At 38.7% G+C, this 70,546-nt stretch overlaps 4 protein-coding genes across 5 annotated transcripts in view; 3 read left to right on the top strand and 1 right to left on the bottom strand.

The window, feature by feature from the left end:
- Positions 1–11,447, top strand: part of MATN3 (matrilin 3) — a 15,974-nt gene extending 4,527 nt beyond the window's left edge. Inside the window, exons 3-8 of the mRNA XM_050315731.1 lie at positions 1,375–1,497; positions 2,004–2,126; positions 2,721–2,843; positions 4,705–4,827; positions 9,163–9,270; positions 10,984–11,447. Of these exons, the coding sequence (XP_050171688.1) occupies positions 1,375–1,497; positions 2,004–2,126; positions 2,721–2,843; positions 4,705–4,827; positions 9,163–9,270; positions 10,984–11,039 (656 nt within the window). The 3' untranslated portion in view covers positions 11,040–11,447. The remainder of the gene's footprint in view (positions 1–1,374; positions 1,498–2,003; positions 2,127–2,720; positions 2,844–4,704; positions 4,828–9,162; positions 9,271–10,983) is intronic.
- A 1,969-nt stretch (positions 11,448–13,416) lies between these two features.
- Positions 13,417–57,348, top strand: WDR35 (WD repeat domain 35). 2 transcript variants are annotated; one of them, XM_050316582.1, is made up of 28 exons: positions 13,417–13,557; positions 14,107–14,224; positions 15,001–15,072; positions 16,871–16,963; positions 18,365–18,493; positions 18,713–18,846; positions 20,414–20,579; positions 20,677–20,816; positions 22,867–22,992; positions 26,157–26,342; positions 26,909–26,941; positions 28,969–29,029; positions 38,145–38,289; positions 39,503–39,572; positions 40,305–40,358; positions 41,903–42,012; positions 43,527–43,737; positions 44,312–44,392; positions 44,524–44,660; positions 46,861–47,064; positions 48,987–49,133; positions 50,232–50,364; positions 51,352–51,462; positions 52,573–52,737; positions 53,690–53,830; positions 54,612–54,768; positions 55,434–55,674; positions 56,615–57,348. In XM_050316582.1, the coding sequence occupies exons 1-28, from the start codon at positions 13,534–13,536 to the stop codon at positions 56,760–56,762; spliced, it is 3,537 nt and encodes a 1,178-aa protein (XP_050172539.1). In that variant the 5' UTR covers positions 13,417–13,533; the 3' UTR covers positions 56,763–57,348. The 2 variants fall into 2 exon arrangements, with proteins under 2 accessions (XP_050172539.1, XP_050172540.1); XM_050316583.1 differs by lacking the exon at positions 26,909–26,941.
- A 1,205-nt stretch (positions 57,349–58,553) lies between these two features.
- TTC32 (tetratricopeptide repeat domain 32) lies at positions 58,554–62,523 on the top strand. The gene is made up of 3 exons (XM_050316620.1): positions 58,554–58,670; positions 58,757–58,917; positions 60,164–62,523. The coding sequence occupies exons 1-3, from the start codon at positions 58,558–58,560 to the stop codon at positions 60,289–60,291; spliced, it is 402 nt and encodes a 133-aa protein (XP_050172577.1). The 5' UTR covers positions 58,554–58,557; the 3' UTR covers positions 60,292–62,523.
- A 3,277-nt stretch (positions 62,524–65,800) lies between these two features.
- LOC126640627 (uncharacterized) overlaps positions 65,801–70,546 on the bottom strand; it is a 17,801-nt gene continuing 13,055 nt past the window's right edge. The window contains exons 13-23 of the mRNA XM_050316592.1: positions 70,518–70,546; positions 69,776–69,893; positions 69,528–69,694; positions 69,303–69,403; positions 69,090–69,211; positions 68,921–68,971; positions 68,646–68,829; positions 68,441–68,564; positions 67,258–67,354; positions 66,624–66,725; positions 65,801–66,101 (exon numbers count right to left, since the gene is read on the bottom strand). The exon at positions 70,518–70,546 is cut by the window's right edge and continues 177 nt beyond it. Coding sequence (XP_050172549.1) covers positions 66,643–66,725; positions 67,258–67,354; positions 68,441–68,564; positions 68,646–68,829; positions 68,921–68,971; positions 69,090–69,211; positions 69,303–69,403; positions 69,528–69,694; positions 69,776–69,893; positions 70,518–70,546 — 1,076 coding nt within the window. The 3' untranslated portion in view covers positions 65,801–66,101; positions 66,624–66,642. The remainder of the gene's footprint in view (positions 66,102–66,623; positions 66,726–67,257; positions 67,355–68,440; positions 68,565–68,645; positions 68,830–68,920; positions 68,972–69,089; positions 69,212–69,302; positions 69,404–69,527; positions 69,695–69,775; positions 69,894–70,517) is intronic.

The raw sequence follows: 70,546 nt of genomic DNA, 5'->3' as shown, positions 1-70,546 counted from the left end.
AACATTCTTGTCTTCCCATTGTTTTCCTCTTTCATTTCTTCCTTTGTTATTGTCTCTGTTTTCTTCCTCCTCCACATTTTTTTCCTCCAATGTTTTTTCCTATCCCTTTCCTCTCCCTTTTCCTTCCCCAATTTAGTAATCTCAAAAGCATCTAAGTGAGTATCTGTGTTTCTTTTACAGTCTGTGGAGGTAAACAAGGGCATCTTTAGGTGACCAAAGAGGCAGCAGATCACTTGAGAAGCAGCTAAATACACCTGAGAAAAACTGGTCAGGAGTTAATTAGCTATATAGTCTGTGGAGGAAAAGACTGTCAACACATACAGTGCATTGCACAGTCATTTTGTCTGCCTTGTCACCACAACACACTTATATCAGCTGCATATCCATCATGCTGCTTTCGTGTCACTGTTTTCTCTGTTCTCAGGCTGAGACAGCCTTACTGTTTGCTGGGGAATCAATGGGTCCTTGAAAACTGAACTTCATTTTGTACTTTGCAGTTTCAGCCTCTCAGTTGGTTCTCTGACATTCCGACATTATTTCTGTACTCTCCTTCAATTAGGAGTTTCATGTGCCTGTAAAGCTGCCTTACTGTAGAGACTTTCCTGCATATCCTCCTTTGGTTTTGACTTCTAAAATCTGATGGGTCCAGGCAGCTGCAGCCCTCACACACCCCATATTGCACTGGTGGGATTCCTTGCTGGTCGATACATATGGACCATCATTACACAGACACACTCTTTACTCATGAGAATGTTATCCTAGTGCCTCTGAGTAATTTTTCTGTTCCTTCTGGTCTTAATCCTCTTTCTGTTTCTCCCCTCCTCTTCTCTTCCTTCTATTTTCCTTTTCCTTTCCCTTTTCCCTTTCTTCTCAATTAATTTGTTTTTGCTTTCTGTTTCATTTCAGTTTACATGGGAGTGTTTTCCAGTGCAGCAACAATTCCTAGATCAGGTTCTGTGCCAGTGAGCTGAAGTTTGTAAGCCACCAGACAGTGACTGATACATTTTAGCATTGTTTCAGCAGGTTGTCTGTAATAGAAAGGACTGGGTATAAAAAGCCAGAAAGTCCTTTTTATTGCTGATTTCTCATTTCCAGTGTAATGTTACTAAATGCTTAAAATCTCTCCCTGCTGCACTCTTTTCAATTCATCTTTTCCTCTGCCACCTCAGGTGGTGAGTTATTTCAGTGACATTTATGACCTCTCCCTGTTGGCTACAGAATGATGCAACTTTTTGAGACAGTGACACAGCACTGACATTTACTACCACTAATCCAGCAAACAGTGCAAGATGTACTTCTGTAATCATGAATGATTAATGCCTGTTTCTTTCCTTTGGGATGGCTAAAGAACCTTTCTGTGAATGCCCTTTGTAGCTATGGATGCGTGTGCCCTCGGGATGCACAGCTGCGAGCAGGTCTGTGTGAGGAACGGCAGATCCTACCTTTGTGATTGCTATGAAGGCTACACTCTGAATCCAGATAAGACAACCTGCTCAGGTATTGTTCATTTGGTAAATGTGACCAACTAGAAAAAAAATTCAGTTTTTAACACCATAATTGGATTTGAGAAGCTACTTGCATACTTCTGTTGAAACACTGAACATCTGTATCTTATATATAATAATGATTTAATTATTATAATAATATATACTTAATATATATATACACTTAATATATATATACTTAATAATAATAAATCTAGTAATGAATAATAAATAAAAATCTGCTGCAAATAATGGTGAGAAGTAGTTTGTTTCCATCACCATCCTTTTTAATTATGCCTACAGATTCGTTCATGAGGGCCAGATGTCAAAACAAAGTCTTCAGATGTAGATGCTGTATAGATATTTTCTCCTACCGCTTGTTCTAATTCCTTCAATTAGTATTGCCATTTCTGAGCTGACTCCAAATTGAAATATATTAAAAAATGTGAATGTGCACTCCATCGAAACTACTTTTTTTTTTATTAACAATGAATTGTTTCTGTAACGTGCATCTTGCAGCTGTGGACACGTGTGCACCGGGGAGGCACGAGTGTGATCAGATCTGTGTGAGTAACAACGGATCCTACGTCTGTGACTGCTATGAAGGCTACACCTTGAATCCAGACAAGAAGACTTGCTCAGGTAAGAATTAAAGGCTACTTGAATATGTGAAACCCATGGAGATATGGACATGCTTTCTGTGACTTACCCTCATTATTTCTACTTGAAAATAGATGTCAATAGATGGCAATCCTTAAAGATGTCAATCCTTAAAATGAGAACTCACCTGTAGACTTTCCCCTTGGTTCCAATAACAAAATTGCAGTTTTCTTTATATTTGTTCATTAAAAAATGCAATTTGGCACTTATCTACCATTTCACGGTCTTTGCAGTATTTCATAAACATTGCTTAGCTGCTTAGTCAGACACAGGGCACGTTATGGCTCATCTCATGTTTTTTTAGCTTTGTCCTTACTGGGGATATTCAGGACTGTTGGAATTGCTGATGAAAGTAAGAACTGCATGAGATGTGGTATAGTCATGTCTTGCAATCCTGGTATTTGCCTTCTCCATTAAATAATTAGTAACTGAATTCAGCTGTCTGCAGCATAATATAATAATGTAGTAGGACACTGATTCCTAATTAAATTGTAATTATAGATGTTGAACGTTTAAAACTCCTGAGTGTCTGGGAGAGATTAATAAGTTTCTTTTCTAACCCGTGGCTCACCACAGCCATGGACATGTGTGCACCTGGAAGGCACGACTGTGCCCAAGTCTGTCTGAGTAACGATGGATCCTACAGCTGTGCCTGCTATGAAGGATACACTCTGAATCCAGACAAGAAGACTTGCTCAGGTGAGATCTGATTATGGAAATGCTGTGTTCAGCTAAAAGCAAGTAGCTTTTAAAAATCAGGTTAACTTATGTTATTTTTCTGATAAATTATCCAAGAATTTATGTACTATTCCTTAAAACACAGGACTATGTTGTTTCTTCAGTAGTAATTTCAGACCCATAGCTCTTCTACAGATGTGTGAAGCTTGTATTTGGTAATATTAAAATACCATTTGGCATATCCTTGAGGCCTTCACGGTATTTTTACACCCATGGAGCATGAATTCCCGTATCCAATATGTGATGTGCATTACCCATGTGAGAAAACTCTTCAGCAAAGCAGCACAAGGGGATGCAATGAAGGAGAGCAAGGACTGTGCTGGAAGAGAGACTGAAGTCTGTATTGTCATGAGTGTGATTGTTCTTTCTGGTGGATGTGTTGAGACCTTAAAAATACTCCAGTCTTAGAGCTCTAGAGGATGGAGGGAAATGTTCTTTCCCAGTGCTGGTCTCTTGTGGAGAACAGGAGCATAGATGTAGCTGATACCTAAGGATGTAACATGTAAGTATACTGATAATATGTACTCTATATTATCTTCATTAGGGTTTGAACTTCACTCTTAATTTCTTTGGATGTCTCACTGATGATTTATTTAGAAAAATTTGTTTTCTTTTCCATTTGACTCTAATCCTTTTCCTTACTACACTGTGTGTGACAAAGTGCTGAACTTAAACTTCCAGTTCCAGGAGGTTCCTAGGCAAATCTCTCCAATTAAGTCACAGGTCTCACATCTCAGAGGTGAAGCCAGAGGGTCTCAGTATTTCTTCCTGTCTGATTTAAGAGCTGATTTTGTAAACATGTTGCCTAGGATTAACTCTCACCTGGCATTATAGAGAGGCAATACATATGTGAGGGAATTTAGATTCACTTAGGCATCCCCTTTGAGAGTCAAATCCAGAGCTCATTTCATAGCACTGATTCTCCTCCTGCATAGTCAAACTTGAAATTATTTTCATAGTATGCTTGCTTTTTTTCACTTTTGAATCTCATTTTGCAGTATGCTGCTAATGATTTCTCAAGCATCCAGGTCTTTGTGATAATTATATCACAAAGAAATGCAAAGAATGATGCAAAAATAGTCTAGGTCCAGGAGAGAGTATTTTCCCTTTTTTCTTTTCCCTTTCCCTTTCTCTCTCTTTCTCTCTCTTTCTCTCTCTTTCTCTCTCTTTCTTTCTCTCCCTTTTCTATCTGTCTCCTCTCTTCCTCTCTTGCTTTCTTCCTTTATCCTTCCTTGTGCCTTACTGGGCCTCCTTATTGCAAAGATATCCAAATATAGGAACTCCTTCTCAGCTTGCCCTTTCAGAGTTGATGTGTTAAATTTGGCAGAAAACAGCAGCCTCACACATAAAGTGCCCACTTTGTATCTGGCAGTGGGTGTCATGTCTCTTTTTTTTAGCAGTCACGTATACTTTTCAGTTTATGGTCTTTTGACTCCACAAAACAGTGTCTTCTCCAACTCAATTAGAGCTGAAATAATGCCAAATAGTCTCTTAAAATCCAGATATTTGTTCTCTGAGATTCTGTTGGATAATTGTTTTGTAACTGTGTCCTTGCTAGTTCCATTCCTTTTGCAATCTGTTACAACAGCAAAAAAATTTTGCCAGTATTCAAAAAATTGTATTAATTTTGTGATGTTGATAGCCAGATAAAAACATGCTGTGTGTACCCTGCTCTGGTTAATGGCATGCTGACATGCAATAAAAACACCCTGGTTTGAATCCAAATGAAGACACATTTGCAAATAGGAATTACTATCATCAATTCTAAAGGCTGAAGTTTGGATATTGATTAATATTCTTCTCTTCTCAATGCCTCCCCCAGCTGTTGACGTGTGTGCGCCTGGAAGGCACGACTGTGAGCAGGTCTGTGTGAGAGATGATCCGTTCTTCTCCTGCGACTGCTACCAAGGCTACACCCTCAACCCAGACAAGAAGACTTGCTCAAGTAAGACCAGATCGCTGTTCCCCTTCCCCTCATACCCTCCCCAGCCAAGTGCATGTGGTGCAGTAGCTCTCACTAGCAGGTTAATATATTTGGCTCTGTCTGAGAAACTCTCACATGCATTCAGGTGTTACAAGGCAGTTCTAGGTCACTCTGCCTTTTCCACTTTGAGCAAAATTCAGAGGTGCAAAGGACTTTATTACGCAACAATGCTAGTACCTGCTTATCATTCAGTCTTTGTATCTTAGAACTAAGGCCTTCACTACTTTATGCAATATTCAGCAAACCCAGAACTGAGAAATAATTGAAGAGTTGGGGTTAGTCATACTTTGCAGTACTGTGAAACCTGTGTATCACCCTGCAAGACAGCCTGATGTGACATCCTCTCCTCCAGGCTGAATTTCATGTTGCTCTTCCTTTCTTTTGCTTCTCAGTGACTTTGTGTTACAGTAAATATGTAATAATTTCAAAAGAGTTTCTTTCCTTCCTGGTCTCCTTACTGTAAAGTTATTGTGTACTGGAAACTTTTCCTAGTGTTCCTTTGGAGCTCATATGGCACTTCACATCAGGTGCAGTTAGGCAGCTGCAGTCAGAGGGACCAAGGACTGAGGTATCCCTTGTATTAATCTATTTATCCAAAGTAAGACAATTAGTTTGTCTCGCTGCTCCAAGACAAGATCAGTTCCACATCTCAGTATTTTCTGGTAAGATTCATACAGGATATGCTCCCAGCATGGAAGAGTATTGCCACTGGGAATCATTAAAAAATGTCATTTTATTTTCTGATAACTGTTCCTCCAAAGTGCATTCTGTAAGAACTGATGTACATGCACCAGGAACCCATGACTGTGAGCAGGTCTATGTGATATGAAGGCTTTACCTTTAATCCAGATAAGAAAACATGCTCAAATAATAATTTAATGTTGGCTTTTTTAAATGAATATATTTATTTATTGAAGCACCTCCCTTTAATGTGTTAAATCTTTTTAATCTGTTTGACAAATGTTCCATCAACTCACAAGCTCCCAGGAAGTATAATCTCTTTTCATTCTTTTATGCCTCTTTCCACTAATGTTTTCAGCTAGTTTGGTCCTTCTTGTTTAGTTATAGCAGTTACTATAACTAAACAGATAAGAGATGACTCTTACCTGTCACCACACATTTAAGGACTCACTGTATTTAAAAATGTAATCTGTTATAATCTGCATTTCCTTATGAAATGTATATAACTGGGGGCATCGGCAAGGCGGGGTTCTGGGGCATCTGTCTCTGGGATGTGGGTGTCAATTGTATACCAGCATTTGGAGGATGGTGGGGGGCCAGAGGAGAACAGGACTGGTGTAAGAACTACTGCAGTGCTAGACCCTATGTTCTTGTCCACTCCTCCAGGCTGTGGGGCAGGCATGAACTTAGCAACTGTTTTCTCTTCAGATGGGCAATAACAGGATAAAATATTGGCCGAACCTGATGTAGAATCATAGTTAAGCTGGGTTGGCAGGGACTTCAAGAAGTAACTAGTCCGACCCCTGGTTCAGAGCAGGAATAGCTCGCCATCACATCAAGTAGCCAAAGACCCTATGTGAAAGCAGTTATAAAATAGGTGGATATAGCGAAACATCACCTGTAAAAATAATAATTTCTTGTTGGTCTGGACTTAAACACAAATGCAGTGTAAAAACACAATTTTAGAGTGTTTTGTATTAATTTTTGGGCATCCCAGTGGCAACAGGAATGTCCCAGATTTTGAATATCAAATACTGGAAGACTCCCAGTTTCACAGAAGGACTGAAGAAGAATTCAGAGTACCCCTGGACAATTGCCAAAGTTGGTTGGAAAAGTAATTTTGTTGAAACAGACAAAATCCAAGGAGAATCTGTATCTGTCATTGGAGAATTTAAATGAGACATAAAAAAATTAACTGGCAGTTGGTTGGAAACCAACTGTGTTGGTGTGATGTTTTGAACTGGCCTTCTTCCAGCTGTCTCTTGAACAGCTCTTCTTTGTACATTGACCACAAAGCTGGTGGAATGTTCCAAAGAAGGGAGCTGAACAAATACAGGTTCACTGGAATCAAGGAGACACCAGTTTCAACACTGGCTTTAAGACAAATGAATTTCTGCACTGCTAGAAATAAATCTGTTCGTTTCCTGCAAAATGGCAATATCAATGGCATGACTGATAACAAAAAAAAAACAAACCAAAAACAAACAATTCAGAACAAAAGTATCCAGGTACAATATTTGCATTATTTCATTCTTACAGCACTTTGTTTGACATTCATCAGCTATGCATTTATGTATCTACAGAAAAAAAGATGAATAATCTGTTGTCATTGCATTTGCAAGCAATGTGAAAAAAATATAAGAAGAGACAGGTATTACATACAGGTAATACCTCTTGATAACTTGTTGAGAGTGTATTTCATAACTGTAGACCCTCTTTTAAGAAGGCTTTGCCTTTGGATATTTATTATTCTGGTCTCAGATGTATATGGTTATCTCATTACAGTACCTGTGCTGCAGTAGCTGTTGATATGTTTGTTCTCAGCCTGCAGCAAGTGGTGCAGCTTTAACTTATTTACTTTATGTATTACTTTATGTAGTAGGTGAGGTTAAGTTGCCTTTCATGCAGCTAAGAACTCACAGCCATCAGCTGATGCCTGACACTATTATACCACAGTGAAATTATCCTCTCTTGAGCCCTGTTTTTTTTGTGAATTATGTAGAAAAGGGAATTCTTGAGGACAGCTGAGGCTGCTTCCCTGTTAGTCTGGAAGATTGAGGTCAAGACCTAGGAACAGATTCAATGGAACTACAGTGGAGTATGACAATACTTGCTTTCTCTTTCTTAAGAGACTGGTGACTTCTTTGTCACACTAACTGGCTCTTCCAGTCATATTGCTGTGCCTTTCTACTAGATTTTAAATTCACTTAGGTCTATTTGAATGATGGAGTTCCCTCCATCTGTATTTATGTGAAATTGGAATGGATTTGTGCCCACACCTGTTGAACCAAAAAAGATATTCCCTATGCATACATATTGGCAATGTTAGAAACCAAGAGTATTTGTGGGGTGATACACACTGATGATTTAGCTGAATCTCCGATGCAGAGTATGTAAAATTAATACACGAGCTCCTGCTTTAATTTTTTAGTATTATTTACCAAGAGGTAAATTCAATTCTTCTAATTCCTTCCCAAGCTGAGACTTGTGTATCTAAATTCTACCCACACCTCAGAAATTGATGCAAAGCAATGAATTTCTGGCACTGACCTACTGTTTATGTTTCTAAAATCACTACATGCCTTCTTGCTTGGCTTAAAAACTCCTAGAGGCTTAACTTTGGACTAATGCATTCTCAGAAGTCCTGTGTTTGGGAGTGATGGGTACCCCAAATGTCACTACAATACAGCTTTGACAGGGCAGCAACTGTGATTTTGTATAAATAGATTTAGATTCTCTTAGATACATTTAGATATGAGGAAGAAATCCCTTACTATGAGAGTTGTGAGGCACTGGAACAGGTTGCCCAGAGAAGCTGTGGATGCCCCATCCTTGCAGGTGTTCAAGGCCGGTTTAGATGGGGCTTTAAAGCATCTAGTGCTTCAGTCTAGTGAAAGGTGTCCCTGCCCATGGCAGGTGGGTTGGACTAGATGACCTTTAAAAGTCCCTTCCAGCCGAAACCATTTCATCATAGGATCATTCCTCTGAAGAGAAGCACAACTTAGTCATGGCCTTAAATACATCCAAGTGAATAGATTCTGTTTACAGTGATGCCAGTGGCCTTCCTGTGTGTACAGTCTGATGGTCAAAGCACTGCTTCGAAGATGGAGACCTGGACTGCAGGTTCTTCTCAGTCTGCATCACCTGAACACTTTCATTCTGCTTCCCAGGGTGCCCTATTTTTTCGCGTGGGGATATTCTGGATGAGAGGAGAGATAACAGGTGAAGGGAAGATTCACCCTAGTCTAGCAATCAGAGCTGATGGGGTAGGTTAGTTGGTCCCTGCACCCATACTCCTTTTTATATTTTGCTCAATAATGGTCTAATTTAAAAAGTGCAGAGGATCCAGTTAGGCAGGAAAGGAAGTCCCTGCTCTGCCTACTTCTTCATTAGAGTCAAGATCTCTCTTGACTGTCCTGGACTATGGCACTCAGGTCTCTGGCTACACACCAGCCCCTGTTCACTGCTGTCCCTCCTCTCCAACTGCCCTGGGCTGCAGTCCTTTATGTAGTCTCACAGCATGGGTTCAACTCCTTTTGCAGAATCAAGCGTTTTCTTGGGATCTAAATGTTCAGTAATTGTAATAAATACTCTAAATGCTGTTTTCTCTCTTAGGAGCCATAAGGAGCAGTCTCGTAACAACTGAAGAGTCCTGTAAGTGTGAGGCCATAGCTGCTCTCCAGGACTCAGTCACCTCACGCCTTGAAGCTCTGTCCACAAAATATATCCTTTCTCTTGCTTCAGCTCCTGCATTCAGTACTTTACTGGTGTTTTAGAGGTAGCTGTTTTGGTATAAACCAGGGAAGAAATATCCCTCAAAAGAGAAAGTATTTTCCAGGTGGTTTTAGAAAAGTTACGAAAAAAAATCTTGGTTGTTGCAAACACCACTATGTTTTCACGTTTCACTGAAGATACTTAGTATCATGATACAGATATAACAAATGCATCCCCTAGATTGCATATCCCATGTTGAACATCAAGCACTGATCTATTTATAATTCTTCCAGATGACTTTTACTGTTACAGCAAATGCTCAGTTTTGGGCACTGCTATTATGTCCCAAAACTTTAGAGACAACTTCACAGGCAGTGTGACAAGAGTCCTCTTTAGTGTGCTATTCCTTTGCATCCCACCTCCACAGGCAGGCACTGTCCCAAGTGATTTTCATGCACCTTCTTTTCTGTGAAAATGTGTGAGCCTATTAATAACCAGCTCCTGGGATACAGGAAAATGGGAGAGCTGCAATGCAGGGTGCCAAGAAATGTGGTCAGCTCCCAGATTCAACATTCCACAAACGTGTGGGAGAAAAAAACCAAACAACAAACAAAAAGAAAGCGGTGAACTCTGTGGTACAACAGCAAACATGAATGCTGGAATAAATGCCCTCAGTTGGCATGGCAGTAACTAATAACAGGAATTTAAAGTTGGACAAGCTGTGGTCCATCACAAACCATAATTTTTAAAGTGAGAGGGGTTGGTCAGTTACAATTCACCACAGATTGTGGCAGATTTTCCTTGCTGGAAATTTTTGAGACTGCATGTTTTTTTCTGTACAAGGTGCTCTTGTTCGAAGAGGGATTGATTTACAGGAGTGTTATGTCAGTGATAGTCATCCTGATCCCTGGGGCTTCAAAGAAGATTGGGCCATTTAGGATTAATCAGAGAAGGAGAGCAAACTAATAAGTTTTAGACATGAACTCATAATTTAGACAAATAAAAGAATTTTTCAGTTTGCCAAAGTTTCTGAAAGTTAAATGAAAACTTCTGCCAAGGACAAAAGATTTTCCCAGAGCTTGAATAAATTCAAAGTTATTTTTATGAGATCTAACTGCAAATCTCTCTTCTTGCACTGTGTTTGGAGTTCAGTTTATCTGCCTGGGAAAATCGAAGGGAAGACTGATTTTTTTGGATTATAATATATAATTCTGGGAATCTAAGTAGTTAAAAGTGAACAGTAAGATAATTAAACCTGTAATGTCATCTTAGTAATAGCATGTCCTTCAGAAATCAATTTTCCTGCCTCAAGAGGTAATGCTAAGCAAAAAAATGCGGTGGTTTCAAGTTTGGATTTTACCTGATTAAAAAGAACTGATGCTTCCTTTCAGAGCTCTTCTTTGGTAGGCCATTTGTATCCCTAGCATCCTTTCAAGGCAACCTGGAAAACACAGCACAGACAATCATCTGCTGCTTCTCAGCCCTGAATGTCACTTGATCCAATTCCTTCTAAGAAGTGAGGGTTGTTGAGATCATTTGGGAAGATGCCAGACTTTGACAGGTCTCTAAAATGTTTTGAAATCTGTGGTTCAAGCATGTATTGACCTCATCTAGAAAACAGATTGTGTGTTGAAATGTGTGTTGAAAATGAAGCAATGAGAAAGATTAAAAATAAAACAAACCCTATAGCCATCTATTTTATTGCCCTTAACAACTGGCCACTAGATGAAGTGTCTGAGAAGCTGCAGGCGTACCAAGACAGACAGCAGGTTGTCTGAGTTATCCTTCTGCTTGATTTTAAAATAATCTTTCAGAATCAAACCTTTTTGTAGTTTTTGGCTTTACTTTGTTGCACAGCTTACAAAACAGGATTTGGTTTGGTACTATTGACAAGTGCCAAGAAGACTTCATGAAGAAAATAGTCTTGAAAATACAGTGACCCTGAGGGTCTTCATGTACAGTCACTTTATAGCCATAACGCTACACCTGCTGTGCCTTAGTTTGTACTGCAAGTAGTGCAGCAGGTACTGCTTTTCTGCAGGAACTGCATTTTTTCTTCTCTTACTTCAAAGTAAATACAGAAAAAATGAATGCATACAATATATCACATTATATAAAACTGTGTAATGGCAAGACAGAGAGAAAAACCTGTGCCTATGTCTTCTGTCTGTTAAATGGGAAAGTAAATTGAGATCTTGTAACTTATTTTAATAAAATACAGTATGATATGCACATTGATGTTGGAAGTGTTTTTGTATACAGCTTAAAGGATGTGTGTTATGAAGTAAAGGGTTTAAAAAAACCAAAGAAACAAAGCCTCAAAGATAAAGGAGAATGAAACAGGATACTATCCTCAAGTCACATAGTTGGAAAAAGAAGCATTTGATTTTAAAACCTACAAGTACTTATTAATATAGGTAAGAGGTTTAACAGTATTTTCAAGCATTAAAAATGTTGTTTAACATTCAGAATAGTAACAGATATCCTCCAATATAAGGTTTTTATACTGCAAGATTTACTTAGGTTATTAGTCAATCATTCTTGTCATACCAAGGGCTTTACTGAAATTACTTGTGTCTATTGTGCTTGTAGAAGAAAACACACAAGCTAACAATTAAAAAAATTAATTGTGAATAGAATCTACTAGTTTTGTATACTGGCATTTATAAAAATCCAAACTCTTTAGAATCTATATTTAAATTTAGAGTCAAAACTATGATTAAGTTTTTGTAATGGAAAAATTCAACATATTTTTTAGAGCCTTGCAATGTAATTACATAAAATATTATGTCTGGTAGCTGATTTGCCAAGAATATATTAACAACTTCTGTGCATATTTTATACCCTGCACATAACAGATGCAAACAAGTCCAGTTATGTTCACTGCACATGGGAGTGAGACTTCAGGTATGTCTATACAGTAATGTTAAATTGGAATATAACACTAAATAGCACAAGTAAACAGTTTCAGCAAGGGCTAAAAACCAAACTGTAAACTGTCCAAGGATGCTGGGTTGGACTGTGGTTGATATTTTGTGATGTGTCCCCACTGGTATTAATTTGCTGTAGTTCAATTAAAGTTAGAGTGGGACAACCTGGCTATGCTACAGCTGCTTCCTCAAAGTGCTATGTATGCATATTTTTTTCTGTAAGTCGTGGAGGTTTATATCCAGCACTTTGCTTGCTTTCATGTCCTCTGCTTAGACACGGGTATTATACAGGGATTTATAGGGCCAGAAGTATGCCTTGGCCTCTGTAATTGGTAAGAATAAACAAGTTGTAAATCTAATGCAAGACTTTACAACTTTTTGGCAATTTAAAGTGGATGACATCAGTCCCATTTACACTAAGGCCAGTTGTCAGATGAGATGTAAAACTTTATACCATAGTGGAAAATTGTCCTGGAGGCCAGATGTGTCTTGCAAGCTGTCAGCTGGGCAGCTTTGTTTCATGCACTAGTATTCATAACTCCATTTTATGTTACAAATAATAGTATTTACACTGAGCAATTATCCGTCTCATTTTGTGAGTACCAGGTAAAATTCTAAGGTGATAAAGCCAAATGTTTTTTAAATAGGACATACTACTGTCCAGAAAAATTGGATTACTGTGTGTGCCGCAAGCCAGTAATTACACACTCGAGAGACAGAGTCTCTTGAGTCTTTAGATACAGACTCTTGTAGATACATTTAGATATGAGGAAGAAATTCTTTACTGGGAGGGTGGTGAGGCACTGGCACAGGTTGCCCAGAGAAGCTGTGGCTGCCCCATCCCTGAAGTGCTCAAGGCCAGGTTGGATGGGGCTCTGACCAACCTGGTCCAGTGGAAGGTGTCCCTGCCCACGGCATGGGGATTGGGACTTTAAGGTCCTTTCCAACCATTTGTGATTCTGCGTTGATAAAAGTTACACCACAAACACCGTGTGCACAGAACTTGGGAGTTCACAAGCTCGGCGATTTTCCTTCATGTAGAAGCAGAGTGACCTTTATTGACGCATAACCAAGCCGAGTACTCCCGTCAACACCTGTACCGGGCAGTGACCCCCAGCTCAACCCCACAGCTCGGCCGCCCCAGCCCCTCACGGCTCCCCCGGTCCCTCTCGGCCCCGCCCCGCAGGGTCCCGTTCGCGGCGCCGGGGCGGGCACAGCCCGGCAATGGCGCCCGTCCGCTCCCCTCCGGAAGCGGCGCCATTTCCGCGCCCGTTGCCAGGGAGACGCGGCGGCTTCGCTGCCGTGAGGGGCGGCCCGGGCCCGCTCCCTTTGCTCCGCCGGGATGTTCATCTACCTGTGCAAGAAGGTGCTTCTGGGGTACGGGGGTTACGCGGGGCGCGGACGGCTCTGGGGGAGAGGGAGATTCCCGCTCCCCGCCTCACCCGGGAGCTCCCCGGAACGGGAGCGCGGAGCACTGAGGGACCCGCGGGGTCTCTCCCGCTTCGGGCCGTCTGGTCCCGGTGCGGCGCTTCCCAGAGCGCTGCCCTGCTCTGTCCCCCCGGCTCCCTCGGCCTGGGACTGGGGCGTGGGGTTTGGTCTCCAGTGTTCCATCTGCTCCCCCGGGAGGCTTTGGACACGGCTGGAGACCAAAGCCCTGTGCTCTGTGTGACCCCCCTCTCCCGTTGTGTCAGCACACCCTTGAAGGTGTCCTGATATTGTTATTTGCTGTTATATATTGTTCGACTGCTCGAGTGTGGCACAGCTCTTCGGTCTCTTTTTGCGTGTGCTGCTCTGTTGATAGAAATAAATTTGTCTCACGTGCTATCGTAGGTGTATTTGAGGTGGTCAAGTAGAGTATGTGAAATAAAACGTGACTCGTGCAACTGTGTAGAGATACAAAGGACTTCTTTTTCAGATTGCAATTCCCGGTAATGTTCGCCTAAAATGTATTTCCTGGAATAAGAACCAAGGTTTCATAGCGTGTGGTGGAGAGGATGGATTGCTGAAAGTTCTAAAATTAGAAACACAAACAGGTAAATTAGGGGTTTTAATTTTTTTTTTAAATTTTTTTTTAAAGAACAACACCCATCACACTTTAGAAAGCATAACTTCTTGCAGAGGTTACTTTTTGATCTGGCATGTGTTTTAAATCTGTACCTGGCTACTTACATATTTGCACTAACATCATATTCTTTCATTAATTTGAACACAGTTTTTCTCCAGCTGGCCTTACATGATGCATGTGTAATTTGCCTGTTATATCTGTTTTCTTCAGTGCTTCTGCTTCCTTTTTTAGGGCATATATTTCATTCTTGTTCTTTTTGTGCAGGCTTTCCCTTTATTTTGGAACTTTTTTCATGATTTCTTGATTTTTGTTTGAATGCTCTCTGTCTGCCATCTTAGTAATTTCAGGGAGAAAGCTGTGTATTTGCATTTAAATAAATATGTTCTAAAAAAAGTAAAATCTTCTTTCAAAGTTTTTGAAACCTTTTTTTGAATGTAATGAAATGTGATAGCCACAGCTGTTGTTGTGGGGGATTTTATTTATTTATTTATTTATTTATTTATTTATTTATTTATTTATTTCCCTGAAACCTGCTAGACCATAAAGCATATATCAGTTTGGATGGCAGATGTAAATAGTGAACTCATTTAGCTGATGGGCAGGAAATTTCATCCTGCAGTTACTATTTACATACTTTTAGGTGATTTATTGATTAAATAGTGATTAGAGATGCAGTTTTCATAGAGACACAGTAATATGTATGCTTTGTTAGGTTTATTTTTATATGCTTTTTGTTATTTCTAGATGAAGCAAAAATAAAGGGACTGGCAGCTCCTAGCAATGTTTCTGTGAATCAAACTCTTGAAGGTCACAGTGGTAAGTGTATTTGGGCATTTAATCTACCTTTGATTAGAATAAAAAGATAAAAGATAGAAGATGATAGAGTAATTTTGGTATAACTTTTTACTGTAAGCCTGAAATAAAGGTGAGCAGTATTCAGTAGGGTATATAACAACTTGGCTGTCAATTTTTTCCAAGTTATCTAATGAAAGACTCTCAGTCAATATTTCATGATCTGTAAGTGAATCACTGGTTGAGAATCAAACTGATGCAGCCTTCACTCGGTTCTCCTGGCTGATTTTGTATGTGTGGAGCAGAGTGCATCCTGCCCAGAAAAATCACTGCTCTGCCTGGTATGATTTCCTATTGCTTATGGATTTTGCAAGTTTAAGTCTGAACTTTGACATGACGGCCTGACTTGTATTTTGTATTACCTCAGTTTTGCTTTTTCCAAATTATTTGATCCCCGTTCATCATCTTGAGAAGAAAATATTGATTTCTATTTAAGTGGGTGATGCTGTTGTATGTGTTATATTACAATGGACTTTTGTTGTTGTTGCTTTTGTGTTTTTTTAAATTGTGCAGTGCTACTGGTATAGTTGTTGTCTCTGACTTCAGCAAGGCTAATCAGAAAGTGCTACTTAGTTGCGTGGGACAGGAATACGTTTTTAAGTATTTACATAAAAGATCGCGATATCTTTGCTGCTGTACATTTGCTCACACACTGCCTTGGTAGATGACAGATAAAGAATGCTTTATGGCAGAAAAGAGAAACTGATGGGCAGTTGATGCTGGAATTGATGAGTTAAAAAAAAAAAAAAGAAGAAAAGAACAATTTTCTGTCACACTGTATATATAAAGTTATAAATTTTGTATGATAGGGTAGAATCGGAAATGACACTAAAAGCCTTAAGCATTTTTTCTAGTGATTCATATGTGGATAAGTCCATTGGGTTTGTTTTTGTAGTGTCTGTGAGATTTGCCTATATGTTATGGTAACTTTAACTTTTCTTCTGAAGAAATCAAAATTAGTTTCAGTAAACCTTACCTCTGTATTAAATATATCTTCATTTTCCCTTTATTGATGAATTACAGAATGTGTACATGCTTAAACTGCAGTGTAGTATACAGACAAAGTTTATCCCATGGACAATGGTATATGAAAAGAATGCTAAAATCCTTACATTATTTGGAGAAATTGACTTTTTATGAGGATTTGCATTGGAAACCTGCCAAGAGTCAGGTTATTTTAGAGGCCCGGTTAAATAGGATTGGAACAAATAAATTGTGAAGAATTGATTTAGAGGATACTTTGAATGGATGTTTTCAATTCTGAAATAGATCACTGTTATCTTAAAAACCCCTGAAATTTGGGATATCTGTGATTGTGTCTGTTGATAAAGTTCATGACTGAAATACTGAAAAATGGAAAGGATACATAGAAAATGAGTGACTAACAGTAACGGCATGAAAAAGCACGATGCAACTTCATATCCAGTATGGAACTGATGAAATAAAGTTTGAAGATGATTCAAGTCAACTCAAATATTTATGAGTAGGATCCCATATGAGATTTGAGGGTCTGATGGAGTTGTGTGTGGAGTGCTCTTGGTAATTGTGGGGGAGATTTTATTTTAAAGTGCAGCACTAGTGAGGATCAAACTACTAAGAGGAAGAAAAACCCACAAATTCCTATGCTCCAATTGAGCAGAATTTTGAAAGTCAAAGTTAGCAGTGTAAATCTCTAAAAAGCTTCAGGTTGACTGAGTTGGATATGATGGTTTTTGTTAACTTACTTAAGTAATGTCAATTAAAAATTTGTATCACTTTCTAGGTTTTGTGCAGGTTGTGACATGGAATGAACAGTATCAAAAACTGACTACCAGTGATCAAAATGGCCTCATCATTGTGTGGATGCTGTACAAAGGTATTCTGCAGGATAAGCTTGAGATGGGATAATATTCCATGTTATGAGAAGTCTTTTTTTTTTTTAACCTCCCAGCAATTTTTACAATTCTTTTTCAGAGTTTTTATTTTTCAGATTGTAAAGCTCCAAATAGTTTTAAAACAATTCCTGGGTTTTTATTGTAATACTTGTCTACATTTTTTATAGTGTAGTCACATGTGAAAAGGAATTTGTCCTGCAGAGCTGCCCTGAGAGAATGTACCAGTTCTTAGCCATATGCTTGATAAACTGCTCTACATTTCTTATCTCTGTTACTTTATTCCCTTGGAAGAAAATAATATATTGTGCATGAAGTGCAGACATATTGGTAGAACTGCAAGAACTTATCAACCCTGCTTAGAGCATCAATTAAATACTTTCATAAAAACATTCTTTAGAAATGTTTAATTAAGCAGTAAATGAATATGACTAACCAGTATATTGCAGTAATAATCTTTAATTGCTCTTGACCTTTTCACACTTACATGTACTACTTTGGTGCACCTCAGTTCATTTAAAAGCTAGCAAAACTCACAGTCAAATTAACCACTTCCCAACATGTGTGGGGAAAAAAGAAAATAAAGGATTTTCTTTTTCTCTTGGGGATTTTAGTTTAATGAAAAATGGACACAAATAAAATCTCAGCTTTGCTTCTCATTTCAAGATTAATGAATATAACTCATTTAGTCTTCCTCCCTGATATATGATGGCCACTGTCACATAAATAATCTTATAGTTTAGGGAGATATTCAGTATATTACTTACTACCTATTCCTAGCACAGATGGTTATTCCCTCTGATAATGTTTCCTAGTGTATTCTTGTCAGTTCTGAAGTTACTTAAGCACAGAGCTCTTTCTCTTGGTCTTTGGCTCCCCTTTCTGATTCCTCATTTGTCAGTATTCATTTGAGAAATGAGCTGCTCACATCTGAACACTGGGTTTCACAATAATTATGTCTGTGTCTTCTGGGGGACACTGTCTTGCTAGACTTTTACTGAAAGGGCGGAACTTTCTTTCCGAAGAACAATTCTCTTCCAAAACTTATTACTTCTGTTAGCTTTTTGTTGTATATTGCATTGCAGAGTCAGATGTGACTCACTGCATCATGTTTACTTACAAACACCCTTCTTGGGTTTCTTCATTTCATTGAACACCTAATGTGATTGCTTGGGAACTTTTATAAACTGTATGATGTTTAACTTGTGTATTTTTACAACAACTTTGGGAATTCGTATGGCTAAGAAATGTCATTACCATCCCATTTGCACACCTTTTAATAAAGAGTAACTTAACTCTGATTTCAGTGATTAGTGTGTACCTTGATTCCTCTAGAGGATTATCAAATCACAAGTGTAACTCAGTTTTTCATTCACTACTAATAGGTGCTTGGTATGAAGAGATGATTAACAACAGAAATAAATCAGTTGTTCGAAGTATGAGCTGGAATGCTGATGGACAAAAGATTTGTATTGTATATGAAGATGGAGCTGTGATTGTTGGATCAGTGGATGGTAAAATTTAAGCTCTACTAATTGTTGTGCTATTACACAACTTTTGTTTGCAGTGTTATATACACAGTGGTCCTGTTTCTCTAGGTAAATACAATTAATAGTTACTTACTAATTGTTGCTTTGAATTTCTTTAGCTGTTTTAGTGTTCACATTGGTAACTTGCATCCTGTTTTTAATTTTATGGTGTATTTATTAAATACAAACAATATTCTGTTACAGGCAATCGCATTTGGGGAAAAGACTTGAAAGGTTCCCACCTGTGCCATGTGGCCTGGTCCTCTGATAGCAAAGTTTTACTCTTTGGAATGGCAAATGGAGAAGTTCACATTTATGACAATCAGGGAAATTTTATTGTAAGTTCATACTGGTATAATTAAGGTATTAGCTTCAGCAGGCATCAAAGCTTACTTCCTCTTAATTTATTTCATGTTTGTTTGTTTAGTTGGTCGACTTCAGTACTGAGAACTGGACAATGTCTTGTGTACAGAGCTTTTATTTGGGAGTTCTACAGCTTTTAATTATAATTATTTCTTTTTTTGATAGCTAAATGAATGTCACATCAACTAATGCCTTTTTGCCTTGCAATAGTTACTGAAAATGTGAAAGTGGGAATGGTCATACTAAAGAGATTAAATGAAGCTCTTCAGGACATCTGAAAATCTTTTATTTTTGAGGCTGTTTGTGATGATCGGTCAGATTTAGTATTTTTTAGCTATTATTTGTTTTTACTTTCATTATTTGGAGGAACTAATACTGGCTTAAAGAATATTAACTTCTTACAGCTTCTGCTTCTGAAAGCACTAGCTTGCTTTTAGAAATAAGCAGTATTTTATTTTCCTATTGCTCCTATTATTCATTATTACATAAGGAATGTTGCGTGCTTTAGAGAAAACCTGGTAGTGAGTGGGAGAATGAAAGGAGATAACTATAGTATATTGTTGCATTCCTACAACCTAGGTTTATTTATTTATTTATTTTTGTCTACTTACTGGGACTATTGGAATATGACTGTGACAAAATCCTAAATAGAAATAAAACACTGAATTTAAAAACAAGGTATTTGGGACCAGTTTCTTAACTTTCAGATGCTCAATATGGCAAATTTTCTCCTTTCCATTGCCTCCCTAAAAAAGTATTTGTTACTCTTCCTATTTCCTTTTCTTTAACCTCCCACTGTATCTTTCTTTCTTCCCACTGTGTGAGTCATGGTGTTTCCAACTGCTACAAATTACTGAAATTCTTTAAATAATTTGTTGTCACTTCCCCCACCATATCAACAATATGTATGGTTTTGCTCTCTCTCTTCTTTCCTCTCCTCTCTCCCACAGCTTACCTGGTATCCCTCTTTGAATTGACCCAGGAATACTGTTACCTTTCAGAGAAAGCTCTTACAGGTGTTACCAGGCATTCAGGACTAATTATTGCAAAAGTTAATTTACCTTAATTGGTGTTCTAATTTGGACACTTATTTTTTTCCACTTTTATATGTTATACAGCAGACTTATTAAGAAAAAGCTTACAAATGGTTTCTTTAAAAAAAAAAACCAACAAAACAATGTGGCCAGGAATGGTTTGAAATAATTTTTATTTTTTTCAAAGCTCCAGCAGGGTTCCATGTGTTTACATGTGTGTGTGTGTGTGTGTGGTTTTTTTAAGTTGTTGGTTTTCTTTGTTTTTAAGTTATTTTTACAAAGAATGAAGATGCCAACATTAAGGTACTTCTTTGTAGTTAAAAATATGTGTTTTCATATGTCTGATCTGGCTTTGATTATCTAAGGAAGTTTTAAAATTTTTTTCTATTTTTTAAACCTGTGAAATTCTGAGAACTTGAAAATTTTTCTCTGGACAGGAAAACAATTTTGCTTAGACATCTGTTTTTTTGCAAAGTGTATATGACTTTAATTAATCATTCTTACCTAGGTGAAAATGAAGCTGAGTTGTTTGGTGAACTTAACTGGGGCATTCAGTATTGCTGGGATACATTGGTATCACGGCACCGAAGGCTACATCGAACCCGATTGTCCTTGCCTTGCTGTCTGTTATGACAATGGAAGATGCCAGATAATGAGGAATGAGAATGACTACAGTAGGTACAAAATGTGGGGTGCGAGTTACTTGAGCTCCTCTTGACCCAAAATGTCTACTTATGTTGATATTCTTAATGTTTATTCCTTAAAAACTAGATCCTGTTTTGATTGACACTGGCATGAACGTTGTCTGTATTCAGTGGAACCCCTGTGGAAGTGTATTGGCGGTGGCAGGCTCCCTGAAAGGAACTTCTCAAGATGCCAACATTGTGCAGTTCTATACTCCCTTTGGTGAGGTAAAAATATTTGATATACTCAAATAGTGTAAATGTTTTGGTTGGTTTTTTTTTTAATCTTAGTAGGTCCTGTCTATATGGTCATTACTGGTGGAATTTGGATGCCAAAATGCAGGTGTTTAGTGTGTTCAACATGCTCTCTTTTCTGGGCTATCCATGTGAATCTGGAAAGAGGACACAGGACCAATTGCCCTTTTAGAACAGCAACATAATGGCCAGCACGAAAATCCAAGTGCATCTTGTAAAACACTAAATGATGGGATATGTGCAGTGTCTGACTTGGAACACCTGAGTCAGATACCAGAGCTCAGACTGTAGACAGTAAGTGATTTGGAGCTGAGGCAGCAGTCAAGATATCAACATCTGTGTATCAAATCTAGAGGTACTTGCCTTTTTACACTGGCTGTGTACAAGACCTGGACATCTCTAGGTTAGGGGGTTAAAACATGGCAGTGGAAGATCCCCTCTATTTGAGAAATGGCATCCGGTGTCAGTAAAAGCAATGGCTCAGAAACCTCACAAAAGTTAAACTGTTTCTAATCTTCTTCATTTGGCTGTTAGGGATATTGTTTTGTAAGTGTTTTTTGTACATCCTGTCTTTTTTATAGTATGTTAAATGTTCGATAGTTGAGAGACAATTTTCCAATATATTTTTTTTATGGTGCTATTTTTGCCTTACCGGGTAATTTCGGGTAATTTCCCATTCCCTCCTGGGAATATATCTGGAAATCAGTAAGTTGGTGTTATTTATGAGTGTGAGGAAGGTTGTCCCTTGTACAGAGGAAGTATTGGCCAGCTCTGAGCTGTGCTATGAAAGGGGTTAAGATCCAACATCATCTGTAGGGGTTTCCTTAGCTGACAGTATTTAAAGGAACCAAAGATTTTGGCAATAATGTTACATCTCTAGTTGCTCATATCCTTTAGATTAACTGAAACTGGTGTTCCAGATTTTGTATTTAGTGTATAGAAGTAAATTCTTTAGGTTTTAGAATGGTTTTGTTCTAGTTCTGATACTTAGATATGAACTTAACTTTTTGGAAGATGGTATTTTCTGTGAATAATGTGTGACCAGTATTCTGACTTGGTATTTGCATCTGGTCAGAGGCACAAAATGGGTACTGAACTGTGTACGTTCATTGATAGCAGTTTCTATAGGCCCAAAGTTTTGCCCTCAAAAGGAAAGTTAAATTTGAACATGTGTCAGTATTCCAGTCAGTAAAATTTTATATTTATTTAAAGACTAAGATTATTCAAAATCTTACAGTAAACAGTAGATTAGTGTATCCTTTATTACATTCATCTACATTATTTGCAAACAAAAGATACTCACAAAGAAGTGCTCTGTGGGACTAAGGTTATTGTTTTTGAAAACATTATTTTTTTCCCAGTTGCTTCCTTCATTCAACTTCACATTCTTCAACAAAGTAAAGATCTTAAAAAAAGATGGAATGTGTAATAACTGCCTTTCTAAGACTCTTTGAAAAGAAATAAAGAGGAAAACATCCATTGCCTCACTTCAAATTGTGTAGCCATGCAGCTAATTCATTATATGCTCTTGACATAGATTAGTAATATGTTTTTATTTGCTTAAACTATCAGCTGTAGTTTAGGGTGTTGTGCAGCAACTGACTAATACACTTCCAGCATGAATGAAACTTCTCAGGCATGTCAGGATTGGTACTATTGTTGTGTTTGTTTTAGTTGTGACTGAAATGACAAAGGTGATTCAAATTACCAGCTGAACGTTTATACTGCCATTCTCCATCTATTCTTTATCTTTGTAAGCTTGAGCTGTCATTGAGTCCTGCTTTTTCTTTCTCTCCGAAAAAAAACCAAACACCAAACCTGAAGCAAAAGAACACTTTATGGTATTGCATGTTAAATATCTCCCTCATTGTTTGCATATGTGTTGCAATTTGAGAGTCATTATGAGGTCTTGTTTAAGAAGATGTGGGTTTTTTCATCCACTATCACAACTGTTGTTTATCTATTTTAAAAAGGTTTTCCCACGATAAATTCAGATTCTTTTTCTTTCCTTGTTTTAACCAAGCATTTACATACACTGAAGGTTCCTGGCAAACAAATATCCTCCTTGTCTTGGGAGGGAGGTGGACTGAAAATTGCACTGGCTGTCGATTATTACATATATTTTGCAAACATCCGTCCGCACTACAAGGTATGTAGTAACGTGATGCTTAATTGTATCAATAAGTTTCCTGTTATTTCTTTTCCTTCTGAACAGGTTGATAGAGTAGTTTGGTCTAATATATGTCTATCAGTGCTTAACTTATGATTACTGCTTGACTAACACTACTGACTTGAAGTGTTAGTGGAGTCTGAGTGTCTGTCTTGCCGATGGAATGACTTTGTCATTGCTTTTACAATGAATTTTTGATTTTATTTTCATAATGAGGAAATGTATGCATTGTTAATACTAACAGAATTGGGCACAATTCTAAGCTTGGTAGTAGTTGAGGCTGTCATGTAGGTAAGGCTCCGGCGTTTTCATTGCTGTGTAGTCAACCAAAGTGGGCTAAGGAACACAACGGGAATTATTTGAGCCATACTTTTACTGTCATTTTTTCTGGTGGTGAATTATTAGTTTGAACCAGGAGAGTTGTGTATAAACATGGACAGTAAAAATGAATATAACCTGATAGACTTACTTCCTACTTATATTTCAATTCCCAGTATACTTTTTAGAAGTGTGTATTCACAGCTAATTCTAAATAATGTTTTTAGCTTGACTATCAGCTGGGTTTTTTCATTTGTGTAGGTTGTTTGTTTTGTTTTTTTACCTCCCAAGAGATAGGACTATTTCACTTAAATTTACAGTTTAACAAAAAATAGCAATTACTTTCCAGAATGCAATATTGTGTATTTTTTTCCCCCCCAGCACAGCATATGTTCTTTAATAATCAGTGTATAACCACTGTGATTAAAGAGAGAGAATGCAATGTGAGGAACATACTGCAGATATATTGAAATGTATTGTTCCACTTGGTTGTGAAAAACCAGTGGTCAGGGAGTTATAAACACAAATCTTCTAGGAAACAATCTCAGATAGTTTGTTGTAAATCTGCTGGAAAAGACTTTGGAAATTTGAGCTGGAAATTAGTCTTGCAGGAAATGCTACCTAATGTTTATTTTGGGAAATATGTAACAGCTGGAACACAGGCCTGTTGCTTCTTCTCAAACTCATCAGTATCTGTAAGACTATGTGTATTTCAGGATCTGGCACAGTTTGCAAATTAATATTTTGAAACATGCAGTTTTAGAAACTGCATGTGTAAGCTTTTTTCACCCCCTTTCACTTGAAGTGGAAAAAGATGTGTTCAAATTATTTTATTTCTGCAGCAAATAAACTCTCAATGTGTTGGTAGTGTACTCAGTTTCAATGTTAAATATTTTTATTGATGAATGATACATGTTTTCCTTCAATAAATAATACATATTACTTCTGCTGTGTTCTGATCATATCAGTAACTCCCTTTAGGAAGTGGATATTCTAAAAGGTGGCAGTCATTAAATGGGAGTGATTCAAAGCTATTATTAATTTAGGCTGGATTGGAATTAATGACCTGGAGATGAAGTGCTGGTATCACATTACCTCTCCACTGAATACTCTGGTTTCTTTTATTTTTTTTCTTTTACACGAGTGTAATAAGAGAAAGGGGGTTCTAAATTATTATGACAGTAAAAGTTATGAATTGAGCTGATCTTTTTTTAAACTATTCATGGTTTACATACCATGACTTAGAGTCTATAATTGTAGTTACATTTCTCCTGGTGTGTATTACCTTGTAGAAATCTATATTCCACCATGAAGAAATGTCATTATTCAGCATTCTGGGGTCCTTTGCCACTTCTTGAAATCAGTTTTATGTTTGACAAACATGATTTACAGTTTACTGACTTTTTACTTCATAACTTACTCCTTTCATATACATTTAGCATGTTCAAAATAGCATAAGTTCCAGTTTGCATCTCTGGGAAGGACTCTGTGCATATTGCGTTTGGTTATCAAAAACTGCTTTTACTCCAGTCCTTTTACTTTTTTTTCCTGTATCCAAAATGAGCTTGATTTTATTAAAAATCCAACTGATATCCAGCTGTTAAGATCAAGTGAGTTGTATCAGCTGGGTAATTTTCACTTACAGACCTGTTGCTTCTCAGAAATATAATAGTAAAGGAGTTAAAAACATGATGACTGTCCAGTGTGTTATATTTATCCATGTCCACCTAATCCCATTATTCACTTGCTTATTTACATCTCTACCTTGTGTGAAAGCTAAGTTTACTGATTTGTGATTCCTAGAATCATAAGGCTTTCTGCATCTGCCCACTCCTGTTCCTCTGGCTCTATTCCAAAACATTGTGTTTGGATTCCCATAGAATTCAACTCTGCTTGACTGAAAACCTTTGGGCTCTGACAATTTATTGCCATTCAGTTTAGAGATCTGTTCTAGAAGTTCTTCTGCTGATGCTTTAGTTTATTGTCTCAGTTTCATTTCCTGTGGAGTGTGGGAACCCCTCTGGCCAGCACTCCAACAAGCCTTCTCCTCTCCCTCTCCTCCCCTCCCGTCTCTCATAGATGCTGATGCAGAGAAGTCTATTAGTTTTTCTACAATAGCATAATCATCTTTAAGTGGTTTGTTTTATATCTGGTTTATTTGACATCTTCACCTCCTTTCTCAGATATTTTCTGATTCTGCTGTATTAGAAAATTCTATAGTTTAAATCAGTTGAAGGCAATAAAATGCATCTTTCTTTGTATATTCCATTTCTTTTGCCTTTTTGCCCTTTCTCCTACTTGTTACATGGATAATTATATTTTTCTGGGCGAAAGGGAGGGTTTTTCTCATGTTACTAATAGGAAAGAGGTGATGTGAGTTATTACAGTGCTCTCATATAATTGCTTAGTTTTGTCTGCTTTAGGAATTGCACTGTTTGAGGTGTTTATTATGTTTCCCTTGGGAAATGAACTTTGGATTTCTAAATCAGTAGTCATAGAGCGAGCACATTCATGGCCAAAACTAGCATCACAGTGGGTATTTCTGTGTACCTGCTGAAGGAAGAAACACGGGGAAGTGAGATCTTGTCATGTTTTGACGTTGATCCTCCAGTTTTGAGGTTACTCAGTGTGATGGGGAGGCTTCTTCTGCCAGCTTAATATTATCCCAATAACTTATTACTGGAGCTGTGTTGACCTGGCAGGTAAAAAGTATTGAATGCTGCTGATGTACATGAAATAAACCCTTTCTGTCTTAGCTGTGAACAATTTATTATTGAACTCTCATAATTTCTGATAGGTTTTATCCAAATTGTCTTTCCTGGCAGTGGGGTTACTGCTCCAACACAGTTGTTTATGCCTATACCCGACCTGATCGCCCGGAATGCTGTGTAGTCTTTTGGGACACAAAAAACAATGAGAAGTATGTAAAATATGTCAAGAGCCTTCTTTCCATAACAACTTATGGAGACTTCTGTGTTTTAGCGACTAAAGCAGATGAAAATCAACCTCAGGTAAAGCCTGTCTTTTAATTTTCAATTGAAATGCTCTGTTCCACATATCAGTTCTTTACAGCCAGAATAAGATGAAATGGAAAAGTCTAAATCTGTCTTAGAGTTGTCAGTTGTCATTTGACAGAATGGCACTTGAATGGGCTCAGTGTTTAAAAACAAAGAACCCCAACAAACAACAAAGTAACTGATTAACTGCCTCTACAGTTTAACTCCTTGTAGCCATTAGCAACATAATAAAACTGCAGACTTCCAGATTAATGTTTCTTCACAAATATTTAGAACAGTTCTCCAGAGACAAGCTAAAAGCAGGAGAGCATCGGAATGGTCATGAATATTTCATCAGTCAGAAATGGAAAAAAAGGGCAATTTCTTAGGTGATACAAATTACATGTTACTACAAACTGTTCTGTTTATTAATTTATTTTATATGTACTGACAAATGATATGATAAATGTATCCTTTGGCTAATGAATGTTCATTTAGTGTCATGCTAACTGCTAAATGATTTTTCTTACTGCAATTACTTCTGAATTATTTTCTATGTCACTTGTATATTGCTTACAAAGGAGGAGAATGAGACAGAGTCATTTGGTGCAATGGTAAAAAAAACACCAATCATGCTTTAATGCTGCTTTGCTTGATTGTGCAATAAATGGTGTACTGTCATATGGACTGAAAATATACATGGCAAAAAACATTTGGTGAAGTTGAGTGCAATATAATGAGTTTTTTCTGGATTGTATTTTAAAAATAGGAAACAAACAGTGGAGGGACTTAGTGTAACTTTCTTGAGCATAAATAAGAGATTTAATTTTAGCATCTGAAAATTACAGATAATAAGGATCTTTCAGTTTCTTGAAATGGCTCCAGTATAATTATTAACACCATGAGGGGCCAGCTTTTAGGAAGTGAAGTGCACAAGTTTAATGGTAGCAGTTCATTGGAGTTGCTTTCTGAAAAACGGATTTGTTTTACAAGAGATTTTGGTCATTAGGATTGTGATTTCAAAATGGCAGAATATGCAGCAATAGTTGATGGGGCCATAACCCTAATTTCAGCAGGCCCTTTTTAAAGGTATTGCAAGTGGATTGTGAGTGTCAGTAAGTTAGGAAGAACTTAATGTTGATATCCATAGTAAGGCTGGATAAATCAGAGTGCTAACTCCCTGCCCCTGGCACTGCTCTGTGTAGGTTGTACAGCCTCTGTCTTGGATACTGTTACTCCCATCACCCCTTGTCAGGCTCTGATCTACTGACCTGGAGTCTTGTAGATAACTAAAGAGGGTATAATATAAACATGATGGAAATAAAAAAGCCCAGTGTGGTTTCCTACAGAGGTGAAGGCTCAACATATTTTTTTCAGGAAAAGAGAAATTTGAGTATGCTGGTGTAAAGTTTAACTCATGAACAAAGAAATAAAAATACTATCTTTGTGAGGTGCTTATTGATGGCAGAACCAGAAAAAATAAATTTTTTTCATGAAAAGAAATCCTTGTTCAGATCTTTTTCTTCAAAAGAGTAAAGTTCATATAGCAGCTGAAAAGCTATACTGAGCTGTTCTCATGTGATTAATAAGCTGTCAGTCTGTCATTTTAGAGGGGTAAGCTTCACAGTTGCTCTGGTCTGCTACCACAATCACAGGAATTGTTCAGGAGGTCAAAGAGCTATAAAAAACTAATTATCTTTCATTTCCTGGAGAGTCAGGGTATCAGCTCTTAGGTAATTCAAGTTTTGGTAGCCTAGTATATTTTATTTATTTTTATTTTATTTTAAGTCTAAAGATTTGACAGTAAAAATTGCTCCTTAATGTCCACAGTTGTCATTTAAGACATTTTCCTATACAATCACTATTTTAGGCTATTTTATCCTTAATTTAGGTCTGGAGAAGTAAATACATCTGCTACAACAATGAAGCATTGATGTCTAGTCAATTTTTATTTATTTGTACCTTCCTGAATTTAACAGCCCAATCTGAGGTTCCTGTGCTATCAGAACCTTCCCCAGCAGGATTACAAGGAAGGCAAAACTAACAAAACTCACCAGTTTTGTAGCACCTGTGATACTGCAGGGCAAAGGGACAGCCTTGTCACATTCTCCCCACACTGTCACATACCTCCCCACACTCCTTGCTTAGAGGTTCAAGGAGATGGAGGTCTGTGAAGGATAGAACAAAGGCCCTCCTAACTTGTGGGAGTTTTTAGGTTATGTTTTGCATGGACAGCTGATGAGAGTCGCTGTTGGACCATGCTCGTAGATAATGGCAGTGCAGTGAGTGCCTCACACACAGCAGGTGACACACTGGCTCTCTTGCCCATATCTTGTCTGTGGACTGTGCTGGTGGTACATCCTACCTGTTGTATTTTGTCTGGTAGATTTGCTCCTTTGCTTAAAACAGCTGTTTTGTGCTTGTTCTTCATTTACAGTGCTAATTGGCAAATAACTCATTACTCTCATGCTTATGCTGCTTTATATTTACTGCAGTCATGGTCCCTCTGTTTTCTGTTGCTGATCAGCATTAAACCGTGTGACATGTGGGTTATGAGATGCACCTTCACAGAAAACCTTGTGCAGATTACTAATTTAGAAAAAATATGGCAGTAATGACCCTTGCTTTTGTTTCCATACAGTATGTGCTGGTTCTCTGCAATTCTATTGGCACACCCTTGGACCCAAAATATATTGATATTGGTAAGCAACTGGCAATAGTCTTATTCTGTTGGCTTTTTTTCTAGTCTTTTTAGTTAATTTCTTGTACAAGTCTCTTTTTCAATGATATAATCACTGTGTGTTAACACCCCTTGCATCCAAATGGTGTGACCTTCTGTTCTATATGTAGTTGTACCTATGATTTTATATTGGCTTCTCCCTTCTAGTTGGAATCTCTCTAAGTAAAATAAACACGTAATCAGAAGTTCCCATGTTGTGAACTGTAATTTTTGTTGGAAATAACCTCTTAATTACTCTGTTAATAAAAACAGTGGCTTATAAAACTAGTCATATTCCTTGTAAAATTGGCTACACTTAAAAAATTGTTACTTTTCCTTTTTTTTTTAATGGATGTTTCTGGTGATTCCAATTTTTCTTTCACAACAGTGTAATTCAACTCCTTTTTAGGAAAAGGTACTTTGAAGAGGGTCTAGTTTATCAGAGCAAGTGAAATAATTTGATCTGGACTTTGATTTAAAAATAGCTTGTTGCTGCTTCCCAAATTATTGTGTTTCAGTGTTGATAATATCTCTTCCTTATCTTCCTCACAATTGTTTTACCTAAATAGTTTCATATTATAAATTAAAATTCAATTTAAAAAACCCTCAGTGGATTATAACAGGAATATGAAAATACCCCTAAATCCCAGGACTGAACTCCAAACTTTCACTACTGCTTGTTTGCTGCAGGTGTGGTGCAGAACACTGCCAAGTAATTGCAAACCACTGTTTTCTGGGAATTTTGCTTGAGGATAAAGATCACTGATTTTTTTTTCCCTTTTAAATAGATGAGGGAAACGTGGACAAACTACCAAATTAATGAGCTTTTTGATTAATGAATCCACTTTTGTTTCTTCTGGGTTTTGCTTTATTTTTGGTTCATTTTCCAAATAGATCTGAATTTGGATTCAGAGTAGACACTGTGAACCACCTTTGCAGTTTTTGTTTTGAAGCTTCATTCTGTTTTGTTGAAAGGCTAAATAATTTGTAATGAAGGTTTAGCAAAAATATTTTCTATTGAATGGCAGAGGAGAGTCTAGTTATTTAAATGAAAAGTATATACTTATTTTTAGTTTTTGAACCTCTTAACAAAGTGATGAAAAGTAGAACAGGTATTTGGCAGTAGATATCAAATGTGATCCTTATGTTGGAAAGGTGGGATACACTGTACCCTCTGCTGTGATCAGTCATGTGGCACTTTGTGAGCACACTAAAATACTTAGGGAAAAAAATAGTCTCCACATGTCTGATACAGTAAAGGAGCATAGGCATACTGTAACAGGTTATGGATAAAACAATTGTTTATTTTAAACCTGGAAGAATTGCTCCTCTCTCACTTTATTAATATGAAGGTGTCTACTTAATATGTGCATATAGCTTTGGAAATTATGTGCTTGGATTCTGCAGAAATTAGGTTTAATTTTTAATAAAACCGAACCAAAATCTTTTCTTTGCCTGTGCCAGAAAGGGATGTAGCTATTATGACAGGAAACCTCAAAGTTTTTTCGGTATCGATTGCCTTCTAGACCCATTGTTTCATCTCTTCTGCAAAATGAAACTCTTCTGTTTAAATTAAGGTCATCAGAGAGTTAGTTCCAAGCCATATTGCTAATACTTGGTTTTAATATTAAACAATGAGCAGCCATTCTGTCTGATAAAATAGATAGGAAAAGTGTCTAGCAAAGTTTTAGTAAGATAGAAATGTTGAGCAAAGTAAGGTGAAGAATTATTAGACAAGGAAGTAACAACAATTCACAGAAGAATATAGGTAGGAAAAAAAAGCAACCAAAGACTAGAAATAGTAGAGATCATAAAGATGATTATTTTCCTTAACCAGTGGTTCTAAAGTTTTATTCTTTGTTATATATTAACTAAATTTGTAAGGATGTGTCATTTTCTAATGTTCATTTTTTCCATGATAGCAGCAGGTAATCAACTGTGAGTCATATATATATATATATAGTGAAATTCATGCCTTATATTGCAGATCATAATTAAAATGAAAAGTATCCTGTGCTGATAAATGAGTTTCATTACTTTGTCCTATGGAATGTATGTGAAACGTTGTGGAAGTTTTTATTCTTGTAATTTCTGTTTGTGTCAGTTTGATGTCCTCTTGCCACCTTTCACAACAGGGGTGGCATATCAGAATCTTAAGGAATAAACTGTCCAGGAAATTCAATATCAAAACTTTTATAATGGATGGAGGGGAAAAAAACCCAACAAACCAACCCAAAGTCCCCAAAAACATCCCTCCTGCTGAAAATAGAAACCCAAACCTAAGCACTGAAGATGATGTGGTGGATAATAGCGGTGTGAGTTGGGTGTCTGTTCTGTCCCCCCATCCTATATGTGTCCACAAGTTTCCAGAACATAATGGGCAGGTGGGATTGGGTGGTGGGAGGAGGATTCAGGGACTTAGAGGGAGTAGTTTGTCTCATTTTTACAGCTGACATCTAAAATAAGTTCAGTGAATCATTCCTAAAGGGGTCTTTTTGCTCTCCATTGGGTACAAAGAAGCCCAGGGCAGACAGCTCATCTGTCAGAGATATTTAAAATTAGGTGAGATGAATCCCACTCAGATGGTCAAAATTAGCTTTGCATGGACACCTCTACGTCTGCATGTAAACTTTTTGCTTGGCATTTTTCTAGTGTTGTCTTTATGTGAGCTCTCTGAATCTATCTGTGATAGTTTTATTTATATTATGAACAAAGGTATCCATTTCTTTATGATTCCTCTACTATGACCCATCTCCTACAGCTGCCTGTAAAAGAATCTTCTCCAGTGACTGAAAACAGTTACAATGAAATGCTATTTAATTGAAAAATGCTGCTGTTATTCCAACTGTATTTGAATTGTCCTGAAGAGATTAAACAATCTGGAAAATGCTTCTCTTCCTTTAGCATAACTAAGCTTTCTGCAGTCTCCTGCTGTTCCCTCCAGTGTCTGAGGACCAGTTGAGTGCATAGATGTGCAATGCTCCTCTCTAGTGTGAGTTCACTTGGGAAAATACTGGGCATTATAGCCTTCAACCTCATAGATGGGTAAATTACCAGAGGTTGGGAATATTTGCCTTTTTGAGTCCTGAAAATTTTCTGTAGCCTCAGTAGTTCAAGCATTACAAGCAAGTCTTTCGTTGCTGTTTATTAAACACAGCCAAAGATTCAACCTTTTCTTTTTAATATATGCATCCTGCAAGACTCCTTTAAAGCTTGCCCACCAAAATTACAGAAGAGCTTGAAGGTAAAAGTGAAGAGCAAATGCCTTTAAATGCAGTAGTTTTGAACACATTGTGCTGGCTTCATCATAGTTACTTTCCTTTGTTTTGTAACATCTGAAGATGCAACTTTATAGAACAATTTGAAATATTTATAACATAAGGTCAGTTTGTGTGAGGGGTTGACAGCTGTACATAATCAAGGTCTTATTGTACAGTATATCATGCTGTTTATCACAGTTGGAGCTTCTTGGCAGTAGGATGTGTAATTGTTCCTTTGACAGCATGCTGAACGTAAGCAGCTGTCTGGCCTTGCTGAGGTCAATAGAGAGAGAAGACCTTGTAAAACTTTAAGGACAGAAGACCTTTCCAAAAGTTCATGTAAGATTCCATGGTACATAATTTGTAACAAAATCATTACCTTTTGTCCTGTTTATGAATGAGAAAAATCAGCATTAAATCAATTTTCAGGTCAGAGTAATCATTAATAGTTTAAGATATAAGCAGCACAAAAGTAAAATTAACATATCTGTTACTCAAGACAATTGGAGGGGTGTTATTGACTTATGAAAAATGTATCATCTGTTTGTTAAATTCTCTTTTTTCATATCCTTTCTACCAATACACTTTTTCAATTTTCTTTTAATAAAGCAATAAATTGCTGCATTAAATTCCATAAAATAATTTGCTTAGGTAACTTTTGTTTTGAACTCTTGTTCTTGTTTCAGACTTTAAGTGCCATCTTTCAGAGTGGCTTAAATACAACTTAGGTTGTTACTTTATTTGATTTTCATAAACACTTATGGAAAATTATTTCTCATGCTGTAGGATGTCCTTAACAAACCACTTGGTATCTGTGTGCTCCTTCCTGTTGTTGAGTGGCTGCTCTTCCCTGCCATGAGTCTAAACTCTGTTTGACTGGCTGTAATTACTGCAGTTTGGACACACACCATCTTTGGTTATTAGCAGATTGTCCCTTGTTGGAACAGCAGTCACCTGGTGCTCTCCTGAGCATAAAGGGTTTATTCCTCCTCGAGACTTCGGTGCTGTGCTCTTGGACAAAGGCTCCTGGGCTTTGTCCTGGCAGGAAATTGATAGTGGAGAAAAAAGATTGCTCATTTAGGGATGCTAAGTAGCTGACAGGATCTTTGAATAATGCATCTGAGAATGTGTGTTAAGGCACAACTTGTACGAATTGTCAATTTATAACATTTTATAATGTTCCAACAAAGTGCTATTAATCTCCTAATGAATTGTGACATTGTGCAATGTTTGATTCACCCCCAGGAGATGCAAATCTTAGGTTGTTGGGCTCTATGCCAGTAGTTCAAGAAAGGCTCAAAAGAAGAAGTGCTTATTTCCTATATTCTGTTGAATTTTTAATTATGTCATTAGCTTTCTAATGCTTGCTTCTGCTAACAGTGACAAAAATTGATTAATCAGTCATTATCTGATGAAGGGCCATCACTTCAGCTTTCTTTAGACATTGATGGATGGTTACACTTTCAGGCTGTTCCTCATATTGCTTTTTATTTTGTCCAAAGGCATTTTTCTTCCTGTGCTTCCTGTGCCTTGTGTTTGAGGTCCTTCACAATAGCTTGTGTTTGCTAGCCCATAAATTAGTCTTTTCTTCATTGTCTAGCATTATTGCATTCCATCCTACTCTGGCACAAAAATTAACCAACACAGTTTCTTCTGTGCTTGTTTCCTAGGCTCACAGGCTTTCTGTTGAAGTCCTTTGATGAATAACTAAATATAAACTACAGAAGGTTAAATATCTTGTTGTATAATATCTTTTTTAATGGAAACACAACAGATGGTATCTGTTAAGAAAAGGTCACTCAGGCTGAATTATATCATCTTCTTACATGTGCTTAGGAGCACTGACACAGGGAAGTGTTATCTTTCAAGTGTGCCTCAGTACCCAGTGAAATTCATACAACAGCCTGACCAACATACAGGTGGATTAAAGGCAGAGAGCTGGAGTTGTGCCCAGGTGTCTTGCCTCCCTCCTGGAAAGGGTGACTGGGCTACATGTGAAACAGCCGATGTGAATTGCTGTTACTTAAAGTTGAACCCTTTAATGTAAATTATAACTGATTTTGAGTATTTGTGTTCTGTAAACTGTGTTTGTTCATGAGTTGTCCCACATGCAGTTCAGTTGTCCCAGCTGTTGCCTGACATTTTCTTCTATTTGTGAGCCAACACTTCTACAGACATTTGAATCAAACTCTAAAATTAGGTAGATTTTCTTGATTAGACTAAGTTCATTCCAGTTTCTCAGGAACAGCCTGTATCAGACTTGTATGAAAACAACAGTTTAGTATTGTGTCTGTCTGTCAGATTGCTTCCTTTCCATCAGATTTGGATGGGATGACTTGCCTGTCTTGTGTTTGTGCATCCCGTTTTTGTATACTAGAAAGTATCTCAGCCTTTTCATGCGGCAAAGTAATGTAGTCATGCATTAAGTTTGTTTTCCATTTACTATTTTTATAAGAAGATCAGACATGAAAGCAGGTGTTTTCTTAGAGTTTTGAAGTGAGATGGAGTGTGTGTGGATGAAATGCAGACATTGCGGAAGGTTAGTTGATTCCTGGATATCTCAGAAGTAAAGCTTTTTTCCTTCGGGGAGGAGGTTTTATGAAGGAGCAGTGAAGAGAAATGAGGTGAGAAGAGAAAGAAGGTCCAGAGAAAACTTACAGGGCAGTTGTTTCACACGTTGGAGTTGTTTTGATGGGGATGGTATGTTTAGTGCTTTTCAGTATTTGATCACTGAAAAGTAAGGCACCTGTTAATATGTTTTCCATACATATTTTCAAGGTCGGAACATTAAGTATTGTCTTAGTACTGAAGCTGGCTATCTGCAAAATCAGCAGGAGGAGATAGACTCTCTCAGAAGTTAAGGAAAGCTGCTATGCAGTGGAAGTGCTAAGCAGAGGAGTATCCAAATATCTTACCTCCTTTATACTTTAGGTGCTTGCATTTCTGTCAGAGCACAGATTCTGTGAAGGGCACTGATGCTCAAGTGAGCAGCACTGGCTGCTAAAACCAACACTACTGTATAAGATGATAATACTTCTCTACAGTAAAGGAAACTAAGTAGTTAAACCAGCTGCTCTGAAAGGGGTTCTAGATCTTCCTCAGCCTGAGGGAATTGAAATGTGCATCTTTCCTTTCTTAGGAAAGGAGAAATCCCATTCCTTCCTTCTCTGCCCCAGCAACAGCCTAAACTTGTAGTTGGCTGGGACCATCCTTCCCTTGTGTTGAATCTATGCTGTTATGCAGTCAAGAAGGAGAACATTTTAGGAGCAGAGTTAATCCAGTGATGAAGGCTCTCTAGTGAAAAGGCAGACTAGAATACTTTCGGCTGGAAGGGACTGACAGTGACCAATCCATTTCAGGACCACTCCAGGGCTGACCAAAAGCATATTGCTAAGGGCATTGTCCAAATGCCTCTTCAGCACTGACAGGCTTGGGGCACTGACCACGTCTCTAGGAAGCCTGTTCCAATGTGTGACTATCTTCTCTGTAAAGAAGTGTTTCCTAGTGTCCAGTCTAGACTTGGGTTTTAGTGTCTTTTTCAACAGATTTTTCTGTTTGTATTTTTTTGTGTTTTCTTGTTCAATGACTGACCAGTATAAAATGCTAAAGCAATTCTAGAAAAAAATCACGTGTCTTAAGCAATTGTTTAAGTTATACAGGCAGTTTTGTAAAGCCATCAGTTCCCACATATAGATACTGCTCTTCCAGATGTGGTTTTGAATGGATCTGATCCTGATGATTGTGTTGTGTGCTGTGTATCCCTGCGATTTCACATTTGGCTTAAATCCAGTCATCATTGAGCCTGCTGTTGCAAAGAAGGGAGGGCCCTGCCCGCCATACTGGCTGCTCATTCCTGCCTGCTCCAGAATTTGTGATTTTTCTCTTTAATCCAACTTAAACTAATCTTTTATTTATTTAATTTTGAGGTCAGTTAGATGAATGAACTGATCCAACTTACTCTGTTGTCAAGCTGCTCTTACAGCTGATATAAAAGAAGTGGCAGGGAAATGTGTCAGGGGTTGGGGTGTGTGTGTTTTTTGACAGTCACAGTCAGTTTAAATCTTAGACATGTTTGTAAAATGCCTAACTGATTGCATCCCCTGGATAAAGCATGGATGCTTTGCCATCTTATTTCTGGATCACAACAGACCTTATGTGAATATCCTTTTCTCCTGGATTGAGGTATTTTAAGCTGTGCACAAATGAGTAAGTTCAGGCTCCGTGGAAGCTGCAGGTCAAATGGCAGGTCCCCTGGTGAGTGTGAGGAATGCCCATGGCTTTCAGGTGTGGGCCTGATTTAGCATTGTCTTGGACTACAAGTGGTTAAATGTTGACTAAGTCCCAATATGAGGCTTAGTACAAAAATTTAGTGATTTGAGCAAACCTTATTCCCTCTCAGCTCAGAAGATTCCAATGTTTCATTTTTGAAGGATAAAAGCTTGATTGTTACAGCATGTATGGCTGCAAGTTAATGAAAGAACAGAGCAAATACGTAGAATTTATTAATACTGTTGATAAACAGGAGACTGTATCCTTCAGTTTGGATGTGACTAATTACTGAAAGTGTTGTAAGTACATGAAATACACTGAGTTGCATATCATGTAAACAACTGTGCTGCTCACATGTTAAGCATCAGCAGTAAGCCTTCTTACCCAGTATTTACATTTTTACTAAAAAGTATTCTACAGCCATCGGGTAGCTTATATAATCCTCTTGGTTTCAAAGAAATAAAATCTGTTCAACCAATCTTCCCCCATCTGTCTCTTGTAGCACTGCTCTCCCTTATGACAGGCTTATAGCTCCCTCCAGAGTTCTGTTCTGTGCTAAATACAGAAAATAAGACCCACAGTAAAAGAATTGTATTTTGTGCTCTGTATGGCTTTGTGTTTCCCCACCAGGCTGGGCCATACAATTCTTTTGAATTTGCCTGAGTTTTTTTGGTAGCATAATGATTTACTTGTAGAATTTGATGACATTGGGGGATTTACTTACTAGGTTTTTTCATTCTTCTGTGCCCTCTTATGTGCATTCACTGGTTTTCAGAAAGATGAAACAAAGGATTGTAAAAGGGAAAAAAGAGCCTCAATACAGTCAAGACAGTGTATTCAGATAAAGAATACTGTAGTGATTTGTGTGCATATATATGTATTTATATTTGTTCACTGAACATGGACAGCAGGAATGAGACAGTTTATGCACATATTAAGTGGGCTTAGGGCTGAAGTAAAAAGTACCCTGCATTCCTACAGTGTAATCTTTGGATATAATAAAGTAAGACTAAGCATATGCTCTGCTAAATATTTAATTTACTGCCATTCAGATAAAGAATTGATACTTGGCCCAGCTATTAACTAAGATACAAAGAGCATTTCTAGGTCTTGTCTAACTTAAAATTTACAAACTGTTTTTAAGTGGTGCTGATCAAAGAATCCCTTCTAGACTATCAACTCTTGAGTAACACTCCTTTTGTTTATATTTGAATAATTACAAATATGTCAGATATGGAGATATTTTACAGATCTTGTTAAAGACTTTCCAGGTATTCCTGAACTGGTCATTAACCTGAAAGTTTATCTATATGTGTTTGATGTTTTTGATATTAGCACATGGAAATCTGCTGAAATAATAGGGAGAAAAGTGTTAATTGTAAAATCAGAACTTGTAAAGAATTTCTCTGTTCTTCTGGACAAGGCCACAAGGCCCCTGTGAAAGTTCTTAGCAGTTAACAAAAACTGCTGCTAGCTTTTTTTTTTTTTTTTTGTTGGGGGGGGGTTGTTTTTTGGTATCTACTCCAATGCTTGCCACTCTAAATTTGCAACCCTTCGGGTTTCATGCAGAGCCATTGTTTGTCACAATGACCAAAACACATGTGATAGCAGCTTCCAAAGGAGCATTTTACATCTGGCAGTACCGTGTGGCCAAGAAGCTCACAGCAATGGAAATCAATCAGGTAGCACGGACCAGGAAAGAAGGCAGAGAAAGGTTTGTCTTCACGCTTTGTCATTTTTCTTCCTTTGCTCTGGTGTTATTGATAAAGGTTGACTCTCCCATGCCTAAAATATAAACTCTTCTGATTTTCCTAATCACATTTGTTGACTTGTAGGCTTGTAAGATTAAATACTAGTTTTTCATAGCAAATGTGTGTTTGTTATCCAAATCTCCTAGACATTTTTGGATTAGCTCCTGTTCTGTGTCTCCATTTGCTCTCTACATGCTTCTCTTAAGGAGCTGTATGTCTTCATGCCTTTTTACCCCTCCCCTGTTTCTCCTCCATGCTCTTAGTTTCCAGGCAGCTATATTCCTTCTGATAACTTTAACTGCTTTTCGTGTGTCAGTGCCTGTAAGAACATAGTCTATCCAGCTGGTTCTTCTCTAAATACACTTGTGTCTGATTGTGGCTTTGACAACTAATCCTGTATGGACTTTTATCCTCTCAAACTAAACAAGCCAAAATCAACATCATTCTTCCTCCAAAATATTTCCTTCCCAGGTGCTCATTTCTAGCATTAAATTTTCTGTCACCTCCACAAGCTTCCAACTTTGTTATGGTTTCCTTTTGTGTTACTTTTTGCGTTCTTCCATAGAGATGCTGTAAAATCTTCCTATAAATCTAACATTTTCTGTCACTATCTATCTATAATAATGATAATTATTTGTACATGGTGTAATAACTTACACTGTTGTAGGACCTGAATGTCCTAGCCTTGGACAAGATTGTAAGTTTGGTAAAATAGTGAAAAAAGTAAATAGTTGTAATTCTATCTTAATGATGATTTTAGCGTTCTAAAATCTTTCCCAATGCTACTTTTTAAGGCAATAGAGAAGTTATGATGAAGTATTGAATAGCACAGGAATTACATAAGTTTTGTGGCTATCAAGGGTGAAGCTCTTCATAAGTATAGAGGAGAGCCTGGTGAAATACGGAAGTGCATGTTTGACGGTGGTTGATGGTTTGCTGCAGAATGAAAATTCTCAGATCACGTGGGAATGGACCATCAGGGGCTGTGAAAGTGAAAGCAATCACCATAGCTTTATATCGATAGAAAGCAGGTTTATCAATGGGCATACTGTGGGAACATAAGAACAGGCATAACTTTTGTTCTTTTCTCCAATTCCAATGGTTTCTTCTCCAAGGATCAGAGATAGCTATGTGCTACCAAAAATACTCCTCTGTTTGGACTTGTTTTTTCTACAGGATCTATCATATTGATGACACCTCTTCAGGATCTGGAGATGGGCGCCTTGATTACAGCAGAGCTATTGAAGTGAGTGATGTTTTTAACTGGTTTATTGTGGTGTCACTGGTAGCTTGAAAGAGCAGTCACTAGCTTTATTTATTTTCATAGATTTTCATTAGTAGAAGTGGTTGTACTTAAACTTTTTTTCATTCTTACCTTTTCTGCACACGTTATGTTTCTTCCCTCTGGTTAGTGCTGTTACTGTGGCATTATGTATTACTGGAAATATACAGCAAATTGTAGGGAATGTGGAAAAAGTATAATCTGGGATGAAGTATCTATATGCTGTCTTCGTGGTCAGAAAAAGCTCTTCTTCAACAACATACAGGGTTGTTGAAACTTAATAACCCTTGTAATCTTTTCTAGTATTTTTGGTCATTTTCACTTTATGTGGTGTGTGAGTGCTGGCTGTACCTGCAAATATACTTGAAATTAATTGGAGAGCGCACAAGTCAGAGATAGTTGCCTTCCTGTCTTTTCTGTTGAACACCTGTTATATTTTTTGTTTCCTGTTTTTCTGGAGGAGGAAAAGAAATGAAACTGTTAATATTATTGTCAGTATTCCATAACAAAGGCTAGTAATGTCATAAACCCATCCATACACTGTATGCTCACAAGGTTTGATATCCCCTTTTCGTGGGGATACTTAGCAACATTTGTTTATATTTAAAAAACCCCTTTTTTCTTTTTTTTTTTTTTTAACAGTGTATTCTTACCTTTGCAGTAAAACTGATACTGATATCGCTTGTATACTTTCAGGGAACAAGAGATCCAATTTGTGCAATAACAGCATCTGATAAGATACTACTTGTGGTAAGTTACATGATTAAAACAACTCCTGATTGCTCCTTGTGCTTGTAAGCATGAGATTCTTCTACAGAATGTCATAAGCAGTCATAATTTCAAAGCATTTCTGAATTTAGAACTTATACAGACAAAATCTCTTTCTAAACTTCCCCAGAGATAACTTTAACACTTTATTCTGTTAACCTGAGTTCTTTCCTTAGGAGAGCTAATTTATGAGACACAATTTAAGACTAGTTACCTGAGTTGATACTTATACATAGGGTTTGATAAAATCCAGGTTAAGATTTAATTCTGTAATCTGAGTTCTGGGAAGTCTCTTTTAGCCTCTGTGTTCTAGACACAAAGATTTACAAAGTTTCTCTATTTACATATTAATGGTATAATGTAAGGTAGTTTGCTATGTCCATATTAGTAACTGAGCAGAACAAAGATAGAAAAAGAACACTGTTTCCTCATGTTATCCACATACCAAGAAAGACCTTGGAGTTTTCCCATGTTTCTACTTGAACTGTTAGTTGTTGTTGTTGTTGTTGTTTTATATCCTTTGCTGGATTTTACAAAATCAGCGAGTCACAAGAAAAAGCATGAATGAAAAAAGTATGATGGTTAGTTGGTAACTATGGGATTCTGTTTGTACTTGAAGAATAGGAATGAGAAAATGAAATACAGACAATAATTAATCAGCATCTTTGGTTAAAAGGAAGAGAATGAGATGAAATGCCTTTGAAATCCAATCTGAATAAATGTGCTGAAGGTGAATGCATATTGCAGTGGTTGGATTTTTCTAATGCTTCTGACCAAATCTGGTTTTTAGTTTATAGTGCATACAGATGTGAAAAAATCAAAGATGGTGATTTACACTGAGGATCTTAGGGGTGGCTTTGGGGGCAGAAAAAAGAAAAAGAAGGAATGAAGTTTGGACTACCTTAAAGTTTAATATTGACTCATTTGCAGCATAAGAGTTGAACAGCAGGTAAACGGTAGGTAAACCAAGCTGGATGTGTTGCTCAGTCTACAGAAACACAATGAGAAAATAATGGCAGTGACCATTTCATCAGAGATGTCAAATTCCTTTCAGACTATTGGCCTGATAGAGTCTTGACACAGGGAATGGGTGTGTCATTCAGCAAAATAAAAATAAACCACATCAGTACTTAGATTTGTTTCCTATTACTCAAGCCTGTGAATAACCAGTGTATTTTACAGCATTTTCCTTTTAAATGTCCCAGCATGGGACAAGGATCTTTTGATTGTTCTTCTTTTTTGTTATGTAGACCATGCCTGGAAGTTCACGGGGTCTGTTCTGTGGGCTGTATGTGGACTAGAGCTGTTTGTTTTAACAGCACTGATTTAAGCAAATCTGTCAATTGTAGCATCTTGTTTAAATAGCAGAAATCAGAACTTTTAGAGTGATGATATTCCCCCTTTCCACTTGCGCTCTGTCACTTATCCAAAAGCTCTTTTGTCTAAGACAGCATATAAATGAAACCATTTAAAAGAGTTTACTGATGGAAAAATTCTCTTGCTAAGCCAGGATCACTCTTCCCTAGGGAAGAGAGTCCGGCACTATTCAGAGATACAGTCTCCCTAGTGTGGCTGTAGTGCAGACCTATATCCTGAACTGTCGTGCTTATCAACTGTCTTTGAACTGCAACTCCAGGTAAGTTACAGATCTGCTTCTAACACAGCTATCCAATTCCAAAACAAAGCACTAAAATTTGTGAAAATAATAATTCTATGAAATATATGATTCTATAATAATTATGCACTAATTTTAATTTAATATAAACTATTAATTTTATTTGTTATTAATGGTTGCTTAACCGTTTCTTTATTACTAATTATGGACAGTCATCAGAGACTGCTCTGAGAGACTTAGTAAAGCTCTCCTATGCTTTACATCCTGTATGCATGAAAATATCTTTGTTTTATTTGATGAACCAAGCATAACCTTCCTATGGTCATGAAATGAGTTGACAAAATTATATTATAACCTGAAACTTTATATCTCCAAGACTTCTTTATATGTCCCTGTCCTTCTAATGTCTGGAAAGTGTGTTCATCCCATATTAATTTTCTACTGTTACAAGCTGTAACTGGTGGCAATGCTTCTAATGAGTCGGGATTCTACTGAATGGCTACTGGCTTTCTAGTTCCCAGCTATTTTTATGCAAATAAGCACACAAGAGTCTTGGCAGAAAAGGCAAAAATATACTGCCTAAAGAGAACTTGCAAGGCAATTTTAATCACTTCAAAATAACTTTATAATTTCAAACAAAATTACTATTGCTTGTGTAGATCTCTTGCTTCTTTAGGTATAGCCCAAAAATAGATTGCTTCACTCAAAAGGCAGTGTGATCGAGTTAGAGCCACATTCATTTTGTTCTGAACCAAAGCTATTTCTTTCCTAAAAGACTTTGTGCTAGGGAAAGAGGCTCAGATCCATAAGCATTTTAAAGTTAATTTTCTAAATTGCTTCTGAAATTTTAGTAGGGATTTAGGGTGTCTACCATTCAGTATTTAGAAATGCTTCTAAAACAGCCTTGTGGTAAATACAGGCTACTAGGATTACCTGAAGACCTATGTAACTGGAAATTTTCAAATGTAACATTTTAGAAATTGTATTTTTCCCATATTTTAAATTACTTCAAAGATTAATTGGATTATACTTTTTTTACCTTGAAAAAACCTAAAGAATACCCTTTGTAGAAATATAAGAAATCCTATTTTAGGAATTAAGAGTTTACATCACCACACTGACTTTTTAATTTAATAATCTGCTTCGTTGCCTCCTAGTAAATAAGGAAAATAAGTTCTGTTCAGTTGTTAATTTTAGTCTTTGTCAAGAAAAGTTTGGCGAGGGGCAGAACCTGTGATTTACTCAACTTCATATCTGATGTACTAAGGGTCTTCAAAATGCTGGATGAAAAAATGGGCATATTTCAGAGCCTTTGCAGGGCCAGATCCTGTGAGCAGATGTTTCCATCTCTCTGGACTCCGCTGTGCAGATAAATGAAAATCATATGCATCTGTGCTGGTTTTGGCACATGATGGCCTCTCATGGAATCTATAGAATTATACCGTGCCAGTTTTGAGAGCTATTTCAGATATCCAGCCTTGAATAGTGGGATTTTTTTAGCTGTCTTATATTTTTATTCCTTTGTTTGTCTGTAGCCGTCTCGCTATCATAGACCTTTCTGGTGTTCTGACCTTCTTTGACCTGGACGCGCGGGCAATAGACAGCACAGGACAGCAGGTGATAGGGGAGCAGCTGAAACTGGAACGCAAAGATGTCTGGGACATGAAATGGGCCAAAGATAACCCAGATTTGTTTGCAATGATGGAGAAAACAAGAATGTATGTTTTCAGAAACTTGGATCCAGAGGTAAATGTTAACATGAGTAAACTGTTCATTTTATGAGTTTGCTCACAAGTTAATGGTGCTTTCTTGAATAGCAGTATTCTTGTGCTTACCATTCAGTTAGACAAGTGTTTATATAAACTTGCTTCTGGAAGTCTCAAAATCTTCCCAACTTTCATGTGGGAATGTTGTTTTGGAACAAATAAGTAAAATGAACCATCAGTCCTGGAAACATAAAAAGGCTGTCCTATTTTTATGAAATGTGTGAGATATTTTCAGGAGCACATTGTCTTTGTATGCTTTGGGAGACAAATGCAATTTTAGTAGAGATACTTGTAAAACACAGTTGAGTTGACCCTAAATAATAGGTGTTTGTCTCTCTCATAATTTAATTACGGAAAACATGAGGGTTTTTTATGATGTCTGGGTTTATAGAATTGTCAGTAATGTTAATGACTTTAGTATTTGTTTCTTGTTGGAAATTAAATTAAATCCTAGTTTGGAGATGAATGTATTTATGTGTGTACTTAACAGATTTGATTAGGATTTAATCAGACAGAATACAAGTTCATTCCTTTGTAACTTATTTAACTTTAAGGAACCTATACAAACATCTGGATATATTTGCAACTTTGAAGATTTAGAAATCAAATCTGTTCTTCTGGATGAAATATTAAAGGTAAGTATAATTAATTTTATTTTGTAGGAAAAGTTGGTGTCTGTCTTAATGATTTGAAGAGTATATATCTATGTTGGGTGAAAACAAAGGTCACATGGAATAAAAATATGTTTCTTTATCCATTATGTTAGAATCCTGAACACCCTAACAAAGATTACATCATCAATTTCGAGATCCGGTCATTACGAGACAGTCGAGCATTGATTGAAAAAGTTGGCATTGAAGAATCTTCCCAATTCATAGAAGACAATCCACATCCCAGACTTTGGTAAAATCGCTTATAAGCCCACTTGGTTTAAATTTATGCTATTTTGTACTCTTTTACTATTCAGACAGATCTAGTATGAAATTACAAAACCTCAAATTAAAACCAGCTAAGCAGTATGCACTAAGAATTTATGAATGTTGGAGTACCTGGAATGGCAGGCATGTAGTGTGTGTCATGGCAGTGGGTGTAGGGTACAGGTTCTGTGCTGTATGAGCCCCCAAATGCAGTGCTCCCTGCTTTTAGGGGTAAATTTAAAGGAAATAAATAAGCTGGCAGAAAGGTAACTGACAGTTGGTTTAATTAAAAATTAAATTTATATATTTGCTACTGAACCTTGATGACAAAGTGCTTAAAACCCAGTAAAGGTTTTAACAATCATCAGAATGATAACAAGGTAAGAGTTGTTTGACTAACCTTGTAGCATTTTAGACAGGCCATAAAGGACAGAAGTGAGAAGGGCTGGGTATGTTAATCGTGTTATGCTGCAGCATCTCAGATGTAATCTCAGAGCTGGAGATGCTTAAACTAAGCATGGATTTAGCTATTAAAGTTGAAAAGCCTGCATAGCAAACATATAAGAATAAACATGTGAAAACAGGAGTTCTGGAAATCTCTTTAATATCCCAAACCATAAGGGAAGGAAGAGTAAATGCCTTAGTAGGTAATTTAATGAAAAGTGAGTAGCAGAACCTAAAACTTCATTGACAAGTTTCTTGATGAACAATAGAAATTCTCTTTAACTCTGTGGAGATTGTTTCTTTGTCCGTACCTGTCTTTAATAATTTTTGTTTCATTGTTTTGAAGCAAACTGATTGGATGTTTGGCTGTTAATTCTTGTCAGTTCAGAGGAAAATTTAAAGCTGCTGAAAGACTGGCCAAGACAGCGTGCTTTAAATTTGTCACTCAAAGAATTTCTTCCTATCTAGTTGTGTTTTTGTCTCCAGAATGTTCATTCTGAAAAAAAGGATTTGCTAGCTACATATTGAAAGTTTCTGTAATAATACTGTAGTTTTATTAGCTTGAGTGTGTAGGGAAAAATGTTAGTTTTGTGAATCTTCATTTTTACTAATTTCTTGAGCTAGCTGAAGATTTTTGGAGCTTGGAAGTCATCCATGCTTTTTGCTATTAGTTTTGAAAATCTGTGTCTCAGTAAAAGTTTTATACTGTAAAATCACAAAATACACATCAAATTGTGTTCATCTTGCTCCAAAATTGCCATGAACTTTATTTTTATTATGCAAGAAACCACATGTCACATATTTATAAAGAAGAGATGGATTGGAAGTACTGGATATAAAGTGAATATATTCCAGATCAGAACAGGACAGTGCCTTAATTCTAGAATGCAGCAAACAGGATGATGTGTTTAGCAGATGGATTAAATTTGCCATACTGTTCTTCTCTTGGTTTCTATGATGTCAGTGATGAGCACTTGAGTTGAATTGATACCAACCTTGTCAAATTGGTTCAAAAATACAGAGTAGGTACTGCCTAAGCACGGCTTAGGTCACTGAATACAGCAGCAATATTATTGTTTTTGTCAGTGCCCTCCTGTGCTGACTTTGTTTCAGTGTCAGTCAGCCAGGCTAAATTTAACTAGCTTGATTTTTTCAGAGAATTCTAGGGCTCACTCAAGCACCTGATTGATGTAGGTTGGCCTGCAAGTAGAAGTTCACTATTTGCAGAACTAACCAATGGGGCAGTACCAGTACAAGGTTTCCCAAAGTTCCCTGCTCTCCCAGACTGCCATCCTAACAGGACAAGGAACATCCAGATGGATCAGAAGGATAATTTATTTGTCATGGCCAATGTACTTGGAGGCTTTTAGACTGAGGCTGCCATCAAGGTTTAAAGCAATGACAAATGCATAGGTAGAATTATCTAAATGGAACTATGTTGAGACCAGCAACCCATTTCATGTAGGACAAATGTAACAATCAAATCCTGCCCATTCCTCCCAAGCTGGTGTCCATTTAAACAGCTGAAAAAAAGAACATTAGCAATGCATCTTTCCCTGAGAAGGTACTGGACATGTCACAGAATGTACTGGGAACAGTTACACAACTGTATTAGGATTAGCTAATAAACAATACTTTGCAATAACTTAAATGTCTTCTTTAAATAATTAGTAGTTAAATGGATCCTCATTTAATTTACTGTCTAGCTGCTTTTCCATCTGTCGTGTTTGTTTTTCATGCAGGCGTCTCCTGGCTGAAGCTGCTCTTCAGAAGCTGGATCTGCAGATGGCTGAACAAGCTTTTGTGCGTTGCAAAGATTATCAAGGTATTAAATTTGTGAAGTGTCTGGGCAACCTGCAGAGCGAGTCCATGAAGCAAGCAGAAGTGGCAGCCTATTTTAGCAGATTTGAAGAAGCTGAAAGAATGTATCTGGATATGGACAGAAGGTAATTGCATGGAATCATCTCAGCAGCAAATAAGGAAAAAAAGTCTGAAAAAACCCCAAACATGCCTAAATCAGGAATGGCTGTTTTAGCCCTGAAGAGTCTTTACCAGTTTCTGCAAAGACATTACAGGATCAAGTGGAGATATTTTTTTTTTGTATCCATACATAACCAGTTCTATATGTAAATCAGCGCATTCCAAACTGGTTGCAAAACCTCCGCTGTTCTAGGTAGTGCTATGTTTCATAGATTTTTTTTCACAAGTATTTTGTCAGTATTTCAGCTGGGATTCCAAAACTACAAACAGTCTTAACTAATGTTTAATTTATGTGCTGTTGGTCTTAGCTAGTAGCCAAGTACACATTCTTCCCAATTACATATACAAACAACAGAGTTTTTAATGAACTGTAATCTCTGGAGAGACAGAAAGGACTCTGGATGAAACTGTGGACCAATCAATGGAATTTTTCCTCAGGAATGAAAACAAACAGCAAAATTACAGTATTGCTGGGAATATAAATTGACACTAAGCAATTAGCTAGAGCACTGTCTCTGCTGAAAAAGGGTAATGATAAATCAGCAGCAGCAGTTGTGCAGTGTAGCCTGTAGATGGTGGTCAAACATGGAGAAACATGAATCACTTATGCACACGTGAAATTTTTAAGCTTTGATTAATGGAGCCATGAAAAACAGTAGGGAATGATGGAGAAAAACATTAGTTATTCTTTCATGCTGTAAGAATGAGAAACCTTCCTCTTTCCCAGTGAGGGGGACAGGATGGGGGGCAGAGGGAGAAGGCAGGAGCTGGGAGGAGATGCCCAGTAGAGCCTGGTAATGGAAAACTTTCTTGCCCGTGGTTAATTATTCGATGGCAGTATGTTGCTTTGGGGAGGTGGACTGCCTCCTGAGCACTTCAGTCACTCTGCAACACTGATTTTTAAATGTGGCTTATTCCTTTTCACATGGCTGAAGAGAAATGTGGACATTATAGGATTGCAGAAGTCAAAAACTTACTTTTTTTTACTGGTTTCTTCAACAGTAGAGCATCTTATTCTCCAGCTATGAGAATATGGGAATTCTCATAGTATTGACATTACATGTCTCCTCACCACTAGAAAAATCCTGAGAAAGATCTACCATAAATCAGGATGAAATAAATCTATTTTTCAAATACAATTTTGATGTTTTTAGATAGATGCTCTTATGTAGCTGACTGCACTGACTTGCTACTGCCTTCCTTCATTTGTAAGCTGAGGGCATTTTTACAAGACATGTATAGGTCTCTCCCATTTATTTGCTGTGCACCTGCAGAATTACTTTTATATGAAGTAATATAGAATTATTCTACTTGATGGAAAAACATGCCAGGCAGGCACACAATGAGTCATATGTATGCATGAATAATAAAAATAATAAAAAGGAAAAAACTACATCTGAATCCTTTCTCCTTTAGCCAAAGTCACTCTGAATCTGAAAGAGAAGTCTCTGAAATCCACATTATTTCATGTCAGCTTTAGCCTCCATTATTCATATTCCTCGCTCCTTGGCCTTTACCCTCATCTTCCTCCTGCCTTTAGCCTTTTGCAGCTGCTGCCATCTCTTGTGGTTGTCAGCATGAAAGATACAGAACAGAGTAAGAGGGAACCTGAAGTAACATCAGCCCAAGTGTCTCACCAGCTGCTCATTTAACTCCTCACACGGGAGTGTGGCTAATAAGGAGGTGCATATGTCTGAAATAACCTGTGAGCTCTCTGAGTATTTGCTTTCATGGAATAGTGTTTAAAATCAAAATAAGATCTCTGGGGTCACTGTGATCCTGCAATGCTGGTTAAGAACACGAAAATACTTTTGGATGCTTTTCTCAGGATTTTTGTTACCTGTTTTACTGTCTTTGACTTTTCCCTGCTATTTTCGGTTTATACCAGAGATCTTGCCATTGGTCTGCGGATCAAACTGGGAGATTGGTTTCGGGTATTGCAGCTACTGAGAACTGGCTCAGGGGACTCGGATGACGCCCTCCTGGAACAGGCACACAATGCTATTGGAGACTACTTCGCAGACCGTCAGAAGTGGTATGTTCTGTAGAAGAATTAGTAAGAAGGAAATTAAAAGGAAAATTACTAAACTGATGACAAGACTTAATTTATGAGGAGGGACAGACATCAGGATGCAGTACATGGGATAATTTTGGAATGATGAGATTTAGCTCAGACCTTTATGGTTCCATGATAAGATAAATAGAGAGCTGTTGATCAGCTGTCTAAAGAATGAAGGTGATAAAAATCTGCGTTTTGCCAGAAGTCTCTGTTTCACAGGATGGGATAGAAAGAGATATACCTCTACAGTTGTATTAGGCTGGATATAGAAAGTATTAAAGAAAAAAAAGTCGATAAAGGTAGGAGAGAATTATTAAACATCAGTGAATTTTTTAGAATACTTCAACCCACAAATATTTGAAAAGGTCTAGAGTTCTTTATGGCCTGGATCTGTCTCCAGATATTGCCCAAACTGGGCACCAATGAAGATTTTAAGGACAGTGCATACCTGTAATAATATTTCTGCAGAACACATTTTGCAGTCAGGTTCTTAGTGAGCCAGAGGTAATGTCTTCTTAGTTAATAACTTGCCAATAATTTTTTTCATGCACTTTTCTTGTTGCCTTCTAACTCTATGTCTCAGAGTTCCACAGCTCCACTGTGTATTGTGATTACCCAAATTGTATCATCACAAAGAACTTGTGTACCAAAGCAGTTGAAAACTTGTAATTAGATTTTGAAAGTTGATTTTTAGATGTTTTAGGTAACTTTGGAGAATGGTCTTGGAGGTCTCAGTGCTTGCATTTTAAAATACAGATGCACAACACTAAAGCCCCTTTCTGAAGGTTTAGTTTTAAGTTGTCCATTATGTGCTATGATCTATAGCTTTAAGATTCCTTGACTTCCTAACCTTACGCTAGTCAGAGACTACTTGAACATAATGATCTCTGAAAATTAAAACTTGTAGTACTTTTTAGAAAAAGAGTGAAATTCTAGCTACGAAAGTTTTTCCAAGGAAAACTACATGTTAAAAGTAATGTGATTTTAAATTTAAAAATACAAAAGGCTTACAGAATTAAAAACTTCACTTGTGCTTATATATCAGAAGCTGCCACATCTTTTTTGTCCTATTAGGTTAAATGCTGTACAGTATTACGTGCAAGGACGAAATCAGGAACGTTTAGCTGAATGTTACTACATGCTAGAGGACTACCAAGGACTGGAGAATCTGGCCAACTCACTTCCAGAGAATCATAAATTGCTTCCTGTAAGCAAAAAGCACCTTTATTTTTCATTGTCTTATTTATACCCAACTGTTTACTTAAAATTTCTCGTCTTGGGAGGGTTATGGAAGAGAGAAGGAATGCAGCATATGACCTACTCACTTAATCATAACGGTGTTACTGTGGTATTGTTCTCCAATATTGCTGTTGTTTTCATACTCCATTATTATTCCTTTCCCTTATTGTCTCAGTTCCCCAGAAAGGCCCAATTGTTCATCATGTTTTACTGCCACATGGCTAAGTCATAATTTACTGTTTCTCTCCCCAGATTGTGCCATTTTTCTCTGAAATAGCTGTGCTTCACTGAGAAGTCACCCATGGATGGACACTTACTTTAGCTTTCATTTTGTCATCTGATCTACACTGTTGTTTTTTTTTCCCCTAAACCCTTCCTAGTTGCTATCCTTAACTTCTTACATGATAAGTCTGGTGGGAATACTAATGTACAATGAAAATCGAAGATACTCTCAAAGGAGGAAAAGTAGGTGGGATAGGGTGTATAGGGTATATAGGTGTATAGGGCATAGCTGTGTATGTATAGCAGGATATGACCTACTATGTAATAGCTCATTTAAAACTGTACTATGGTTGATTAATTCAAAATGCTTAAAAAATGCAAAACATGCTCCTTTTAATGCCATTTTCAGTAAAGCAAGACCTAGCACTGTCTTTTTTAACCTCACTGTAGTGGCGAAGATTCATAAAATACTTTAAACAGTAAGAATACAGTCCCTTTGGTATGATTTGGTTTGAAAGAAACATTTTTAAATAGCTTTTTTCAATTTAGAAGGAGTGTGTGAAAGTAGCACACTCGCTGTTCTAAATATTTGCCACAGTGCATGATGCCTTCACAGGATCCATGAAGTGAACAACCCCTTCCCCAGACTCTTGGAATTAAATTAAACAATATAAGTACACAATGTACTAAAAATGTGGAAGTGAATTTAACATGGTGCTGATGATTTTTGCAGGATATAGCTTATATGTTTGTACGAGTGGGGATGTGTGAACAAGCTGTGTCAGCCTTTCTGAAATGTAATCAACCAAAGGATGCAGTGGATACCTGTGTGCACCTCAACCAGGTAAAACAGCAGGAGATCATCTGCTTTACCAGTACCAGTTTAACTGTGAGATTCCTGTCCTAGAGCCCAGTTAAACACAAGTCCTTGTAAAGTATCTGATTTGTCACAGTTTCTGGAAGACTTATACTTCAGGGTTAAGCCAGTTCTCCGAAATTAAGATTAGGTCATTGGAGGGACAGTGCAAAGGCACATACAGGGTGTCTGGTCAGCATACTCAGCATACAGACATTTGTAGCCTCTCTGGAGCTGGGCCATACTGTCTCTTGATGGAATGGGAGGAAGGCTGGAGGAGAGATAGCTATCTGTTCAGGATATTTTCCCCATCCCCTTCCTTCTTTGTATAGATGCAAATGGATTTGTGACTGAGTGAGGATGTAGCTGGAAAAAGCTGATCTGAAAATTGATCTGTATGTTTACATCTAGAGCTGTTTCCTGGTATGACTTAGCTGTGCAAACGTTTGTGTTGACACAAATAAAAGAAAAACTGAGGATGGCTGTGAGGAACTTGATGTATGGGAATGGCAGGACTGGCTAGGGCTGGCTTTATATCAACAATGTCTTAGTTTATGGATCTGAAGACCTATTAGGTGTGAGATTCAGCTAAGACTCTCAGTCCTGCCAAACTTTTAATCTGAGACAAACACAGTAGCCAAACTGTTGAAGATCAGGAAAATTCGCAGACAAAATGAGGTGTATAGAAGGATAAGTAAAGTGTTACTGTGTGCTTTAAGCTTCTGGGCTGAAGTCCTCTTTTAGGCACACTTTTGAGAGTCTGGCTTTAGTAATATCAGAAGTGTTGAAATCCATGTGTCCAGCCATGAGCTGCATTGAAGTGATTTTGCAAAGCTTTTACCAAAGCAGAAGCAACTGTTTTGTATGTGGTTTTGGACAGAAGTCCAGCATTTGTTTCACAGGCCTGCTGCATCACATGATTGGCAATGATGTTAGCGTTTGTATTCTCTTGCTTTTTATGTTAATTTTATAGTAGTCTGGTTCTAAATGGTGATGAAGTATTGCACACAAATGTAGCAGTCTGTTCATGGATAACTGGCTTGTTCTGAGAATGTATGTGAAAAAATTAGGTTAATAATTGTCTCCTTTCATTTCTAGTGGAATAAAGCTGTGGAGCTGGCTAAAAATCATAATATGAAAGAGATTGGATCCTTGTTAGCCAGATATGCAAGTCATTTGCTGGAAAAGAATAAAATCCTTGATGCTGTAGAGCTGTATCGTAAAGCCAATTATTTCTTTGAAGCTGCTAAGCTCATGTTCAAGGTATCACAGGTTTTATTTTTGTGTCAAGTAGCTGGTTTTTTGCACTAGCTCTTATTACTTCCATGCTGCTTTTATTCTCTTGGGGTTATTTTAGTTTTAACAATGTCTGTGCTATGAGCAGATGCCATTATACAGGATACTGCAAAGATGAATCCAACTCCCAGAGTTCAGGTGTCTCTGTAGTAGTTACCCTTGATGTCCTCTGTAGCCAATGGAGACGATACTTTTGGGACATCATCTATTTTATTTTGAGACTTTCACTTCAGTATGAGATGAACTTCACCTCAGAAAAGGTCCTGTTGCTCTGCATTGCCTAGTAAAGAAGTATGGTAGACTGGCCTGGGCTGCCATGTCCACACTATTTTATGTGTCATGTGAGTTAGTTTTATCTCCTTTTTTTAACAAATAGCAATGTCAATAACTTTAAGACATTACATGTTGTTATTTCTTCTATTAGTATCTTCAATTAGAAATGGCTGTGGTGGGCTTTAAGTTGCTTAGATTTGGATTGGCTGCAGAGATTTCTGTACATAACTTGAAGGCTGTAAGAGTGATGTGTAATTTTTACAGCAAATATTTATAGCACTGTATATATATATATATGTTACTTTCAAAAGCCATTCTTCATTCCTGGGAAAACCACCAGACCTTATTGAAAGCTAGGTATGTGTTTAAAAATTGCTATTTTTTAGTTTATTTTTATACTAAGTCAATAGACTTATACATGGTTACACTGATTTATTCTTCCTGAGAATCTGGCTTTATATACATGTTAGCTAAATAAATATAGAATAATGTGCATACTTCACTTTGACATTTTCATTTATAGTTATGTTTGCAGTCTAAATTATTACATTTAAAGGCAGAATCATTTTTTTGGCATGATTTCCTAGGTTTGAACAAGCATGCAATTGTCCAAGAGATTTAAATCCCTTTGTTTTGTTTTTTCAAGATTGCAGATGAAGAGTCGAAGAAAAGGACAAAACCTTTGCGAGTTAAAAAGCTTTATGTGTTATCAGCCTTACTTATGGAACAGTGCCATGAACAAATGCAAAATGCACAAAGGGGAAAAGTTAAAGAGAAAAGTTCAGAGGTAGTGTCTTTTTTCCTTTCTGAATTCTGGTATGTGCTACCTAGAATAAAGCATAAATAACTTCATGGGAGGCTGTAACGTTTGTCTAATAACCCTTTTTCCTGCTTAGAACAAAGCTTTCCTTAAAACAAGTCTTCCATGAAGACCTATTGTTTTAAGTATTATTTTAAAACATTTAAATCATATATATTCATAGATATTTTTCTTCCCAAGTTTAATATATTTTTCTTAATATTTTCACTGTAACAATGAAAACCATACTAAGAAACTCCGGACTTTTTTTTTTCCTGCAAGACTGTCACTTCCATGTCGTTTAGGAGTAAGTATGTATCCCAAAGAGTGATCTCTGATTAGATTAAGTTATCTTTCCTATAATTTAGCAGGGAGATGGCTCCAGATATGAGGGAGATGAATGGAAGCATTTTTTTTTCTGCTCACATGTTCATCTTCATATGCCCAAATGAAATCGTTTAGACAAAGTTTTAAGAGCTCTGGTGTTGAAATGCAGTATTAATCCAAAGTATGAACCAGTCTGCAGATGTGCACAAAATATATTTGTACACACGTATACAATATTTATCTTTGAAAATCTGCACCATATGTTGTGCCTGTGCTCTGTATAAAATGCCTGACAATGTTCACTTTAGGTCCATTTATATTTCCCCTAGTTAACACAGACAGTGGTGTAATCACCAAGTATAGAAAAGTTCTTTTCATGTACCCCATTTCCTGCTGTATCTGTTTCATATAAAAATTACTTGTGATACTGCTTTGTTTTCAGAGTGCTTCAGCTTTGGCTGGTTTGCTGGAAGAAGATGTTCTTTCTTCAACTAATCGCTTTGCAGACAATGCTTGGCGAGGAGCTGAGGCTTACCATTTTTTCATACTTGCACAAAAACAGCTCTATAAAGGGTCTGTAGATGCAGCACTCAAAACAGGTAGGACTTCATTTTTAACCCTGTAAAGAAATTCAAGAAACTGTTCTAATTGCACAGCACCTGCACAGCACATCATTTCATTTATAGTTGGTGCTTTTTTCTGTTCTTAATAGATGCATGGAATTTAAACCAAAACCATAAAATGAATTGAATGTAGCTGCAGTCAATGTGGGTGGAAAGGACTTTCCTGAAGACAATGCAAATCTAACTTTTCAAATATTACCTGGCTAAATTGGTGAATTTCTGTAGCTATTCTGTTGACTGTTTTGTTTCTTTCCTTAAATTCTAAGGCATACCTGAATTCACATTGGACCTTCCAGTAGAGCTTCATAAAAAATCTGTGGCAGTTAAGAGAAGCAAGTAGTGCTTTATACTTTGTCCAAGTAATGAAGATCTATTTCAAATCCTTCTAACATCTTTAAAACAAAACAACCAAACAAAATGAAGTGTTTCAAGGAGACATTTCAGTTTCTCAGTCAAATCCCCTTAATTTTATTTATTTTTAAAAAGCAATGTTTCATAGTCATGTCAGTGAAAAGACTTTCACTTTGTGCAATTTGTAGGATTAATACTATGTCTTAGTAGCAAATATTTCATACGAATGCTTGCAGTTCTCAGAAGATGTGTAATAATTTCCTTGGATTTCTTTTTTTCTTCCTTTTTAGCTCTTCATTTGAGAGATTATGAAGACATTATCCCTGCAGTTGAAATCTATTCCCTTTTGGCGCTCTGTGCATGTGCAAACAGAGCATTTGATACTTGCTCAAAAGCATTTGTTAAACTAGAATCCTTGGAAACACTTAGGCCAGAGCAGAGGCAACAGTATGAAGATCTTGCTCTAGAGATATTCACAAGATACAGTCCAAAGTGTAACAAAAAGTCTGATCTGGATGATGTTCTTGAGAGGTGGGTTTATTTTTATGTGACACTGTAATAATATAATTTTTTTTCTGCTGTTGGTCTATATTTTAGATTTTAGCAGGTTTTGTGTGTGACCAAATTAATTAAATGCTTTGCTGTTTAAACCAAATATTGGGCAAGAATGATGCAGCTGTCAGCCAGTTTGCAGAAAGGGTAATACAGCACTGTGTTGTTTGGGAAAATAGGCACTGTGTTCAGGAACTGGGCATAAAGATGTAACTTCACCTAATTTGAAATGCAGGTGGACAGAGCACAGGACCTTTGATACTGTATCACATGACATTTAAGTAATAATGTTACTGTTTGCATCACCGTTGTGGTGTGATGCAAATATCCACAAGTGAATGTTTAACTGTTATTGACTAATGAGTCTCCACTGTTTTGTGAATTACCTAAATCTGTGAGAAGATGAATATGTCAAGTGAATAAAACAGAGTAAGAAGGGCACACTTAAGGGGTAAGTCCTTGGACTGGCTATACCCACAACAGTGTCTTTGACATGTTTCCTGCTAATATCATGGGATTTGTGAGTATGGAAATTGACTGTGAGTCAATTTTCTTTTAGCAAATAGGATTTTAACATGTCTTGTGTGACCCTACTGTGCAGCTGTACAGAATCTCACTAGCAGCTGTCAGGTTGACTCATCAGAGGAAGGAGCATATTAATAGTGCAGGTGTCTAATCTGACCTTATCTTTATAAGGCCTTTCCCACTTCTTTTCACTCCATCTTTTGGATCTGCTGGTCCTGATTTGCTGACTGTATGGTTCAAGGGGTGGGCATTCTCTGGTGTGAAGATTTACATATTTGGCTATGTGAACAGTGAAGTGTTACATGATTTAATAACTTGCAATTAACAGGTGGCACACCATGTTTTTATTCTTTCAGCTTTATTTACTCTTCTTCTCTTTTTTTTTTTCTTATAGTGGAGATGAGAAACTTCCTGTATGTGTTGCAACAGGAGACTCTATCCTGGAGTATCGATTCTGGATGTGCGTTGTATGTAAGCATTGTATGAAAGCCAGTGAAGCAGACAATTATAAGTTCTGTCCTCTGTGCCACAGCACAGTATAGCTGAGTATAAAGGCCCACATATCTTCATTTATGACTCCTAAAAATAGCCTCTAAAATGTTACCAATGTATTATATTTTAAAATACAACTCAGGTACTGTATTGTAGCAGATAGTGCTGCTAATAGAGAAACACTAAAAAAAAATAAAACAGAAAACCCACAAGAGAAACCTCTACGGGTTCCATTTATGTGAATAAACATCCACATTAATAGACTCCATTTTTGTTACCTTAAATCTTTTTTTAAAAGTGTAACAGCATTCTTTTCTAATTGTAGGTTGAGCCTAGTTTTCAAACCATGTGAGTTGAATGCAGGTTCATATTAATATCTTTTACTCTGAGCAGGCTCCATTTTTTTTGTCTCCGTAATTCCATAGGAAATTACTGGGTTGTCTCAGAATTCACAATTTTGTGAAGGAAGTAATTCCTGAGTTGAAATAATGCCACAATAGTTCTGATAATATTATTGTATATGTTTTTGTACTACCGTTTTCCTAAAGCAATGATACCAGTACAGAGATGTTTGTGCTGGTTTCTTTTGCCAAGTGTATTTAAACCCACCATAGCAATAAAGGGCTTGAAAACACTCAGCAGTCAGTGCTGTCCATCTCTATCAGTTTCCTGAGCTTGGCTGATGTGATCTTCAACAAGTAAAGGAAACCTCCATGAACCTTCAAACTGGAATCTGGCAATTTTTTTCAAGTAGCTTGAGAGAGCAGCTGACTTCTGTTGAACAGATTTCAGGACCTAAACGGTTACCCTTGTTGCACACAAAGGTCTAAGGAGCGATGTCTTACTTAGAACTGCACTCTTCTACCTTACTGCTGGATTTGAGCCTCTGCTCTGGAAGTGCTGCACAGGGTGAGCTTTCCCCAGGACCAGCCACCATTTGGCTGCCTGGCAAGAGCCATGAGTTGCAACATTCACGCTGTGCATCGGCACATTTCTGAGAGGAGAGTGTGACAACTCTTCTGCACTGTCTTTCAGGGCAAGTCATGTCTCTCACCTAAACTTAGGCCAGGAAAGGATAAACCCCATTTTCATAGAGCTGTAGAACAGTTTGCGTTGGAAGGGACCTTAAAGATCATCTCCTTCCCAACCCTTTGTCATGGGCAGGGACACCTTCCACTACAGCAGGCTGCTCAAAGCCTTGAACACTTCCAGTGATGGGGCAGCCACAACTTCTCTGAGAAACCTGTTCAGTGCTTCAGCACCCTCACAGTAAACAGTTTCTTCTTTATGTCTAATCTAGACCTACCCTCCTTCAGATTAAAGCCATTCCGCTTTGTCCTGTCACTCTGTGTGCTTGTAAAAGTCCCTCTCCGGTTCTCTTGTAGCCCCATTAGGTTCTGGAAGGTGCTATAAGGTCTCCCTGGAGCCTTCTGTTCTCGAGGCTGAACAGCCCCAGCTCTCTCAGCCTGTCTCCAGAGGAGAGTGATCCAGCCCTCCAAGAGTCTTTATGGCCTCCTCTGGACCCTCTCCACCAGATCCACGTCCTTCCTTTGCTGGGGGCCCCGGAGCTGGACACAGCCCTGCAGGTGGGGTCTGGCAAGAGTGGAGTACAGGGGGCAGAATCACCTCCCCGGACCTGCTGGCCACAGCTCTTCGATGCAGTCCAGGATACATTTTGTATCGATAACACTGAAGTACTGTGTTTTGTATGTATGTGTGTGCGCCCTGGTATTTGAGCTTCCTCTTCAATGCGAGCACCGTCCCTCCCTGGGCCGAGCACGGTCCTCCAGCGGGGGCAGCGCCCTCCGCCCGCCCTGCCGGCTCCGCTTCCGTCACGTCACGGGGATGGCGCAGGAGGCGGCGGAGCTGCTGTCGGCGGCGCGGGCCGAGCTGGCGGCGCGGCGGCTCTCGGCGGCCGAGGAGCTCTACAGCCGCTTCATCGCCCTGAGCGCCGCGGGGTAGGGCCGGGGCCGGGGCCGGGGCCGGGGCCGGGGCGGGGTCGGCGGGCGGGCCCCCCGTAACGCCGCTCGCTCTGTGCCCGCAGCGCCCGCCGCGACCTCGCCACGGCCCTCAACGACCGCGGGCAGGTGCGGTACCTGCGCGTGGAGTTCGCCGCCGCCCTGCAGGATTACACGGCCGCCATCGAGTGCCAGCCCGGCTTCGAGGTGCCCTACTACAACCGGGGGCTGGTGCGCTACCGGCTGGGTACGACCCGGGGCAGGGCAGGGCAGGGCGGCCCGGGCGCGACCGCCGTGCCCCGGGCGGGAGCACCTGCCTGGCACGGGGGCCGAGGGCGGGTGTCACAGCAGAGCCAGGCGGGGACACGCTTTGTGTCACAGCAGAGCCAGGCGGGGACACGCTTTGTGTCACAGCAGAGCCAGGCGGGGCACGCTTGGTCAGCAGTGACAGCACGCTCGGCTGCGAGCCCGCCCCGTGTGTGCAGAGACCTCCTCGGAGTCTGCAACTGCCTCGTTAGAGGAAGAGGAGGGACAGAACTGGTCTCGTCTCTGTGGTGACCAGTGACAGAACCCGAGGGAATGGCCTGAAGTTATGTCAGGGAAGGTTTGGTTTAGATATTAGAAAAAGGTTCTTCACCTAGAGGGTGGTTGGGCATTGGAACAGGCTCCCCATTGCAATGGTCACAGCACCAAGCCTGTCAGAGTTCAAGGAGCATGTGGAGAATACTCTCAGAAACATGGAGTGACTCTTGGGCATAGTCCTGTGCAGGACCAGGGGTTGGACTCTGGGATCCTTGTGGGTCTCTTCCAACTGGGCATATTTTGTGATTCTAGGTGTGCTGCTATGTCATTGGAAATTATGGTATTCAGTCAAAAATAGGAGGAAAGGTGTGGTTTCAGTTCTGGAAAGGTCTGCATTGGGATAAAACAAGCCAGTTCCAAGCACTGCCATTAAAGCATCTTCCAAGCAGGTGTAGCTCCAGAGAGCACAGTCTTCTCAACTTCCAGTTGGTTGCCAGACACCTCTGGGGAGTGTCTTGCCCAGGTTTTGACTATGCCATTAGGAAATCATACTCCTGTGCCCTTTGTTGGAGCTTGGTTGTTGCAAAGTCCAGACACAGAGGTTGAGGGACTTGAGTGAGCACTAGGAGAATGGAGCCAGACCACGGGCACCATGTGGGAACTTGTGTGCCAGATGTGAGACAGCCTGGCTGTTGGCATGGGCCTTTTGGCTCCTCTCCTAAATTAATAATCTGGCTGAACTGAGCATCAAGTCTGTTTGAGGTTCAAAATACACACTCTGGTTCTTGCTCTGAAACCCACTGACTCCCACTTGGGCCTCTGGAGAATCCAAATGTAATGGGTCCAATAAGTCCAGCTGTTATTTTTTGCTAGTGAAAGTGCTAGGAGGTGTTCTTCAGTTGTGGTTTGTGAGTTTGTGCAGTTACAGAAAGATAATTCTTTCTTCCTTTTTTTTTTTTTTTTTGGGACAGGAGACTTTGATGAGGCCATGCAAGATTTCAGGAAAGTATTAGAGTTAAACCCCCAGTTTGAAGATGCTGCATTGAGCCTAAAACAGGCTATTCTTGATAAAGAAGAAAAACAGAAGCGGGGGTATTGAAAATAGAGCTAGTGGTGTGAAAATGTTTTGCTAAACATGTGATTTTTGTCATTGATGGATGAAACACAAGATCGTTTACATCTGTTATGACCTACTGAAGAAACCTCATTCTTGGGTAAATAAGGTAAAAATGGATATAATTGCAAAATAAACTGTGTTTGGGTAGTGTTGAGGATAAGTATAATGTTGGATCTCTGAAGCACGAGTACAGATTTTGTACAGAAATACCTTGTAAAGATGTTGGAAGCTCAGTAGCAGCAAATGAAGCCTTGTAGTTCTCTTACTAAAACTCCTTTATTCATTCACAGATTGTTTTAAATAGTCTTTCATAGGGAGGAAAAATCAAACTGCACGAAACATTTAAATACTTATGATTGGAGCTTGTAAGAAATGCAATAATGATAGTGTTTGTCCACATAGAAATGTTAATTTTATTTAAGCCTAAAGTGCAATTGTTCTTTGTAAGATGTTGTCCTTGAGATTCTCTATGGTATCTGAATTTCTTCTTCATTTCAGAGTGTTTTTGTTAAGAAACATATAACAGAAATAATGAGATCTTTTAGGTGACACCATCTGTACCTTGATCAAGGAATGTGGTGGGAGAATTCAGTCCTTTGTTCATTCGTTCACTCCTGGACTTAGTTTTACATTACCTAAAACAGGTAGGAACAGAGCACACCTATTTTTTGTAATCCTATTGTAAAAGTTTTGGCCAGATTAATAATTGAGAGAATAAAAATGAACATGTATTTTTTATCTTATGACTGTCTGCAAAGAGCTTATCCTAGAAAATATTCACAGGAAGAATTGTGGCTTTCTCATTCTTATTGAAGAGATCAGTTACCTGAAAAATGCAGTGTTAAATCAGTCTGATGAAACTGGCTGTCAATACCCAGGCTACCTCATTTCTCACATGATAGGAGGGACCATTACTGAAATCATCAGCAAGAAACACTCTTGCATGTTCATAGCAATACAAGTTCTAATAAAAGAAATACTCTCTTGATTGCTCACATGAGCGTTAGGATTTTTTTTTAAATAAAATTATGCCAGTGACATTTCTGCTTCTTGTGGTTAATTCCTCTGTGGATGATCCCGAGCCTGCACAGGCACAGGGATCACTGAAGATGGTGGGACCGTCTAGGTGAGTCAGTCTGGAGCCTGTGGACGTCCTTCACAGCAGCCTCATCGAGATCACTTTCAGCTTTGGAATGACACTGCAACAGCTACAATGAGAAAATTTGAAACACAGGGATGAGAAAAATGCTACATTTACCTCTCATGCTCCTGACAATTGACTGCAGCAATTTGAAGTGAAATAAATACAACACATGACAGCAGGATGTGACCATTTACAGTTTGGAAAGTAGGCAGTGGCCATTCCCCCCCTCCTCCCCAAAGTCTTAATTTTGGACTTTTCTGAATATATTAAGCACATGCCTTGCTACCATGTATCTTAGAGCTTTGTCTCCAAAAAAACGGATAATTTACTGACTTGGTACACTTCTTGCCACCTCAGTCTTAACAAGTGAGAATTCATAGCAACTCTTGGTTGATGGTGAATGGAGGAACTGGAACTAAACATGTTCTTGACTGACCATTCCAAGAAAATTAGAATAGTTGAATATGACCTATGAAGCTTTACTGTGAGAGATCACAGATGTGGTTCTGCACAGAACTGTTTAAATGACAGGATACAGATAAAAATCAAAACAGTGAATAAGTATTTTAGAAAACAAAGATGGTAGAGATAATATTCCAGCTCGTGGTGTTTTGTGAATATTTCTTAATTACTTCTTGTGCAATCATTGGCACAGAAATATTTCACTGGACTGGGAGCAATTCTATCTTACAGTATTTCCTTGTCTCTCTTGTGAAAGGACAGACTGTCATCGTGCATTTCAGCATAATTTGGAATTCTTTCAAAGTAGTTTTGGCCTGTAGGGTTTTCACATTTTCCCCTTTCATATGCACACGAGTCACTTAGTTCTCTGGCTTTATATCACAAAACTAGTTTGGGTTTTCAGCCTAAAATTATTAAATAGTAGTATGTGGTTTTCTTTCACTCAGGCCTGTTGAAAGGGTATTAACCATCATTACTCATATTAAAAAAACCTAAAACTTGAAGAGAAGAATGTATATAGTAACTCCCCTCGTCCTGCAAAGTGTCATGTCTGTAAAAGTTTAAGATTTACAAATGTAGTGGAGAGTAATAAAATTCTTTCTATGCAATGTATTATGAAATTTGTGCAACCTCTCAGCCTGTAAAAGGAATAGGGTTGTGTGCTTTGGATGTTTCATGATGCAGAGGTGCTGTGGGTTTATACCAACACAGGGCTTTAGGGGTTGTCTCTGCCTGAGAATTCCACACTCCTGTGGAGCGCCGGAGTCAGTCCTGTCCCCTCCACCGCCCTTGTGCAGCGTTTGCTGGTCAAAGTCGAGGGGCTGCACCAGTATCTCAAGCAGGTGGTTACTGTGAATGTACACTAACTCTCTTTACTCTGACCAGAAATGTTTCAGATATGAAACATGAAAAATCTCTACTTTCCACGGTTTCCTGCCTAAAAACCTACTCCCCCAGAGCCCTTGACCCTTTCCTTCACACAGCCGTCACTGGCAGCCCCACCGTTTGTTTTGTTCCCCATAGCTGGGGCTAATTTGGCAATGAGTAACTGTTCCCACCTGGTGTTTTACCTCTAAACTTACAAAAAATACATTGTTTGCTTAATACATTATGGAGTGACATTAACATCACTGCCTTATAGGACAAGGCAAAGAGTAACATCATCACTCTGTGCTTTTCCCTAGGACACTGTTTGCCCTAATGAAACACTGCTTGTCACACAGCTTGCAGTGTTTCAAGGCCTTTTCCCTTGCTTTTGCAGAAAGGGAGGAAAAGCTGACAGAATCCCAGGTTAGCAGGGCACAGAGCGGCATGAGAAGTGTTTCATACAGGTTTAGTGTTAGATGTGGCGTGGGCCACAAGGAGAGCCTTTCCAAAGGGAAAGCTGTGGCGTGTTGAGGGCAAAGGACTGGGTCACCAAGTGGCCGGAATATGTTCCTCTTCCACATGCCTGTCTTCTGAGTGAACAACAGAGGTAAGTTGGCATTAAAAGCCTGAAACTTTGACTGTGACAACTGAGGTCTATCCTGTGCACTGCCCTGTTCAGTAGGTGACCTGGTAAAAAGTGACAGGAGTGAAAGGTACACTATTTAAATTTTGTGGGGAATGAATACTATTGGGTCAAACTCAGCTATGCAAGTCATGCTCTCTATTGTCTGCCTGAAGGGGAAGGATTCAGAAAGGCGAAAACAATGTTCAAAACTGACCCTTGCTAATAGAAGGATAATATCCAATGTTCTTTTATGTTAGCAGATTACTGTGGATCTGCCTCATCCTTTCAATAAAGGTAGGGGCTGGACCATAAAAGAGATTCAACCTCAGCCAGTGGCTTTCATGGATAATGGAAAATCTGGCTGCTTTTTATTAAAAAAACAAAAAAAAAAAAAAAGAGATTTGGTCAAGGTGGAAGTCCCACCTAGCAGCATATTGTGATCATTTGAGTAGAACTCTAGGATGTTTCTGAAGATTTTTTCCTAAATTTTCCCTATAGGATCCCTTTCGTCTATGAGCCTGGAGAGATTGGATGCAGGCCAAAGCATCACTTCCTATAGCTCATGATGATCAGATTTTTCATCATTCACATCTTTGTGTTGTATGATGAACATATGAAATGGACCTGAAGGATATCCTTGTCTCCCGGCAAGAAACATCTGGTCCAGCTCTGTCCCAGACATCAGATAACTCCTGTTACTATGGAAAAGGCTGATCAGTGCTTTCCAGGCTGAGGACTCCCCAGCCTGGGGACTCTTGTGTGCTTCTGTGCATTTTAAATAAGTATTTTGCCAATTCATTTTCTCCACATTGTCTGAATAGTGAAGGCTTGTTCTACTACAGTGGTATGGGCAGAGTGGTTCCTGAAAGTTAATCCAAGAAAATCTTTAAACCCGTAGGCCTGAAAACTGCAATCTAGGACAGGAGTAGGGTGCTGAAATTCTATCTGCAACATCTGAGAGGAGGGAATAATCCCAGAAAAACCTTGCTGCAGAGCAATAGACTTCTACAATAGTGTGGCTGGATCACAGCTCGAGAAAGACACTCTCAAAGGTAAACAGTGAATTCCTAACTCTAACACACTGTGTGATTTAGCGTGAAAAACATCATTTACCACATCAGCAACCAAGGCAGGAGGAAGAGACCAAGGAGGTGGAATTGCTCTGGCTTGTCTGTGCAAAGCTGGAAATCTGAATTGCCTGTTGAAATGGGAATGCAGGTCTGTCTCCCCTTCTCCATCTCTCTTTCAACCTATCTGCAGGGGAAAGGTCTCCTCATCTGTCAGATGGGTGATGAATGGGAATGGAATGCTGCTGGACTTCTTCCTGGCTTTCCAGGGCAAAAGGGGAAGATCTGGAATATCCCACTTGCTGCAGACAAGTTTACCTGAATCTACTCTGCAAGGCTGCAGAGCAGGTGAACGTTAGTGATGCCACACCAGACGTGTGGAACTAGGCAGTGTCCCAGAGTGCCAAGAAAAGAAGAGCTAGCACTTAGTCATTATTATTTTTCCCTTCATCCCAGTTTACAGATTTCTGAAGGACTGCATTTTAGATTAATAGAAGGTTATCCTCAACAGATGAGTTTGTTACTGTTATTAAAAATAGGGAATGTGCTCTCCTGGCAAATGCTGGGAGCAGTAACGTGCTGGGCTCTGCAGTGTTGGCTGTGGACAGCAGAGTGCACTGCTTGTACAGGAGAGGAAGGCAGCACCCAGACGGCTGCAGGGGGGTCTTGAGTTCTTGGCAGTGGCCACAGGAGCTGGGCAAACCCACTGGAGACAGCACAGGTGTGTGCTATCAGCCGGCATTGGCATCAGTGCACTTGCCCCCTCTTCACTGCTGTTAAACAGCTACACATGCTGCAGGCACACCTGCAGTTACAGTGTAGGCACATCCTGAGAGTGATTACAGGTGGTCATGGGTCAGGTTTGTACTTGATCTCTGAAAAATAATGATGAAAAAGAAAGGCTTTCTGTGTGCACAGAAAACAAAATGCCAGGTAAGTTGTCCTTTTTGCTCATATTAGAGCATCTGTCTACTCCCATATTGTAGAGTTAGCCTTTTCCATACAGGGGCAGGTGGGAGGAAAATGAGGAACTAACAGGTTTACAAGATTCTCAGGTCAATGTAATGATATAGACAAAAATCTGCATTAATGAAAAAAAAAAATATTGTGTTTTTGTTGCATGTGGAAGAGGCCCTGGCAGCAGGTTGCTTGGCTCTTTGAAGCCGGAGTTGGTACAACAGATGGTTGCTGTTGCACATTAGAAAGAGGATGTTCTGTGCTTACATTGCTCTGATGTTTTTTTATTTGACTTTTCAGATTTGCACTTTACATTCAGATGTGAGGATTGGCAGTCACTTTATGAAATATTACAAGAAGCAGCTGTAATCAGGGCTGGAATAATATTATTGATCTGCAAGTCCGCATTTCAACAGCTGGAAGAAACAAGAAGTGTTATTTTGCTGCCTTGGGTCATTTTCTGATAAGTTTTCTTCTGTAGCCACTTCAGAGAGGTAGCAGGTTACAATATTTACTGATTCTGTTAGCAGACCCTAGAACTTTCCAGTGCTGTCCCACAGTTGGGTCTTGTCACTCCAAGCAAGATAGGTCAGGTGGTCCCTGGAAGAGGTAGCTCCTGTGTCCAGTGGCACTGTTTGGAAAGCAGTCAGCACAGCAGAGCCTTCAGGTGCTGTTGAAGGGACACAGACTGAAGTGAGGAGTGGTGCTAGAGCATACAGTTGAACAGCTCTGGTTCTCTGAGGGCAAATGAAGCTATAGTGTAAACCCTAACTATTTGGAGGATTTGGGCCGTTCAAAAGAATTTGGAATATGGCAGTGACTTGTGCCTTGGTGTTGGATTTTAAAATTTTGGATCCATTTTCTTGAAGACTGGGGGCAGTCCTGTTGAGAACCTATTGAAATAATACCTGGCTCCAAAAGTACCTGCTGCGACCCAACTCCAACATGCCCTGCTCTGCTGCTTGGCAGCTGCTCCAGAGCCACACCACCTGTGTTTGGCTTGGCAGGTAACTCTCCTTCTTTCCTCTCTAACAGGCTCAGACTTAGACCTGGAGACTGCAAACCATGCCCATTCCCTAGTTCTTCTTCCAGATCTTTTATTTCTGAGGTCTTGAAGGACAGGCTATGCATCGCTTGTGTCACAAAGCATGGTAACATCTCCAGGTGAGTACACAGGGCCTAGTATTCTTACCAAATTCAGTTTCCATGTGTCATCTTAGATCTGGAGGAACAATCCATACTGGTCCTGCAAGTACATAGCCCTGGAGACTGGCTGAATGGTGACCTGGAAGGGCTGGGAATAATACACAGTGTATTTGTGTAGTTTTTAAGGAATACATACGTGATACATGTTGTGAGCTCATGTAAAATATATAATGGCCAGTCTTCTCGAGTGAAGATCCGGGGAAGGTCTTTCCACCTTCCAGCCTGCGCATTGGATTTTTTAGGTGAGACACAGTGTGCGCGGAACTGAGCCCACCCTTTAATCCTAAGGTTCATCTGCCGGGGCCAAGCGAGCTTGGACGGTGGCAGCGAGGTCCTTAGGACGTAGGTGGGTTGCCTTTAAGGGCTAACGAGCTCCACCTGCCCGGGAGTGGCCCTGACCGGGAATCGAACCCGGGTCTCCGCGGTGATAGCGCCGCGCCCTTAACCACTAGACCACCAGGGGCTCCGTGAGCTCATGTATTAAAGTATGAACTAAAGGTAACAACAGTGTTCACAGTTCATGTCTGAGGCATTTCAGATGCCAAAGTCAGAGCTCCTTAGTACCTGAAAAACATGAGGTCAGGGTGCATTGTAATATTTTTTTTCTCCTGCACACCTACCCTTCCTCTCTCTGCTCAGGCTACACCGTCCTCTGCAGGTGCTGCCAGGTGGTGTGTTGGTAGGAGAGCATGCTGCCACCAAACAGTGCACATACACCTGTGAAGAAGAAAAAGTGCCCCTTGGTCCATATCAAATCCCACTTTGCAGAGCATTGTTTTGTCTTTTGATCTCCTTTTGCAGAAACTACAGCTGATTAGACTTAGGCTTCTCTGAACGCTTCCATGCAGCACCTTCTAGCTGAACCTGCCTTGAGTTTTAAATCTGGTGTCAAAGAAGCCCCCAGGCAGTTTGGTAACTGAGAGGCTGAGACAGGAGAAGTTAAAACCTCATGTGCTGCAGTGTATCAAAACTAGACAGAAACTCAATCTGGTGCTATATGCAGCTGCACACTTAGCCAGAATTGCATCATGTTCATTTCTAGTAAGTTGAGCTGCTTATGGAAGGCTGAGTCAAAAAAGGGTGCAGTTACTTAAGCTGCCCAAGCAGGGGTACTGCCGTGGCTGGCATCAATACTCGTAGTCAGGATGTGCAGTCCACTCAGCTGGGTGCACTAGGAGTAAAGTACCCGCAGGTGACTGTCCTGCAGTTTTTTTTGCTCTAATTAGTCCTGTTAGAGGTGAACAGAATCTCAAAAATTAAGACCAAATCCACATGCCTCTGGTTCCCTTCTCATTGGGCTGGCATCCAAGGAGAAGGATGACTGGCTGGGACAGGTGGGAGAAAACAGAGATGAACTTCATGTGCATATTAGGGCATATAAGTTGACTTTTCTGCTCTAGACATTTTGAGCTGAAGTGCTATGGATCTAATCCTAAACAAAGCCAGAAACAGCATGTAAAAATCATATTTACATAAAAAATTCTTTTGTTTACTTCAGCCAGTCCAATCTTAAGTCAACTCTGTTGCAGATGAGATTTGAGAACTAAATTAAAGCAGCAGTCAGGCTAGTTGAGTTGAATGCTGACTAGGTCTTAAGTCTGTGAGGTGTTTAAATCAACTATTTTTTAAAGCATAGAATCATAGAATATCTCAGGTTAGAAGAAGGACCCATAAGGATCATCAAGTCGAACTTCCTGCTCCTTGCAGGACTACCTAAAACTAAACCATATGACTGATTACATTGTCCAGACTCTCCCAGGATAGGGTCCAGGAGTGGGACGTGAGCCTTTCACTTAGTCTTACCCGTTCCAGTTGCTTTGCCAGGGTTCTTACTGCCAGCCTTTTAAAGTGAGAAGGATGTCTGACTCTGGGGCTAACAGGTACTGGGCAGAACTCTGCAGCATACTCACTGCCATTAATCTCACACCTATATGAGGGAAAAGAGGAACAGATCTAGAAGAAATTAGGGCTTTGCTGATGGGTGCATTGGTCATTTAGTACTACTTGCCCATCCACAGTGATATTCCATCTTGGGGTGCTGCTGAAGTCGAGAGATCTGGTTACCCAGCAGTTTTCCAGGTATAACTCAACGTTGGGGCTCTCATCTTTCAGCTCCACCTCAAGAAACACAGGCTCCACAGATTGCTTGAATATGGCCATGCTGGGCTCATAGAATTCCACGAAAGATTCATCTTGAGAAAATGTCAGGAGATTTTGTTGTTTAATTTTATTTAAACTAAAATTCTGTTAGAAATATTCTGATTTTCATAGGAGGACGTTTACCTTTGGACACTCTTGAAACTACATTCAGAGCTTGTCTTACCCTTCTGGTTGCTGCAGAGAAGGAAATGTTAATGAGGTTCTTTAGGAGAAAGTTGGGCATGTGTTAACAAGGGAACTTAGGACTGAAAGAGTCAGAGAGGTTTAAAAATGGAGGAGGAGAATTGCCCACCTGCAGTATTTGATCTTGACCCCATCGTACCAGCGCCAAAGGGAGGTGGTGTGACTGGATCACCAACGAAGGCCCCCAGCACTAGGGTCTCCTTTGCTTGATAGTAGCACAAGACTGTTAGTCTAGAATAGGAGAAAGGGTAATTTTTGTGTTCACATGTACTTTCCAGGAGCTGTACCGAAGTGAGCAGTGTCAGTGAGCAGCAGCTCCTACCTGTAGTCTGGATCTCTTGTGATTGTCGGTATGCTCTGTCCTGGAAGAGTCTCTTTCTCATAAGAGATTTCATTTTCATAAATAATGTGATCACCTTCAAACTGTGCATATGGGAAGCTCATTAAAAATTGAATCTTCTTGGCATCTGGGGCAGGGGAACAAAAGAGAAAATACAGGAGAGACAGAGTCTTCCAGCAGGTGTATCTGCTCCAGCCAGGGGCTTACCCTTACAGAAGTGCCACAGGTAGTGACGTGGAACTTGAAGAAGGCATGTGCTTCATTATACTCTCTAGGCTTGCAAGAGCTGTCCCTTAGTTTGGTTTTGCTCATGTCAATGGCAGGAACTGTCTTCATTTGGGCAGATATCATTATAGTACCGTCTGGGTGGCATACTGAGAAAGTCAAAGAGCTGGTTATGAACTCAAGGAAAGAATCACACATCTTTTTATTGATTGATCAGTTGTATAACTTACTTATAAATTCTGAAGAATTAAAACTGCAGCTAACAGAGAACATCTGTAAGGTCTCCATAGTTCTCACTTTCCTTAGGGCAACCTCAAACCTTGCTTTGATTTTCTGAAAGGACACTTCCTGTGAAGGAAGAGATGGAAGAGGTCTCATGTTAAAGTACATCATCCATATGTATAAAGTTTTGCTCTCTAGTTTGTGCCACTTAAATACAAACAAGTCACAGGAGTTAAGTTAGTGTCAAGACTGAAGCCTGATGCAACATGGGGGCAGAATTTTTCTTGTATGAATTTATCAGTCACTGTCACAGAGATAATTTTGGCTGATTATTGTAAAATAGTTCAGATGTTTATTACAGCATCAGTTTTTCCCTGCTATGTCTTAACATTTCTACAAAAGGTTCCTTTAAAAGAGCTTCTTTCATAAAACTTGTGTTGAAATATTGTTTCTGGCTCAGTGCAGATGGGATACTTTGCCTCATCTTAGTAAAAATACTGAGGAGTTTGTTTTTGAAGACTTGGTGCATATCTTTTAGAGGCAAGTGAGCGCTGCAGATTGCATCATACATGGCATTACCAGAAGGGTCCATGTCCGATGCCTCTTGTCCTACTTGCACTGTCTTAGAGTTCTTCCCTCTGGAGGTTTTCCAATACGTGTGATGCCCACAGCACTACAAACTGTGACTGTAGGATTCTGCGTAAGCAAACAGTTCTACATGCTTTAAAGAAGGCATTGCTAAACACGTACCTCATAGATAACTCCCACAGCAAACAGAG

This window comes from Myiozetetes cayanensis, unplaced genomic scaffold (genome assembly GCF_022539395.1).
Source record: "Myiozetetes cayanensis isolate MyiCay16 unplaced genomic scaffold, myiCay2020 scf2-11, whole genome shotgun sequence".
Lineage (NCBI taxonomy): Eukaryota > Metazoa > Chordata > Aves > Passeriformes > Tyrannidae > Myiozetetes > Myiozetetes cayanensis.
This window is presented reverse-complemented; position numbering and strand designations above follow the sequence as displayed.

Excerpts from the sequence above, each read along its gene's own strand:
- TTC32 (XM_050316620.1), top strand. The coding sequence starts at position 58,558 with ATGGCGCAGGAGGCGGCGGAGCTGCTGTCGGCGGCGCGGGCCGAGCTG. Across the intron at positions 58,671-58,756 it reads ATCGCCCTGAGCGCCGCGGG|CGCCCGCCGCGACCTCGCCA; the intron begins GTAGGGCCGGGG and ends CTGTGCCCGCAG. Across the intron at positions 58,918-60,163 it reads GCTGGTGCGCTACCGGCTGG|GAGACTTTGATGAGGCCATG; the intron begins GTACGACCCGGG and ends TTTTTGGGACAG.
- WDR35 (XM_050316582.1), top strand. The coding sequence starts at position 13,534 with ATGTTCATCTACCTGTGCAAGAAG. Across the intron at positions 15,073-16,870 it reads AACTCTTGAAGGTCACAGTG|GTTTTGTGCAGGTTGTGACA; the intron begins GTAAGTGTATTT and ends ATCACTTTCTAG. Across the intron at positions 26,343-26,908 it reads CAGATGAAAATCAACCTCAG|GAGGAGAATGAGACAGAGTC; the intron begins GTAAAGCCTGTC and ends TTGCTTACAAAG.